General features: G+C 44.9%; 1 protein-coding gene across 2 annotated transcripts; it reads left to right on the forward strand.

Annotated features, from left to right (window-relative positions):
• Window positions 1–24,079: 24,079 nt before the first annotated feature.
• HNRNPDL (heterogeneous nuclear ribonucleoprotein D like) lies at window positions 24,080–44,376 on the forward strand. 2 transcript variants are annotated; one of them, XR_015305079.1, is made up of 9 exons: window positions 24,093–24,415; window positions 27,349–27,517; window positions 27,598–27,759; window positions 39,767–39,898; window positions 39,977–40,088; window positions 40,846–41,019; window positions 42,710–42,804; window positions 43,201–43,304; window positions 44,081–44,376. XR_015305079.1 is itself a non-coding variant. In XM_086949870.1 (8 exons), exons 1-7 carry the CDS (start codon window positions 24,300–24,302, stop codon window positions 42,778–42,780), a joined length of 936 nt encoding a protein of 311 aa, XP_086805996.1. In that variant the 5' UTR covers window positions 24,080–24,299; the 3' UTR covers window positions 42,781–42,804; window positions 44,081–44,376. The 2 variants fall into 2 exon arrangements, 1 of the variants encoding a protein (XP_086805996.1); XM_086949870.1 differs by lacking the exon at window positions 43,201–43,304 and having other exon boundaries at window positions 24,080–24,415.
• Window positions 44,377–72,089: the final 27,713 nt, after the last annotated feature.

Genomic DNA, 72,089 nt, shown 5'->3' on the forward strand with positions numbered 1-72,089 from the left:
GCGGCGCACAGATTGGGACCAACTGGATTAGATGCATATGGGTCTCTGTTTTATTTATCTATCACAATATGTAAATATTATCATAACTATTCTATCTAAAAGTGCTTCACTACTGAAATATTGAGGAAAATATAACAATTTAAATCAAATTAAAAAATAATAATGAAATACGCAAATAAATTAGCTTCAAGTACAGCAACACTTGAAAGTCTGAGTTTATACAACTTTAAATCTCGATATATCTTCCTTATACATGTATACCCTTTCTATGTATTTATGTATCTATATTTTTTTACTTTACTCCTACTATTGAAGAAAAAAAATGTTGACTCTCCCCAATGCAATACTCTATGTTTCACCCTAAACCATTCTCAATATATCCTCTACCTCCACGCTCTGACTCATCCCAAAACTCATTCTAGTACTTTGTTCTGCAAAATAACCCTTTCTGGACACTTCCCTCCTCTAGTCCTCCTTGGCTCACCCCAAACCCAATTTAACTACTATGTACTCCCAAATTACCCTTTCTAAATTCTCCTCTCATGTATCCCTCATTTAAATCATCCCAAACCTCAGTGCACTATGTGTGCCCAGGGCCTGTAAATCAAATGCTACTAGCGGGCCTGCAGCATTGATTGCTTTGTGGAAACTAGCTGAAATGGCTGTTAGCATCAGCTGAAGCCATTTTGTTTTTTTGGCAGCCATTTTAGTTCTCCCTCTTCACTATTGCCTGCCCTTGTATTCTGCTTGTGTCATCAGTTAGTTAACTCCTTCAGTACTGAGTCAGAGCACTGCACATGCTCAGAAAGGCCTAGGTGGTAGAATGCACCTGCTCGTAGTGTATAACTGTCAGGCTATTTTAACTGATGTCAGCAACTCTGTTGCTCCTCCTACTTTGTTGATTAAGTATTTTCTATTATTCCATATATGTAAAAATGCTATTTGTGTGTACACTTGTACTGCCTCTTTTTGAGTCTTCATGCTAACTCAGCAATAAACTGGCCATAATAGGCCGTTGGTTTCTGTACTCTTTGGATTGTCTAATACAGTGGCCTCAGGGTACTGTATTGACGCAGTCTCCCTCATGTGAGGTTAATAAGATTGTTATTTTGATATTCCAGCTCCGTGCCAAACTCTTCTTTGTTGGTTTAAGGACCAGGTGCATCAGAGAACCCCTAAAAAGGGTTTTGTTTCTACAGTGTCAACTACATGAGAAGCCTGTAAATGTAACTCCGACCTGCCACAGCAGTGTCTGTGCGCAGCTTGGTACTGCCATGTCGACCTCGCAAGTGCACCCACTTGCCAGGCCCTAACCTTCCCTTTTCTTACATGTAAGTAACACCTACGGTAGACCCAAGGTATCCCCGAGGGCAGGGTGAAGTGTATGTAAAAGGTGGGACATGTCCTGATATGTATGGCATGTCCTGATAGTGAAATACTGCCAATTTTGTTTTTCGCTATTACAGGCTATCTGTCCCATAGGATAGAATGGGAGTTCGTTTATAGCATCTTATAAATATAACTTCCCAATGGGACTAGATAGGAAGGTAAAGTTAAGTATGCCTGAACTCAGAATGTAAAGATGCATCTTTTAGTGGGAATGCTTTTTACATTCTGTGTTTGAAAATACCACTTTTAGAAAGTAGGTATTTTCTTCCTTAGCCATCCTGTGTGCCTCTGCTAGGTTTGTGTATTGACTGTCTGGCTTTGGAGTGACAGGGGCTGGGGATGTGAATTCTGTTCAGAAAGCCACTTGAGGGTGAGGTGTGTCCTGCCTTTTCAGGGTGAGTCGGGCTGGGCTGCATTCAGAGTAGGGGGAGGAGATTTCTTTCAAACCTGAATGGGCCTGGTCTGTCTCCACCTCCTGCCAGGAAGCTGCACCAGAGAGGACAGAATGCTATGGTCATTTATGACCTAATTCTCTCAAATGATCTAGACATCATCATTCTCACCGAGAAATGGCTAAAGAGTTCCCCAGCTCCCATCCTTGACCTACTGGTCCCCCCTAGTCATGATATATTTCGCATGGATAGAACTGAGAAACCAGGAGGGGGGATAGAGTGCATCTATCGAAACACAATCACAGTTAAACAAGCAGACGCCATCTCCTTATCTTCCTGTGAATATCTTTGCACCAACATCTCGGACGACAAGGGCATCAACTTCCAACTTCACATAATATACCACCCCCCGGGTGACAATCTGAAGTTCATTGATGAGCTAATGGAAATCATTACAGCCAACGCCAACTCATAAGTGCCGCTGATCTTTCTGGGAGACTTCAATCTCCATTGGAACAATACCGGCGATCATGACGTAAGCGGTCTCAAATCCTTTCTGACAGACCAGGAACTGTCCCAATTCTATGACAGCCCAACCCATAACAAGGGGGAGACAATAGACCTCATCATAGCAAAAAGAAACACTATATCTCTAGAATCCATCTCCCTATGTGACTGGACTGATCATTACAGCATCTTCTTCTCCATCAACAGTGAGGTAACTCCAAAACGAAACCAACCTACAAAAACAAAACAATGGAAAAGGAATATCAAGAATATCGATCCCAATGCCTTGATGTCCCAATGCAATTCCGCCCTGACACCACCATCAGCAGACATGGCCGACGCCCATGATCTTACGGACTTTACAACGCCACTATGCTTAAAATCCTGGATACCGCAGCGCCCCTTCAAGAAAAAGATTTCTCCACCAAAATTTCCAAACCATGGTTCAATGAGAATCTTAACTCGGACCGGCGCAAGTAAGACTAGCTGAGCGAGCATGGAAATCAGCACCCTCCACTGATCATCTATACCAACTTAGGGCATGGGAAACACTTACAACAGTAAAATCTTAAAAGCTAAAGCAGACTTCTTCAAAACACAGCTGAACCAGGCCATTAACCGTCCCAAAAAACTATTCAAAATCGTAAAACAACAATCGCGTAACTCTACAAACATAGTGGAGCTAAGCAACCCGGCTACCCCTAACTGTGACGAGCTTGCCAAATTCTAACTAGAAAAGACTAGAACCATTGAATATGACATTCAATCCAAGAAAGAACCCTAACTATCTACTGACCAAGACAAAACTCTTTACTCACAGACCAGGGACGTTTTCGGCCTGCCAATTGAAGTTCCAAAGAACAATGCCAACTGGCACTCCTTCTTGACCATCACTGAACACGAAATATATAGCACCCTGCTAGCGATCAACCCTTCCAATCATTTCTACGATCCCCTAACCCCATCTGTATTAAAAATGATAAAGTCCTCTATTCTACCAATTTGGGCAAGGTTCCATACCGGACTGTCTGAAAATAGGACAGGTCACACCTATACTAAAGATAGCCAACTCCCTCTCCACAGACCTCAACAACTATGGCCCTATATCCAGCATTCCCACTCTGGCTAAGTTCTTGGGAAAATGTGTACAAATTCAGCTTTGCAATCACATCTAGAACTTCAACCTCCTAGATAAACACCAATCCGGCTTCCCTCAAGGCCACAGTACTGAATCAGCTCTCTCCCATATAATGGATGACATTTTAAAAATGTTAGATACTTCTTGACCTGTCTTCTTGACCTGTCTTCCGCTTTCGACACAGTTAAACACGACAATCTACTGTCCCTACTTGAACGAAGGATGGGCCTAATCGGTCCAGTGTTACAATGGTTTACCTCCTTCCTAAGCAACAAAACCCAAAGAATCAAGCTGAAGCAATCATTCTCTCAACCCTCCATGGTCACACAGGGAGTTCCACAACGATCAGCGCTATCACCTATACTTTTTAATCTACTCATGGAACCACTTGCTAATGCGCTTAGTTCTGCAATTACCCTATATCACCTATACGCGGATGACACTCAATTATATATGAAAATCTCCTCACCAGATGACTTCATCTCCCCCAAAGCCATTGTTCCCAATACCCAAAATTGGTTCAATGGCAACCACCTCATGCTCAATACCAAGAAAACTAAGTTCCTCCTCATCTCCCCTCCCAATCACACACCCATGATAGACTTATGGTTGAAGCATCTTACCTCCTTTGATTGCGCCCCACACATCATTGACTCCTCAAAATCCCTGGGAGTTACCCTTGACAAAGATTTAAATATGCAGGAACAAATCTACAATGCCACCAAGGGAGCCAACTTTCAGCTGAGTATCTTAAGGAAACTTAAACCCTTCCTCCCACAGACTGATTTAAAAATGATGGTCCAAGATCTAGTACTACCAAGACTGGACTATGGAAGCACCACTCTATGTGGTCTTCCAAAATACAAGCTAGCTCCGATCACGGCATCGCTTAACGCTGAGGCCAGGCTGGTCTGAGGAATAAAAAGAAATAACCACATCACCCCGGCCCTGAAGCCTTTGAACTGGCTACCTTATGAATCGAGAATACAACTAAAGATCGCCTGCATGACACACAAAGCCCTACATAGCAACACTCCCAGATATTTAGCACAAAAGTTAGAGCGGTCGGGAGGCTGTAGACATTCGCGAAGCGCGAGCTCACTACTACTAAAACCTGAACCCTTCCACAAAAAGAGAACTGGGTGCAGAGCTTTCTCAGGTATCGCACCGAAGATTTGGAACAACCTTCCCCGAGACATACGCAGAATCTCTTCTTTTACTGCCTTCAAAAAAGAAGCGAAAATGTTTCTCATGAACAAATTATCATCCTAAACCTTTAACTTTCTGATGCCTACTTGCCACCGATTTTATTCAAACAGCAATGTCTACCTCATTTGTATTATATGCGATTCCCGATTGTATGTATAATATGTGATAATTAGGTACTGTAAAGCGCTCTGATACCCCCGTGGGTCATGTTTGCGCTATATAAAACTTTATAAATAAATAAACTGGTTTTGGATGGGCAAAGAGCTTCTCTGCCACCAGAGAACAAAGGAAGTTGTGCTATAAAGAGTGGGACCCAGATCCTTGAACTTTGGATTATTTCTGGGATTCTAGAGGAACCTTTGCCAAGGAGAAGAGCCGGAGAAACTGAAGGAGAAGTACTGCCCTTTTGCTGTGTACTGTCTGGGGTTGGCCTGTAGTGGCTGTTTCTGCTAAGGAAAGGACAAGGACTTTGCCATATTCTGTGTCCTCTACTTGAGGAAGATCTCCAAGGGCTTGAAGTAGAGCTTGCCTCCTGTTCTGACAGGAACACAAAGACTTCACCCCCAGCTCCCCTGAACTTCCTTGCTGAGAGTTCTGACCTGCCAAGAGGTGCCGGTTGCTGTTCTGTGCCTCTAGAGGTTGTTCTTGCTGGTGGAAGCTGGAAACGTAACACAATGACGAGAAGCGCGATGCATCCACACATGTTTCTGGCACATCGCTGAAGAAACCGACGCATCGTCTGCCCGCGGCGGGAGGCATGGCCGCACGCCACATCGAGTGCACTGATCTACAAAGTCCAAGATCAATGCGCTGATTCCGACGCAGGCCCTGCTGTAAGGCTGCAAGTACCAACGCATCGTGGGACTGCAGTTGGAGAAACTAAATCAGCACCGTTGCTGCCGCTGCATCGAACACTGACGGATCCCCGATCCTCATGCATCGCTATGGGGCGCCAAGTCTACATCAACGCTGGGGCTGTAGTAAAAAACCAACGCATCACCTCCCCGCACAGAAAGAAACCGAAGCATCACCTCCTCTTCAGTAAGGAACCGATGCATCACCTCCCCTGCATAGTAGTAAGGAACCAACGCATAACCTCCCCTGGAGTAAGGAACTGACGCATCACCTTCCCTGTATGTAAGAAACCAACGCATCACCTTTCCTGCAGCTCTTTTTGTTTATGATTTTGACTCATCCAAGGTACTTTGTGTTGAAAGTGCTGCATCTATAGTTTGCTATGGACAGAACGGTGTCTACCTTTTAAAAGTCATATTTTGATAACTGAATACAGGATTTTTGTTGTTTTGGTCTTGTTTGTTTAAGATAAAGATTCCTTCTTTTTCTAAACTGATGTGGTGTCCATTTGTAGTGTTTTCACTGTATTACTGTATGTGTGCACAAATGCTATATACACTGCCTCTGAGATAAGCCTGTGTGCTTGTGCCAAGCTACGAAGGGGGTTATTTTAGAAGTGTATCCCCCTTACCCTGACTAGGAAGAGGGGTTCCTACTTAGACAACGGTGCAAACCATTGCAAAGTAGAGATCCCCATTTCTAACACTCTCCTTTTACTCATCCCAAACCTCACCTTACTACTATTGTATGTAATTGCATTTATATAGCACTTGCTACCTCTGACCAGGCGTTGAAGCACTTTTTCAGCAAGTAGCACACTACTCCGGAACCCATAAAGGATTACTGTTGAATTAGTGTACTGAAATATGAAAGTAATTTAAGATGGGGAGTAGGTTAGCCAGTTATTTGGATTCAGAAGGATATTGGAGGGATCGAAGAGGGAAAAAGGTTTGCATTTATATAGTGCTTGTTACCCCTGATTTTGTTTGTTTGATTTGTTTATTAGGATTTTGTTGTTGTGAACATATATAAAACGTTCTATCATCGTAAGAAAACACCAAACAGAGCCAGTAAGTAACAAGTCCGAACCACAAATTAGCAGTACACAAGCATAGTTACATCCATCAGTTTTTGTGAGACTGAGATTGACACACAACATTTCCCATCCATCATATAAACTCCCACCGTTCAGATTGCTGCATCATCACGTTATGGGGCATTAAAACTTTACCTTAACAATAATTGTTGATCACAAAAGTTCAGTGCTAATGGCTTCACTCCGCCATTCCACATTGATCTGATTAGGAAGCTAGACAATTTAATAAAAAACAAACCCCTAACATGGGGAGAACTGTCAGGAAGGGGGTGGGCAGGGAGATTGTTAGGAGAAATGACAATCCGGTGTGGGGTAGGAGGAATCCTGGCCACACAGCGATTTAAAGCTCAGGCCACAGACCTATCCAGATATAACACTCTATGCATCTGATGTGGGAGGATCTGTTGGGTCGTCCGGCAGCAACAACCCCTGTAACGCACACAACATAGTGTTCCATGCGGTGGAAATAGAGAATTTAAGCAATCCCATTGTGTCCTCCCAGACCAGGGAAACCGCTTCAGCCTTCACCCAATTCAGCATGGAGAGGAACCAGGTTTTTGTTGGCGGAGGCTCTACTGCCTTCCAACAACAGGTAATCAATCGATTGGCTACAATGAAAACCAGATCCAGAAACCGGGTGGATGCTTTGTGCTCTTTATTTCTAGAAAATGCTCCAGTAATGCATGTCTCCCATGTTTTTGGCACTTCCCTGTCCATGCAGGTGGCCAATGCTCCGAGCACCCCCTCCCAGTAAGTGGCAATGCGGGGCAAGCCAAAGCATGTGTGGGAGATCCGCATCCACCAGCTTGCAGCACAGCCAACATGCATCCTGTCTATGAAAATATTGATTAATCTTGTCTGGGGAGGGATAAGCCCTATGGACAATGTAAAACTGGATCAATTTGAAACCAGCGTTTCTGGGGACCTGCTTGGGACTTTCCAGGACCACAGACCATTGTTTTTCTGAATAGGGTCTCCCCCGGTCAGTCTCCCACTTAAATCACAATGGCGTTAAGTCTGCTAGAGTATGTTTCCTGATCAAATCGATAAACCATTTCACCAGGTGGCACCCCGTGCCCATAACGTGCATGTATTGCACCATAAGATGCGTCGGAGGTTCCTGCGTAATGTCTTCCTACCAGTGTCACATCACGGCCGTCCAGGAGGCATGATTTAGAAATTGCCCCGGGGAAACCTCATCTTTGTCCATAATGGCTAGGAAGGGCTGCAGTACACCTTCTCCGTAGAGATCCCCCAGGGTGGTTATACCTGCCCCCTCCTAGTCGGTTAGTTCTGTTCTCCACACATGTCCCTGCGCGGTCGGCATACCCAGTAACGGTACCACTGGTGTGTACGGTGTGACATGTCTAATAAGACGAAGCACCCTGCTTCTGCGCCATCGAGACTAGTAATAGGAGAGGTTCATTTGATCTATTACAGGGGTGGAATATGGAAAGAATCCTGTCTGGAGAGTATGGGGGTCACTGTCGCGGTTAGCAGCGGAAAGATACCCCAAGAATAGAATACACAAGCCACTAACCTTAGGAATCTAGCCAGCAGGGACCACAGCGTGCTGATAATCTTCTGAGTTCCCAATAATGCCCACTCTCCCAGCATGAGACACACACTAGGGATAGATGGCACTCCCGGAAAAGGGAAGGGACAACTGAAGATGGATGTTGTTGTGAAGACACCCCTTAGGTCTGGTCATAAGGCAAGGAGGTCTTCTGGTCGCAACGTAACTATGAAAATAAAAGGACAGAAGGTTTAGACTGGATTGTACGTACACCTATCTTGTCTATAAGGAAAGGAAGAGAACGCACTTACAAGAATCCGTGTCCAAAAGGATTCTTGTATTTGTACACGTGGGAGGAAAAGCTATCGCTTTACAACTGTTCACCCACAGTTCAAGGATAACGAAAGTAATGGCAGACTCAGAATGCGTCACCAAGCGCCGTATAGTTAAAGTCACTAATGGCGGGGAAATAACAGAGTTCAAGGTAAATGAGGAAAGTGACGCCACCACAGGATCGAAGGCATTAGTTCAGAGGCAGCAAAATAGTTTAACTAGCACGGCCGTGCTGATACAATTGCCTACCTCCTCCAAGCGGGAAGGAAAGCGTCCGCTGCAGCTGGTCTCGGCGTCCTCCTAGCGGGAAGGAAAGCGTCCGCGGCAGCTGGTCTCGGCGTCCTCCTGGCGGGAAGGAAAGCGTCCGCTGCAGCTGGTCTCGGCGTCCTCCTAGCGGGAAGGAAAGCGTCCGCTGTAGATGATCTCGGCGTCCTCCTAGCGGGAAGGAAAGCGTCCGCTGTAGCAGGATACAATGTACACAAGGAAAGCTTTATCAGGTCTCGTGAAACGATTGACAAGCACCTGGCAGTGTCTGGGAGGAGCTTATAACGCTGTTCTCGTATTCGAGTTCCGGTTTGCCAGAACCCAGGTCATTCTGGGAGTTGTAGTGCAACGGCGATTTCTACATGGTGCTACCCTGCCACTACCTCTATAGGTCATAAGGGCTACAGACACGCTATGCCGAGTCTGATAGATGTAGTTCCTCTGGCCATTACGCCACCCACTGGATTTGCAACGCCAAGAAGTAATGCTTTAGGTTGGGTAGAGCCAGCCCCCCCTGAACGCGGTAGATATAACTTTGCCAATGCCACACTGAACAGCGAATTGTTCTAAACAATATCTCGGACTATCTTGTCTAGAGAGCAGAAGAAGGACACAGGTAGGTGGTGGGGCAAATTAGCAAAATAATATAGGAGAGGCGGCAGCATGACCATTTTTATTAACTCCACCCTACCATTGACCGAAAGATTAAGCATCTTTCAAAATTCAATCTGAGATTTGAGCACTGTAGCCGCCCTCGTAATGTTACCGTCCAGAAGAGCTTGATCGCTGTGGTAGATGCGAAACTCCAGACATCTAAACACCACCGGTTGCCATTGCACTACCGTCCCATCTACCTCCTAGCCCACATCTTTCATAGCAGAATAAAAAGGATACAGACAAGACTTGCCCAATGTACCCTCAGCCCAGACAGGGACGCAAAAGATCGCAATGTAGCAGGAATGACTTGGGGGATTGCAAGAATGTTCTTAACATATATCAAAATGTCATCCGAGTATAGCGAAATTGCGTAGATACTGTCCCCAAGATGTATCCACCCATTCCGGCATGGAGGTGTGTAGCGCCATTGCTAACGGTTCAATCACCAGGGCAAAAATTAATGAGGAGAGAAGACACCCCTGGTGGGTCCCCTGTTCTATCAATATAGGGTCAGAGAAGAGAGTTCCTAACCGCATCCGAACCGTAGGAGCCCAATATAGTAGACTGTTAGGCTCAAGAAATAAGGCTCAAGCCCGAAACGATGAAGCACAGCAAACATGAAGGGCCATTCAACTGTGTCGAAGGTCTTTTCCAGGTCCAACACAACCGGCCATTGGCCAGTTCTTTGTAGCACAACGCATCACCCTGAACAGCTGCTGTATATTAAACAACGTGTTACAGGCCAGTACAAACCCATTTTGGTCCTGATGAACCAATTGAGGGATTTGTGGCGCGTATCGATTAGCCAGGATGTCTGCTAGGATCTTGTAATCCCCGTTCAGGAATGCCAAGCCCCGATATGCCCCCATGGAAGTGGGGCTGCTACCTGGTTTGGGGAGCGTGATCAACGTAGCCTCCATCATCGAGGCCGAGAGGGCAAAGGTCTCGAGTGTCCCTGTGTAGAATTTGACCAGCTGTGGACTGAGTCTGCGTATGACTTATAGAATTTGTGTGGAAATCCGTTGGGACAGGTACTTTCCCAGACAGCAACGGCCTGATCATGCCCCCAACCTCATTTAGCGTGAGTGGAGCATCTAATTCCGTCAGCTGCTCGCCTGACAGGACTGAGAACGAAAGGCTGTTCCAGGAACTGATTTATCGCCCACTCTGAGGCCTTTAGCCCGCTTTATACAGTTGTGTGAAATGCGCAGACAATTCACCATGGATTTCCAGCTGTGTGTAGCAAAGGTCTCCGTCTGAGGAGCAAAGTGGTATGCTAACCCCCCCGATTGTTCCTGTTTAATCAACCATGCAAGGAGGGGCCCCAAGTGATCCGCTTTAGCGTGCACAGACGCTGAGTGTGCCACAAAATTAAGGCAGCACTGTCGTTCAGGAGTTCTGCATGTTTCTTGCGCGCCTCCCCAAGGTCATCCACTCCCCAGCCTCTACCACCACCCTAGATTCCAATGCTAGCAGATGTTGCTCTACATCAAGCAAGTCCGATGCCACCTGTTGTCGCAATTCCCAACCCAGCCCCAAACACTTCCCTCTCAGGGCGACTTTCCTAGCCGCCCATTCCACCATTGAGGAGGAGGCAGTGCCCGCATTGCGTGTAAAGTATTCCCCAATAGCCTCCCCAGTTGTCTCACGCAATATCGAGTCCTTCGTGTAGGGATTCCTGGGATCCCGCCCTCCCAGGCCAGTACAACACAGTGAGGATTGTGGTTGGAGTGCGTGCGTCCCCAATATTCTGAGTTCGATATGTATGGAAGAAGGCAAGTGGACCCAAAGAACCAATCGAGTCAAACATGTAGGTTATGAGGTACTGATAAAAATTAGTACACCCTCTCCCTCGGGTGATGTCTCCAGACGTCAACCAATCTCCAGCCCTGTGCCCACCCGTTCAGCACAGCAGAGTTGGCCGAGGCAGCCATGCCCCTGAGCGGAGGAAAGGATATGTCAGTCCACTCACAGATGCTCCTCTGACTGCCGTCGGGTCTCCAGCCTTCTCGGCACAAGTTGCTGGCTTGTCTTGAGTTCTGAAGAGCGTTGCAGTCCCTCTCCACCTCGTGCTGCACTTCGGCAGGGGCACTACGCAGTTCCCAAGCAGGGCTGAAGACAAGGCCCAGTCACTGGTGCTCCGCTCAGCCGAACATGGCCACGGTCTCTCCAAGGCTCGTCAGCGTTCTCCCGCAGCTCATACCGCTCACCCTCCAGGACTCTTATCAACCTCTGCCGACCTCCCGGGGGCTCACCAGTGCGGTACCACCGTCTTCCTATAACGCAGTGGTTCCCAAACTTTTTCGACCTGTGGCTTCCTTGACCTAATTGGCATTTGGCTGTGGCTCCCCATCATGTCACTTTTTTTTTACCGGTGGTAGTACTTCCAATTTTCTCCCTGAAATTAAGTGGGATGAAGCCGATGAAGGTATTACAATCATATTTGCAACAAAATAAAGAGATAAGTTGTTTAATAAAAACTTTAATTGGTTAAGTGAGAAACAATACAATATTAATTTGCCAAATATGTTTCCATAACTTGACAACCTTTTTTAACCACTCATAATGAAGAGTCCAGACATAAGAGCTGGGTCAGTCAAGTGAGTGTAGACTCTGGTCACAGAACTAGAGCAGTCAGTTGACTGCAGACTCTGGTCACTGAACTAGAACAGTCCGGGACTGCAGACTATGTGCATCCAGAACTAGAGTAGTCAGAAACTGCAGACTCTGGTCACAGAACCAGAGCAGTCAGGTGACTGCAGACACTGGTCACTGAACTAGAACAGTCAGGGACTGCAGACTCTTTGCATCCAGAACTGGAGCAGTCAAGAACTGCAGACTCTGGTCGCTGAACTAGAACAGTCAGGGACTGCAGACTCTGATCACTGAACTAGATCAGTCCGGGACTGCAGACTCTGTGCATCCAGAACTAGAGCAGTCAGGAACTGCAGACTCTGGTCACTGACTTAGAGCAGTCAGGGACTGCTGACTCTGTACATCCAGAACTGGAGCAGTCAGGTGACTAGAGACTCTGATCTCTGTCACGTGTACCACAAGTTGATCATTACATTTTCTCAATCTTGTTTAGTGTAGCACCACCTAAACACACACAGTAGGAGTGCTTTGCTAAGGAAAGAGGTTTAGGAAACACCAAGATTTTTTGAAGATATGTATCTTCAACCAGGTATGTTCCCCTTCATCTTGCACTCTAGTCATTTGCTCTGTCTGTAGTGTAAAAAACGGGTCCTCTCTTGTAATTACCTCAAGCTGTCTACTTTACCAACATTTTGCATTTCATCTTCAATCTGCAACTTATCACATTGATATTTTCCTAGCTCTATAGGTGGCTTTGATGCATATCCCTCTATTTGCCACCTAAAAAGCTTCTGACTCGAGTCTATCATTAAGTTGGAGGGCATTCCCATGTTCTGTGAAAAGTACTTTTTTAAATGTATTTTGTGTTTCAAAATACTGGGTAACAGAAGGAGAAAAGTATTCAGGTGAAATGAAAATCACTCCTTGCCAGGGCTCCTTCCAATTCAAGCAGCTACTTACTACATGTTTTCTTAAATTAGTATATTCTGTTTTGTGTTAGACATGCTCCTACTGTTAACCCCACCTTCGCTCACTATCGGGGACTCTATTGAATCCCCTTGCTCAAGGAAAAGTTTGAGTTGACCATCTAAAATCAATCTCTGATCCTCATTAAGGAAATGTTTTTCTCTGCGCTTTTTAGGAGAAGTGTGTTCCTCATCATTTAAATTTTAAAAATTCTTTAGTGTTTCCTTGTGCTACGCAGGGCTAATTAATAGCTAAAAATCCGAAGTGACAGCCATTATTAAAAGTACCATCAGTCTTTAAGCGTGAATATAAATCGAAGAAAGAATTCTAAATAAGGCATATCCCATATATTTTTTTTCCTCTAAATAAGGGCCCATCTAGATATTTGTTGTAACAAAATTATACTCTTCCTGACAGCGACTCGTGTGAGATTGTAGGTAAGGTTTGAAATGCTTATTTTATTTGGGAGTCTTTACTCTTGTTACTAACAGAGAGAAATATCCAGAGGGAAGAAGGGGGGGAACTGCTTTCACTGAGGCTGAGAAGGAAACTGGGTTACGTTATTTATTATAATAATAATGACATGCTTTGTGCCTGGCCTTGGCTGAGGGTCAGACTGGGGCTGAAAAACTAATCCAGTCTGCACGAACAGAGTGGGAACAGCAGCCAGCATAATTACAGGGGCTTGGCCGGTCACAAGTTTTTCATGTCCCCCTTTTTAGGTCTCGACTATTGTATCCCGCAGGGATAGATAGGCAAGATTATACTAGGCAGTTCAAAAACTCTACCAAACTTGCGGATCGCGTACAGTTCATGTGAGTATGCGCGTGCAAGCCATCGCCAGCCACGTCACACCACAATTTGTCTGTGCCTCGCATCAGACTTCAAAGGCTGCTGCTCCCCCGCCCCCCACATGCACATCACGCAGCACCATTTGTATGTGCCTTGCATCAGACTTCAAAGGCTGCCGCTCCCCCGCCCACCCCGCCACACCAATGTCGAGAGCTTGTTTTTCGCTGTCCCTTTGTACCCCACCTCTCACGTTCTTCTTTTCCTTGTTTCTACTTGATTTTTAATACTTGAGTCCGTTGACTTTTTCTTCCTTTTCAACTGGTGCTATCTCGCCTGCTTTCCTAGAGCGTTCATCACCTCTGACTGCATTTCCTTCAAGTTGAGATACCAGCCCCTCTAATCCTCCAATTGCCTCCACGTAGAGTTACATTTTTGTAGATCATGGTTTGAGCTGCACCAATGTGCGCTCGTGTGCCTGATGTCAGATTCTCCAGCCCCACAAACCCCTGGACTCTGCCTCTAATGAGTCTTTAATTTAATGTAAAGTCTTTAAGCCTTACTTGATTCTTGAGGAGAGTCTGTGTTGTTATCACCATTCATGGCTTGCTTCTCTGTCTGTATTGTTCTGTGCCATCTATCTTCTGCATTCATTTGCTTTTCTCTTTCAATCTGCTTCATAGCACTACAATCACCTTTCCCGATGGCCCCCCATCGAAGAAAGTAATGATTGTGCCATAAGCAAATGCCTCCATTCTCTTTCTGCCCTCTGCTGATGTCATTCTGATGTGGGTCCTCAGCGTGCATCTCATGCAGCAGGCCTGTGGTTTATCCACCTGGTACCCACTCCTAAGCCCACCTCTTCTGTAGCTTTAGTGGGGCACTCTCACTTCCTGCCTCCCACGTGCTGCATCGAAATGGAATGAGAGCGACACACTGTGTGAGCCTAATCTCTGGCTCTGGTACTCACACACCAATCTCCTTCTCTCTCGTTCTCTTTCACTCTCTCTCTTTCTCGCTCTCTCTCACTCTTTCTCTCTCTTCTCTCTCGCTCTTTCTCTATTTCTCGCTCGTGCTCTCTCTCTTTCGCTCTCTTCTCTCACCCTCTTTCTCTCTCTCTCTCTCTCTTGCTCTCTCTTCTCTCTCTTTCTGTCTCTCTTTCTCTCTCTCGCTCCCTCTGCCCCCCCCCACCCACCCCCCTTGATTCAGATACTAACACCCAGGTAGCTATTGTCTGATTTCAGAAGCTGAACATTGAAGGAACCTGGTGCCCTCTGGTTTCGCTGTATGTGCTTCTGAGCCTAAATGATTAGATACAATCTTCTTGTTATTTTTTACGAGCACGGCCGCTCATTCCCTCCCCCATCACTGAGCGCGTCTTGTGCACCCCACAGTCATGTACAAAGCTCCTTGGAATTGCTGGAACCATAGGCCTAGATGTATCAAGATTCCATTTTGCGAATCTTAAATAGCGATTTTTTGCGAATCGCTATTTAGAATTCGCAAAATGGAATGTATGTAAAAAATTGCATTTTTTTTGCGATTCCTTATTTATCTTTATTTGCGAATTCGCATTTTGCGAATTCGCAAATAAGGAATAATTCCCAATGCATTCCTATGGGCCAGGAGGCCCATAGGAATGATTGTGCAGTAATTCTCAAATTGCGAATTCGCAATTTTCTAATCGCAATTTGAGAATTATTTCAAGGGTGCAGGGGTGTCTCATGGACACCCTACTACACCCCTGAAACTTACATGTGTGTGCATATGGCACACATACATGCCCTATGGGCATGTATGTGTGTCACATGCCACCTTCAAAATGGTCATATTTTGTTTTTTAAAAGGATTTCGCAAATTAACACGAACTTCAAATTGGTGTTAATTTGCGATTCCTTAACCCGAATTCGCAATTTTAAAAAGTTTCATACATGCCATTTAAGGAATCGCAAAATTGCGATTCCTTAAATCCATAAGCAAAATAAGGAATCACATTTTTTTGCGATTCCTTATTTTGCTAATTTCTGATACATCCCAAAAGATGCTAAATGTCCGTTTGCGATTCCTTAAGGCCGGAATTCTGCGAATTTCGGCCTTAAGGAATCGCAAAAGGCTTGATACATCTAGGCCATAGTTTCTTCGTGCAGTGGATGTTTACGAGGCAGCGCCTCGCAGACAGTGTACAGTGTGTATAATTAGTGTCTTTATAATGTGTATAATTAGTGCTTTCCACCCTTGACGTGAGCTCCCCTCCCCTAACGGTCATCGTCACAACCCTAGCCTGCTCCTGCAATTACATGCCCTGACACCAATGATCAGTGTGGCAGGGAAAGCGCGCTATAGGTTTCCGTGAGTTTGCTGCAGGTTAGAGTATTCTTCATGAACAAAACATGCATTAACCCCTTCGATGCTCATGACGGAACGGTTCCGTCATGACCACACCTGCGATAGGAATTTCAGCACCGGGGGGAAATCGGGGCCGCACGCAATGTGTTAAGTCGATGCCATTGCCATCAAATAAACCATACATTTCTCATACACAGAGCAGAATTACTGGCCACTGGGTCATCAGGCACTGATCTTTGGAGAAGTCAGTCTATAAATGTGACATTCTTCGTAGTGCCCTTTTGTGTGCTCCTATCTGTATACCCATGCTCTTTTCACAGTTGTCTTTTGTGGCCACTTCATATTCTATTTTTACTTCATTCCCTCGTCTCCTAATGCTTTACGTCAAACTCCGTTATGTAAATGTATATTTTTTCTCTCCAAGTCTTTTCACAGTTTTGCCCCGTTCGGTTACTGAGTCCGACACTGACCAATCTTGTATTTTGTTTTGTAGTTTTTATATAGCGCAAACGTGACCTACAGGTTTAGGATTGCTTTACATGAGCACAGTTACATTATATAAGGACAGATTCATATTTATGTATGGAGCTCTGACCATTCTGCTACATCCTCTCCAAATGAATCTTTTGTACCACTACTGCAATAGCGTGCTAAACGCCTTCACTTTGGTATCTACTGCAGGTAAAAGTTGGGCGGGGTCAGATTGGGCCCTTTAGTGAATTACATACCTAAAACATGTACACTTTGTCTTCAAACAACCCGGGGCAGTTTTAAACATGTTTGAGACTGCATGCATGTATGCTTGCTGCAGCCAATGATTGTGGTAATATCAGGGGAAACAGCCTTTATAACGAAGGGTGAACAACGAGATGCCTTTACAATGAAACCATTACGACAATGTCTTCATGATACTTGTGTTTAACATGCTTTCAGTTTAAGCAGTTTCGGTACTAAAATGTACTTTCAGCTGTGTACTTTTAGCAATGACCTAGGTAATGATTTCGGACCAGTAATGTGAGTGACTAATCCTGCCCAAAATAAACATGCACACCCTCAGCGAATGACTGCAGCAGCAGTTGGATGGTGACGTCCGGTTTGGCTTGGTGGTGAGTGTAAATCAGTGTAAAGTAGCAGCCCCACGCTACTTTCACCACTCTCTTATCCCCCTATTATCAACAGCCACTCACAGCTCTTCCACACTAGCAGGTCCACAATACCCACAACAGCCATATCCCTCACAAACTAGCAGTCTTACACTACCAACAACACTTGCACACTCCACATAGAGTAGCAGTCTCCCACTAACAGCACTCTCACACCTTCACACTACGTACAACACTCGCACACTCTTCATAGACTAACAGTCTCACACTCACTCAAGCACTCTCACACACCCTTCACAGACACCACTCTCACATGCCTCCCAAACTAACAGGCCTGCACTACCAGAAGCACTCTCACACCACTAACATCCTCTCACTCCCCTCACATGCTGGAAGTCAGACAGTACAAGAAACACTGTCACACCCCTCGCAGACCAGCAGCAAAGCCAACAGATCTGGCACAGGCACTGTATTTAAAACGCCACCCTCAAGTCGGTATTCGTAATACCTCGGTATGGTAAAGTGCTGACACAAACTACGCAGAATGCACATTGGTGCAGTTTGTGAAGCTCTAATATTACCCACGAGCCAGAATGAAAACCCACTCTCATCTGACCCGTGGTCCCCAGCTTGTGGTTGCTATGATACTTTTCAGTTTTTCAGTTACACTGGTACTATTTTCCAAGCTTCAGCCTCCTGTTATTTATGCCCCCAATAACAAAAAAAACCATAAGCAAGCATTGGCACACGCAGAAACAAGTTGCCAGAATTTAAAAAACAAAATTAGATCAAGACATTATTTATAGGTAATACTTTTTTAACATAGTCTTTCACTTGTACGAAATGCTTTCTTGTTTTAATTCTGGGAAATAATTAAAGTCGTTATTAAATAGGATATCTACATGTAGAGCTGCCATTCAATACACTACACACACAACCATATACATACAACTGCAAACACACACACAACCACACACACACACAACCAACCACACACACAACCACAACCATACAACCACAAATAGAACCACACGTACAACCACACACACACAACCACACACACAACCACACCGTCAGTGCACTTTTTTACCAGGCACAGACACCATCAGTCGTCAGTGAACGCTTTCATCGGGCACAAACACCACCAGCCGTCAGTGCACGCTTTCACCGGGCACAAACACCACCAGTCGTCAGTGCACGCTTCCACCAGGCACACACCACCAGACGTCAGTGCACGCATTTACCAGGCACACACACACACCACCAGCCGTCAGTGCACGCTTCACCAGGCTCACACACACCACCAGCCATCAGTACACGCTTTCACCAGGCTCACACACAACACCAGCCATGAGTGCACGCTTTCACCGGGCACACACACCACTAGCCATCAGTGCACGCTTCCACCAGGCACACACACCACCAGCCAGCAGTGCACACTTACACCAGGCACACACACCACCAGCCATCAGTGCACATTTTCTACAGGCACACACAACACCAGCCATCAGTGCACACATCAATTGTTAACGCATCCACAATTAACTATTGTAGCAATCGCAGTATGGTGCACTTTAGTTTTAAACATATTCATCTAAAGCGCAGCATGCCATCATTGCTACAAAAATAAATACACATTTTTTTTACCTACAATTTATAGACTTTTGTTGCAATTGGTGTTGCAATATTTAGCAATCCCAATAGCTCAAACCTAATTAATGCGAGACCTATTGCATTGCAAATGCTTGTTTTTAGTAGTATTCTAATGTGCAACCAACCTGTGTAGATTGTGCAGGGTGCTCAGAGGTGCAGCAAAACACAGCCAGCAATAATGCTGGACAGTTTGATGTGCATAAATGGAGGCTACTTGAAAGCACCTTGTAAACGCGTTGTTGTGCTCTTGGACCAAAGTGATTACAGATTACACAAGTGGCATTTGTAACACCCCCTGCGCCGCAGGTCCTCAGAGGCGCAGCAAAACATGGGAAGCAATAATGCTGGACAGTCTGATGTGCATAAATGGAGGTTACTTGAAATCACCTCGTAAACGCGTTGTTGCGCTCTTGGGCCAAAGTGATTACAGATTACACAGCTGGCATTTGTAACACTCCCTGCGCCGCAGGCGGCTGGGTGTTAAATAAGATTCACTTGCTGCCTTCAAGCATACCAGTCATTTGCGAGCATTTATTTATTTATTTATTTAGTTTATAGAGCGCGACAGATACCCAAAAAGGGCTTCCCGGCGCTAAACAGAAATTTGAACTAGAGGGACAGAAAGGGTTAGAATGGGAAACCAAAAACGCTCACTGATTAAAAAGCCAGGTTTTGATGGCCTTGCGAAAGTGTGGGTACCTATTTTCAAGACGAAGTGGTTGGGGAAGGGAATTCCAGAGCTTTGGGCCCAGGAAGGAAAAAGACCTGCCTCCCATCCTGGCCCGACGTATTTTAGGGACGCAGAAGAGACCTTGGGAGGCGGATCTCAAGTCTCGGGCAGGCATATAGGTATGCACAAGAGTCAGAAGGTATTTGGGAGCATTGCCCCACTTTATCCTGTGCATGAGGCTGAGAGTCTTAAACTTGACCCTGTTGTCGATTCTTAGCCAGTGAAGTGCCTTTAAGTGACTGGACATACGGTCTCTCCTGTTACATTTACAGAGCAGCCTGGCTGCCGCATTCTGTACCAGCTGTAGACGCCTTGAGACTGTCTGGGATGCCCCCAAGTAGAGGACATTCCCGTAGTCCAGGCGGGAGGTAATTAATGCATTAACAACTGTCTTTTGGGTGTCTTCGGGGAGCATCCATATTATTTTTCTGAGCCATCTCAAGATCGTAAAGCAGGTGGCGGAGAGAACGTTCACCTGTGGCTCCATGGTTAGGTCTCTGTCGATGATGAAGCCCAGGTTGCGGACCTGGTGCGATGGAGTTGGCAGGGGGCCCATTTCAGGTGGCCAGTGACTGGAGTTCCAGAGGTTCTGGTCGGGACCTACTATCAGAACCTCCGTTTTACTGCCATTGAGTTTGAGTATATTTTCGTTCATCCAGGATGAAATATTCCTGAGGCCGGTCTGGAGGCGTGAAGGGGTGTCTTGGTTTACATCAGATAGGGAGAATATGATTTGGGAGTCGTCAGCGTATGTGAACATGGTGAGGCCATCAGTTTCAGCAATCTGAGCCAACGGCGTTGCATAAAGGTTGAAAAGCAGGGGGCTTAATACTGATCCCTGTGGGACTCCATGTGGAGAAAAGTGGGTCTTGGATGCCGCATTGCTGGAGGAAATTTGGAATGTCCTGAGCGTCAGAAAGGATGCTATCCAATCTAATGCCTTTCCTCTTATGCCCAAGTTGGAGAGGGAAGCAAGCAGGGTGGTATGAGAGATGGTGTCGAACGCCGCGCTGAGGTCAAGAAGAATCAGCGCGGCAGAGTGACCCATGTCGACCAAGTGCCAAAGATTTTCCACGACTCCAAGTAATGTGGTCTCCGTCGAAAAACCTGCGCGGAAGCCGGATTGGGTGGGGTGTAGAACATTGTTTGCCTCCGTGAACTTGGTGAGATGTTCATGAACGTGTTTTTCCAAAACTTTGGAGAGCGCGGGCAGGAGGGATATCGGGCGAAAATTTGCCAAGATCTTCGGGTCGGCCGTTGATTTCTTAAGGAGGGGGGATACCATGGCATGTTTCCAAGGTGACGGAACCGTAGCTGTAGAGAGAGATAGGTTTAGAATGTGACATAGCACGGCTAGGGAAGAGGTGTCTAAAAGTCTGAGTATGGAAATCGGGAGGGGGTCAGCTGGCGACCCAGATTTAACTTTCCTTAAGATGTTCTGTAAACCTTGGACGTCTATTTCGGGCCAGGAGGTGAGTAATACGTGGGACGGGTGGGGTTGGGCCATGCTGACATCAGTATGAGGTCCAAGATTATGCACATATGTAGATTGAGTTTGCTTTTGTGTGGCTATATCTTGATGAATGTTTTCAATCTTAGAAGTAAAGTATATAGCCAATTCCTCACACTCGAGACTGTTAAGGGAGGGAGGTTTGGAAGAAGTGTTTGCACCTGCAAGGTCTTTTACCAAATTGAAAAGAATTTTCGATTTGTTTGCAGCTTCATCTATAGATTTGGTAACATAGTTAGATCTTGCCTTATTGCAGGCTTTATGATAGAGTTTAAGCTCGCTTTTGTAGTGCGATCTGGCATCTGAAGAGTAGTCCTTCCTCCAGAGAGCATTCTCACAATTACATTAGAAGCTTCCTTAGTTCAGCCACAGGCTATCTTTCACACATCGTGCGCGGCGCCCCTGGCAACTCCCAACGGCGCACTGGGGTGCCGCAGCGCACAGTTTGGGAACCACTGCTAAAACGGATGCCAGCAAACACCAATAAATGTGCCGGATTAAGAGGACAATGGATGGAGCTCTCTTAGAATGCGTCCACCATGCTGCTCCTGCTGGCCAAGTCCCCCGCGCTTGTTACCCCTGATGGGGTGTTGAAGCACTTTTTGGCGAGTAGCACGCTACTCCGGAATCCATACAGGATTAGTGTTGAATTAGTATAGTGACATATGAAAGTTATTTGAGTGATGGATATGTTAGTCAGTTATTTGGATTGAGAACGGTACCGGAGGGATAGGAGATGGTAAAAGTGGCGAATTAGTATAGTGAAATATGATATTTGAGAAGTGGACGTTAGTCTGTTATTAGGATTGAAAACCATAGTGGAGGGATACAAGAGTGAAGGATATAGACTTTTTTGTTTTGAATATTATAGCAGTAGGAGGAGGCCTGTGATAAGTAAAAAGGGATGGGGAGGGGAAGAGTCAGAGGGAAAAGTTTAGAAAGGCTTCTTTTGGGGGATAAATATAGTAAAAGAAGTATCAGATGATGAAAGGAGGCGTAAAGTAAGGGAAAGTCTAGAAAGGGTTTTTTTGGGGATTATAGTCATGGTATAGGGTTTGGGATGAATGAGAGAGTGGATGTAGAGGATATATTGATAGAGGTATAGGGTGAGAAATAGGGTACTGCATTGGAAAGAGTAGTAGAAAGAGGTTTGAGATAAGTCAGAGAGTTTAGGTAGAAGATATATTGCGAGAGGTATAGGGTGAGAATAGGGTAGTGCATTGGATATGCTTAATAAGAAGAAAGTAATAAATAAATAGATCCATAAATACATGGAGAGAAGAAAGATGCATAAAGGAAGTAAGTATATGTAGATTAAAGATATTGATAGCGGTATCGGTAGAGAATTAGGGTAGTGTATTGGAAAGAGTAGTAAATAGAGGTTTGAGATGAGTCAAAGAGTTTCGGTAGAGGATATATTGAGAGAGGTATCTGGTGAGAAATAGGGTAGTGCATTGTACGCTTTTAAGGAGAAAAGTTATAAATATATAGATCCAAGTACATGTAAGGTATATAGATGCATAAAGGAAGTAAGTATATGTAGATTAAAGGTGCATTAGATAAATTATTGCTTTCAAGTGTTTTACATATCTATAATACAAATAAATGCTTATATACAGAGGGATATGCTGCAAATTTCTGTTTGCATATGGTCCTTATGTGGGGAAGAGTCAATTCTTGAGTAATTTCCTTTAGATAAGTATGATGTTTCCTACAATTTTCTAGACACTTCCCTCTTCTATCTGTCCATATTCCTGTTCAATCTAACAGACTCGCATGTCCACCGCTCAAATCAACTCACATTTCCCTATACTAATCCACCACTAATTCTTCTTTTTGGGTTCTAGATTGGCGTGCTACTGGCAGTAAGGACTTAATAGATACAATTACAATTAGGCCTCCCGGTTTTATGGTATTTATTTTTGGGACATTTCCTTCTGTATTTATCCATATTTATTTTTTGTCAGCGTTATCTGTATTTATTCATATTTATTATGCGTTTTGTGAAAAAATAACGCTAAAACTGGTATATTTCCACATTTATTTAACCAATAAATATACAGTCATGCTTGAATGCCAGCCAGGTTTCAGTGATATGAACACCTGCAGAAGATAAGCAATTACTTATATGAAAATATGCAGATTTCAGTATCAGCCTTGTGCATATCTACAGCCGTTTAAGTATCTTTACTAAAATTATTTTTGTAACCCCCTTACTTATCAGCCACAGTTATTGGCTAGTCACTCATAGCAAATTGTATTTAGAATCACCCCCCCCCCCCCCACCAATCCGTTTTGGCCACATTTATAAATAAATACAGACAAGAAAATAAATGATTTTCTGTCTGTATTTATCTGTAAAAATAAGTAAAAACGGAAAACAGGGAGCCTTCATTACAATATATCAACTACTCGGTTTGGGGCTGACCAAATTACGGGGAGGGGCACGCGAGCCTGTTTAGCTCCTTGTCATTTAACGGGAAGGCTAATTATAATTTATTATATACTTGTATTGTGGGCGTTCATCCACTCGCCACCACCTCTAAAAGGAGGACTGTACAGTTTTCGGATTACCTCCATCGACCTAGTTCAACGAAGAAAAAAAAAGCCCCGTTTTCCGCATTCTGCTAAACCGAGCCGCCATGTAGCCTATTTTCGCAATAGGGAACGAGCAATGTTATCGCCATGATGTGGTACAAATAAATGATCGAAAATTTACACCCGAGTGTCAATAATAAAAACTATTTGTCATAAAGGAACTTTCATATAAATGTATATTGGTAATAAAACAAAGCAATAAATATGTTTTTCGTTTAAACATCTGCGAAAAAACATAATAGTTAAATTGCATTTGCACCAGCTAACGAACGCTCTCCTGAAAGCACCTTGCCATTCTGGCTTAACTCTTGGGCGAGCGCGAGGCATCGTATTAACCTGGTAGCGTACTGGCAAAATAGCGCCTGACTCCGCCCATTAGTTCTGTTGCGCACTAACGTCACTAAAAACGAGCATGCGGATAGGCTGAAACCTCGTAGTATAAAACCAGAGATCAGGCAACTCCCCGATCTTTAAAAGCCGCCATCTTATCTTCTGTGCGTTCTTGATTTTTTTGTCGCTGGATTTCGTATTATTTTCAATCGGACCCGACCAACGCATTTACCCATCTCAGACGCGTGGACACCGCGGCTCCTTCCGCTTTTACCCCATTCGCGATTGACCGGGGCCCGTGGCTCCTTCCCGCCTCGGCCACCATGACAGAAATGGTCAGTTACGCAAATAACACCGCCGCCCCCTCTGGCGGGGCCTCCGTCGATGAATTCGCGGAGGGATCAAAGATAAACGCCAGCAAAAACCAGCAGGACGAGGGGTAAGTGGGGTAAAGGGAGAGGGGCGCGTGCCGCTGCTTGTGAGTTTGTCTCGGCGAGCGAGTCATTCCGCGGTGCCGAGAAGAGATACTAAATCTTTGTCGCTTTGTGTATTGATGAGCTCCCCGCCCCCTCGGTGACGCGCTTTTGCGGGTAGAGGGGAGGGATAGTGCTGCGGCGGTTAGGTTGACCTAGACGATTGTGAGTCGGAGCTAATGCGGGGGTTGGCGGGTGGCGCCCGTTCTTGACTGCACCTTCTGTCCTGTTAAATCTTAAAATATATTCCCAGTCTCAATCCCCCCCCCCTCCTCACCCCACCTGAACTGCGCTTTCGGGCTAGTACATCCCAGGAACGTTAAATTGGAAACTAACTTTTTTTAATTTATTTTTTTTAAATACTCTAAACACAGAACATGTTTAACGTATTAGGAATTAGTACAACTACCTTCCCGGTGTCCACACAACCCACGCAGAACATGTTTAACGTATAGAGTGGAATTAGTACAACTAACTTCCCGGTGTCCACACAACCCACTCTATTTCAGAAACTAAGCCGTGGCAAAGGGGGCGGGACTTGTAGAACAGGCGTTTATTTTTTAAGTTTAGCCGAACAGTTACCGTGTCAAGGCGGCGATCGCCTTTTATTAGGCTGTGACTAATGAGAATTAAATTTGTTTTTGGGCTCGTACTCTGGCAACGTGAGCCGTCGCGGAAAACACTGCATTCATCTGAGCGCACGTTGATCTTTGCTGTAAAATTCTCTCTCCCCTACCTCTTAGTAGACATTGGTAGAATATCGCGCGACAATTGAGTAGCCATTTTTCGCCAGCGTTTATTTTCTTAACCTTCATGCACTCAAGTGTGTTCTTAATTACTCAGCCGTTTCATTTGATAATGCCTCCACCGGTTTTCTCTGGTCTGTTTTTCCATTTCATGTCCGTTAAATCTTAATTTCTTAAAAGCTTGGTAGTTGGAGCCACATTCCTCTTAACTAGAATTTGTCAGAGGACAGATACTACTTGGTGATAGTACTGTTATCCATAACTAGACTGGTTGCTGGAGGCTTACAGCCACAACCCTCTCCTATAACCTCTCCGGTGGCAGGCCTCTCAAACTATGGTGATAGTTGAGGCTGAATGTTTGAGGTCCTTTTGACCATGGTTTGCAATGCTTTCCTCTGCTTTGGCGCCACTATCCTTTCAACCTTTTACCTTAAATTTCTCATCAACCTCTTCTGTCTAACGTCGGTCTAACGTCCAGACGAAGAGCAGTGTATTGCAGGTTTGTGAAAGCAGATCTCATTGTTGATGGAAAATGGGCCAGTGTTAATGTAGCGCATAGAAAGTGTTAAGGAGTTTGAATTGTGAACGGGGAGTAAATGGAGATCTTCAGGTATGGTGTTGCATGCAAGGCTGTGTGCTTCTACCCTTCGGGTTCTGCATGGAGTACTTCTGTGCTTAATTTGCCAAAATTAGCAGGGCCCTTCTCGGAAGGCCACTGCAGCCTACACACCCATGCACTGCCAGTGGCGGTACTAACATAATTCCTACACGTTTGACAATTCAGACTATTTTAGGCCACACAGCTATGTTGTATCTGCTGCTCAGCCAGTGTGAGTGTGGTTTGGAATGTTGGGTGAGTGGAGTTTGTCAGTTGAGAGAATGGGCCTCATGAGCAGCAGAAGGCTTGTGGTGGGACTCGCTGTAGCTTTATCTTGAACTTAACTTAAAGTTAGCAATTCATTGGTTACTGCCAAAGGCTGTAGTTAAGTGGCCAATAGCTGAGCGGATAAAATGAGCCACGCACGAAGATCTGAAAAGTTAGGAGATTATCAAATGACTATAGGCTGCCTTATCTCAGGTTTATAGGATGCCCTGGTTAATTTGTTGGATTGGGGGGGCTACTATTGTATTCTCGGTGTTTATAGTGGTCGAGTACTGGGCCTTGTCGAGAAACAGTATTAATAGGCATGTTATGGAAGGGCAAAACTCATTTAAAACAAGTTTGGGGTTAGTTTAGAACTACTGTTGGTTATAGAGTTCGTTTCAACTGGGGTGATGAGTTCCTTAGTAAGGGTCTTTTGACGATGTTGCTGCCTTTACTTCCACATCTCTTCAAATATCACCCTCCCAAAAAGAGAGCTTGAACACCCCATGCCTGTTCATGTGTTGCATGGTTTGTGTGGGCTAAAACAGTACGGTTTGATAGACCTACATGTAGCTGCTTGTATGTGGGCAAAGAAGTTCAATGCAATTTGAAACCTGTCTCCACTATAGACTGCTACATAACCGCTGGTGGTTGTTATGGTGGTGGTATGACTGAGGGCCATGCGTGTTATGAAACTTAAATTGCAATTTCTAGTCTAGACAAAGTCCATAACTATTATTTTCCATGCCTATGAAGTTTTGTTTCCAAGTAGAGAACTGCTTTGTTGAGTTTCCATTTTGAGGAATGAAAGCACATCTAGAGTTTGGTGTATGGTATCACGAGGGAGTGATAATATTTGAGGTCTGTTATTTCTGTTGAAATTGAGACTTCCTGAAAACTGGTATGGTTGTTTGTGAAACTGACCATTTTATACCTGAACTATTTACAGAAAGATAGTTTGTCGGCCATAGACTTGGGTTATACAAACCCTTTCAGAAGTATGGGTATTTATTTCTGTTTTTAGGTGCTAGCTACCGTGTTCTGCCAGAGTCTGGGGGTTGCACGGATTGGGCTTGTTGTGGTATGAGCATGCTTTTGTTAAGTTGAATGTAACTCTCACTTGCGGTTGGTAAGTAAACTGAACCAGGTGTTTGTAAAATGGATATATCTGGATGGTTATTTTTCCTGTATGTAACGTCCTAATGTTTGGGCGTTGCTCTATAGTTTTAGTTTTGAAGTGTCTATTAACTATTTTTTAAATTGTGGATTTTTAATCTTTTTAATGCAGCAAAATGTTTATTGGGGGCCTGAGCTGGGATACGAGTAAGAAGGATTTGACGGAATACTTGTCTAGGTTTGGTGAGGTCGTGGACTGCACTATCAAAACTGATCCAGTCACAGGACGATCAAGGGGCTTTGGATTCGTGCTTTTTAAAGATTCTGTCAGTGTTGATAAGGTCTGTATTCTCTCGGCCAGATCGACTACATAGTTGTGAAGATGAACGACTTTTACAGGTGTTACTTCTGGCTTTTACAGGTCTTGGAATTAAAGGAACATAAACTGGATGGGAAGTTGATTGATCCTAAAAGAGCTAAAGCACTGCAAGGGAAAGAGCCCCCGAAGAAAGTGTTTGTTGGTGGCCTGAGCACAGACTCATCGGAAGATATGATTAGAGAATACTTCGGTGCTTTTGGAGAGGTATGTGCAGAACATTCAGCATCTACAATATATTAGGCTCAGTCCTTGCATTCTACAGGGCTTTCAGCCTTCATTAACTTTTACCTGGATTCATCGCACTGGCTCCTCGGGAGTACTTTTCAGTATTATTGTTTCCAGTTCCCAAACTTCATTGCACAACATTGGTAGTGCTACGGTCTTTGCAACTGGTAAGTGTGAATTACAATTTCAGATCCCCTTTTCTAAGAGGCGTTATGCAGTAGTTTGTTTGCAGTTTGTCTTCATCGCAAGACATTAGAATTTTGGCGCTATATTAAACCAGTGCATGGAGTTTAAAAACATTTACTGTTGAATCTTCATATGGAAATCTTTTTGCTTTGCACACGTTTACCATTCCATTCAATGCTTCACCCGGGCATCAACAGTTAATTTCTCCAAATGCTTGTTAGGTCTCGCCTAGCGTTGCAGCACATGCGCTGCTCGTTTTTAGGTCTCGGCGTCAACGCGTGGAAGCGCGTCTCCGCCAAGATCTTTTGTCAGCGACTATCATTCCCAGGAGACAGTCCTGGCCACGCGCATCCTTCCAGGCGATTTGTAACTGGAACGCGCGCTGTGGCCAGGCGCTGTCTCCTGGGAAGCGCAAGCACCACACACGCATGCGCATACACACACACACGCGCGCCCATGCACGCACGCACATACATACAGAGACACCACCCCTGACTCATACACACGCGCGCACACACACAAGTGCACCGAGGCCCCCCTCCCCCGCCGTCACCGTCGCACACATACATACACACACGAGCATACACACACGTGCACCAATCCCGCTCCAGCCTTTTGGAACCTACCTTACCTCAGCACGCGGCGCCCAACCTCCTGCTGGCGCGGCCCCGGGGCTCTACACCGCTCACAGGAGCCCCGGGCCGCGAGACGCTACGACTCCGCCTGCCTCCTCTTCCGGTGTGAACGTGGCCCCGCCCCCGTCACAGGCGCCCGTGCCTGACTTCCGGGGCGGCCGCGATACTGACGTGGCTTCTTTCCTAGTTAAAAGTGTTTCACAACTCCAGACACGTTGGTCATCTCCATTAGGTAACCCGAGACACCCACATTATGCATTGTTGCAAAGACGGTCTTAGTTAACAGTGTGTGGCCTGTAATTAATATCAAGCAAAAGAAAACTGCAAACAGGTTGGGCTTAAGCAGGGCCTTCACTTATCTGCCCCCACACCAAAAAAAAATTAAAAAATTGCAGCCACAATAATTTATTTTAGACATTTACTAACTATATTAATTCATGGAAAGCGTATGGCCTATTGGGAATTTCTCTTTAAAAACTTATCGGGATTTTTTTTCTTTAAAACCCTTAAGCATTTTGCGTCACATTAAAATGCGTTAAGGTATTTCTCCAGCACATTTAATGCTTTTGTCCATGTGAAACTAGTTCCTGTAAAATATTCCTTCTCTCACACCCTTGAACAAGGGCTTCTGTGTTTTCCCACGTTCTGCACCACGTGTGCCAGTTAGTTTAGGGGTGAATTTAAAACGGCGTTGAGCGTGGGAAAGGCATGGCGAATATTCACATAGCCGTGACCCTTTGTGGCGTGTCCAACACAAGCCCAGGAGAGCGGGATGCAGGCTGCATTTTAACGCTGTCCACTTAAGGCACATACAACCAACCTGTTGTGCGAGTGGCCTTTTATGTTTAAAGTTTGGACTAGATTCGCCCCCGGGCCTGCTGTGCTCGACACCCCACCCATAGTGCCTCAGGACCTCTGCACACTTCAATTTATACTTATTTTAGCGTTTTGCAAACATGCTGAAGTGGAACTCATAGCTACAATGGAAGCATTTGGCCAGACGAAAAAGTACGTCTGCTCTGTGCAGTTTGTATGCAACATGCGCAGTTAATTGAGGGGGTGGGTGGGGGGCGAGGGGAACGGTGGATAAGAGAAAGGTAGAGCGAGCATCATGGGATTTTAATACCCATGTATGTAGAAACCCAGTTTGGAGTATCTAAAGGAAAGGCTTTGTATCCATGTCTAACCACAGAGCCACAATCTTCTGTTGTACCACGTGCTGCTTAACAAAGGCAAGCCTGCGCGCACAAGTCCCTCCCTTAATTGCACTGCAATTGTGTGTAATTGTCGTGTACTGAGCAATGGTTCTACCACACATGGGGTGTGGCAACCTGCAGAGCAGTGTTCAGACTCCCTCACATAGCTTGCCTCCCCGTATACAATGGGGACATAAAGAACAGTTAGCAATACCCAATACTTACTATAATTTCCCCAAGTATTTCCATGCTCCGTGAAATTGAACCATCCCAATCGGTACTTAAAATCGAGTGTAAACAACCTTAGCCAGTGATGCAAGGCCAGCCAACGAAAATGAGGTTTCTGAACTCGTAGGGGTGAGTGCAGAGTGCAGAGACAATGTTAATGACAATGCCCATTTATTTTTGATTTAAAGAAAAAAATGTCATGAGCAATGCCAATAGCTCTACCTTTAATGATGCCGAGACCATTGCATTGCAAATGCTTGCTCAAAATATTTAGTGAGAAATTTCAGAAGGGGACTAAGTCCCGCCGCTCTTTTACATTGTCTGGTGTCACCGTTTATGCTAAATGGTGGCCTGCCACTGGAAATTAGATTTTTTTTTTTTTTTTTTTTTTTGCCGCCCATTTAGTCCGTCCGTCAGGAGGCGTGTACTGCTGGCTCGTGTTTCCGACAGGTTGTTTTTAGGTCTCGCCCATTATCATTCCGGCTTTCAAGGACTGAAAGGGAGAGGACAACAGACTGTCACGCGTACGCAGCTGCAGCCTGCTGGGATCAGGTAGCGCGTGTCAACACGCGCTCCGATTCCGGCAGGCTTTTCACAATACATGCACAACACACATACAGATCCCCACGCATACAGAGACCCCCCCCCCCCCCGGCGCTTACACACACATCCACTGTCACGCGCACGTCGGCTCCGTCCACATTCCCAGCAAGTCAGCCTAACGCACGTGCGTGCGCACACACACATGGAGACCCGACCCCCTCCGCCGCTGCCTCATTCCTACTTTCGAAAAAGCAGCTCACCTGCGGCCTGCCCGACTCGTCCCCTGCCCCGCCGTGTGTGTGAGTGGAAGCAGCGGGGCACAGAGACTAGAGACGGCGTGGGGAGGGAGCGGAGTAGCTAACCGCCTCCTGACCCCCCTCGCAACGTTTGTCTAAGGTCTACTGCAAGCGGAGCCCACCCGCGAGTGCAGCGACCCACTGCCGGACAATCCGTAGTAAAAGCGGAGCCCACCCGCAACAAGACACTAAGACCCCAGCATCTGCACAACAGAAGATAAGTCAGCAGCAGCAAGGGGCAACAGACGGAGTAGCGCCCCCATGGAGAATCTACTACCAAGCAGCAAGTAAGTGCGCAACCACGCAGGAAACACCCACACGCATCAGCAAGGAGTTGGCAGTCGCCACTCCCAACGCAACGTGGGAAGAGGCACGAACGCCTCAGCGAGAACTCAAGCACTGACAGAACGTCTAGAGGGAAACGACTGCCAAGCACTGGAAGAACGTCCCGAGAAAAGACTGGCGCGATCAGAAGACGGAGAGAGCAGCGACTCCTAGTGGCCACAGGTGTTCACCGCAGTATCAACTACTCCCGCCAAAGGTCCAATGCAGCAAGTACCCGATGAAAGCCAAAGCAGCAAGTACCCAACGACACGCAACAGAAGTCCAAGAGCCCTGAACAGTAAGTGCGCAGATCGCGCCACGTGGCAACGCACAGCCGCCGCAAGGAGAAAGAAGAGTGCAGGCAGCGCCATCGCGCAGAACAGTTATCGGGGACGACCACACATGGCGCCTCCCAGAAGCCGATCAGCAGAATGATCGCCCATCAAGTGCTGACCCACGACTGGTCCCCAAGAACTGTTGTAGCGCAAAAGGACGACCACACGACGTGGCTTATTTTTTTTAAGTTTCTCTGGTTTGTAACCAAGTCCAGTGGATCAAAAACTAATGAAAGTGGTACCCAGGGCAGCATAGTGGGGCCTGAGGCCCATGATTATTGAACCAATTAAAACCATCTCCCTCGCCAACCAAAAATAGCACCTTTAATGTCACGTAAATACAACACATATTGCATTACAAATGCTATACGTGTCATTTGCGAAAGTTAAAACTATTGGCATTGTAAACGACAAAGCTATTAAGTTTGCTATTTTAAAAACCAACACATAAATAAAAAATGTGTCATTTACAATACCAATAGCTCAAACTTTCCTAATGCGAGACCTATTGCATTGCAAATGCTTGTTTTTCTTCTCGGTAGAATCGCTGGTCGTGTAATAAGGGTAGAGACAAGAGAATTGAGAAGCAAGCTTGCTTCTTTCTACCAGAAGGGTCAGGCTGTGAAACAGGCATGGTGCCATTGTGCATCCCTCTCGTTCGACATGAGACATTTCACTGTACTTTTCAACACTAATCCTATATGGGTTCCGGAGTAGCTTGCTACTCGCCAAAAAAGCGCTTCCAACATCCCATCGGGTAACAAGTACTATATAAATGTAAACCTTTTCCCCTCTTCTATCGCTCTATCCTTATCACTCCAAATAACTAATATCCACCACTCAAATTACATTCATATTTCACTATACTAATTCACCATTAATCCTTATGGGTTTCCAGAGTAGCGTGCTGCTCGCCAAAAAAGCGCTTCAAACACCATCGGGGGTAACAAGCGCTATAGAAATTACAAACCTTTTTTCCCCTCTGCCATTGACTAACCTATCCACCACTTAAAGAGATCTTACTTTAATATTTCACTAGACTAATTCAACACTAATCCTTTATGGTTCTGGAGTAGTGTGCTACTCGCCGAAAAAGCGCTTTGACGCCTCGCATGGGGTAGTAAGCGCTATATAAATGCAATTACAGTACCACACGCAGACCCCACTGAAGGAATGCTGCAAATACTTTACACTGCACAGCAGCATTCAGCATGTAAATGTATGACAATGCGCAAGGCCCCACCTCCCCGATGCTAATGCAGAGTTTAGTGTAGGAACGGTTACAGATAAATCTAAATAAACATGTTCCTTCATCCTTTGTGGGGTGACACTGCGGTGTCCATGAGACCCTGAAGCGCACATTAAAGGTACAGTTTTCACTGAAATAAGAACTAGAGCCTGATCGCCGCAGTGTATGGGGCTGACCTCCATCAAAACTTAAACTCACAGGACCGAAAGCAGCTCTCGTGCCTTGAGCTCAGCCCTAGAAGGGAAATTTTTTAAAATCAAATATTCCCAAGACTGCTCCCAGGTCTGGACTGAGCCACTGGCACTGATCGCCAGATCCTCTGGACCTTCTAGTGTGACAGAACAGTAAGGGTTTTGAGAGGGCGCCACAGTCAAGAGTCTAGGAGCTATACAAACCGAATAGCTGCACTCAAAGAACGAAACCAGGATATGTACTGCTGGCGCAGAGACATCTTAAAGGGCGTCTGGGAGGAAAGCTCACTGATACATATGTTCACTTCATTAGAATAAAACCAATTCATAGGATGGGCAGATGCAAAAAGGCTGCCGGACCCAAAACCATAACTCTGGATAAGGGTCCAATATTAACAATTATGACCATTAAAACGATAAAACAAGATCAATATAGAACCATAGAGATGGAACGTAAAATAACTAAATGAAAAAAATGTAACTAATGAAAGGAAAAAATATATGTGCAAATTAGGTTTACCCGCATTACATTTTACAATAACGAAAACCTATAAATTCCAGAGTAATAGGTTGCAGTTGGTATATTTCTGTAGTTTAGTGTAACGCCAGAATGCTGTACCATGTACACAATAAAACCAACAGAGGGTTGGTTGGTTTTATATAGACTGCGCTTAAGCTTGGTGTGGTAAAATACTCATTGGTACTCTTATCAACTCCGAAAGACAAGAGGCTGTCTCCTGTACAGTGAGGTAAATAGTGCCTTAATCCTTTGAGCTATGGTCCATGGGAGTGTTTCAGACCCGGATTGCATAGTAGTAGTCCTGGCACCTCCTCCAGAGTGGCTACCGTATGGTGCCCCACAATAGCTGCCTAGCCAGTCTGCTGCTCCTAGCACATGCGCTACAAACAAGGCACCAGTTCATCGGTAATTCGATCAGGGGACGCACTCTGCTCCCTGCTGCCCGCCACCTAATCCCAATCAGTAAGGCGAGAGGCCCAGAGCACCCTAACAGGGCTCGACTATTGATTCCTTCTGACAGTCTAATTGGGCCTGTTGAAAGAACCAGGCGAGAGCCTTTCTGCCCGACACGAGTTCAGACTGTCCGGACTAAGAGTAAACCGCATCCCCCTGCTTTGGGGGGGGGGGTGGGGGGGGGGGGGCGTTTGCAACCCCCTCATTTATTGCGGAACCCGAAAAACTCCACTGCCTTTAAAGCGCAGGGCACATGTCCGGGGGACGGGCAAAAATCTCAACACCGATATTAGTGTCTAAATTTACATGGGCCAACATCTGTGCATGTCAATCTTTCAAATTTAATCTGGGAACGAAAATGAGTGGGTACTAACATTTTAAATAAATTAGAATAATGTGATCAAATCACATTAATAAAAGCCAGTACCATTTACAATACAAAACTCACACGTACAAATGCAATAGATTCACAATTACAACAAAGTGAGCTATTGCCATTTTGCATTACACTATTTGATTAATGCTTCACGAAGGGAGGAAAAATCAATGACATTTAATGCCAATAGCTCAAAATGTCATTGAGACCTATTGCATTGTAAATGCTTGTTTTTGCTGAGGACACGGGGAGCCATGTGTTGGGCACAGGGTTCCAGTAAACTTTTCCCTTCAGTTTTAAACAAGGATCCACCTAGTAGGCCTTTTTTGGATCTGAAATAGTTATTTTGAAAATGTTTGCCGCAATGGTAACCAATGTTATGGTTCGATCTGTTGACAGGCCAAGTTTTTTTCTAATGGCCTATCCAGACCCCTTACTTTTTGTAATGTTACCAGAGCACTAATCGTAGTGTCATTCAATGTATTTCTCTAAGGTGCTTTAATATTTTTCTCTTGTCAAACACTTGCAAAGGAGTTAAATTGAGTTTGACTCGCATCTAAGTATTTTGCTTAGCACAATGCCAGTTATTATGGCACCTCTCGGAATTTATAGGTGGTTTGGGCACACAGGTCAATATAACTTTTTTACTCCTGTCGAAACTGACAAAGGTAATTGGATAGGTAAATGCATTTCTTGGTCCGATCAAAAGATCTAAAGTAGCACTATTATTGCCACATAGTTTGAGCTCTATTTGCCACAAAGTACTACTGTTGTGCTTTACAATGGTACTTCCACATTAGTCCATTAACCCAGTTCGGGTGAACTTATTGTAGTTTTAGTTAGATCAGATCAATGCATTTGCTTATTGAAAAGTGTGTCCGTGTGACCATGACGCATTTGCATATTTCGGTAAATTTAAAACCTCCATCCATATCCGCACAGGAGTGGCTCGTTATAAAATACAAAAATAGATGAATTAAAAAAAATTGTCAGAAGCTAGGCAACTGTATTTGTAAGGCTTGCAGCTGCTAATTCAGTGTTTCCGCTAAAGCAAATGATCAGCGAGGGTCGGAGCAAGGAATTCCGGGGCTATGGGCCCTGACTAGACCGGATCATGTGATAAAGAAAGCCGTACTTGAGGCTAACTTTGACCCCCCCCCCTTTAATAGGGTAACATTCTATTGAAAAAACTGTTGTAAATTACCTAGCATCAATAGACCAATAGCGATTTCTGACTGAAATTTTCACACAAAAAAGCATTGTGGTACACCCAACTCGGGAGTCTAACAAAGGGTTGCTACAGATGGATCAGTTTTCATTAACCCTGGGCGGAGTTGCACTACATGGGGCTAAACTCTTGCCGCACTACATGGTGCTTTGCACACTGCCACTCAAGTAGATTTTTACTCTAGCTGCAGCCGTCTCGAAGCAACCCAGCTGTTTCTCATTGCGTGAATAAGCAGCCACTCTCCATGAGAAACCTGACCACCCAGCGTTGAGATCTCGTCATGGGGTTGATTTTCCGCGGTCGCCAACTTGACGCTGACTAACACAAGTGAGGGAAACAGCTCCGGCTTAGTTTTTGGGCACTCCGTGTAACGCGGGAAACTCCACTCAGATTAAACTGCTCAACTCTACATTGAGGATTCCTCACATGAACTAATCAAAACTAGGTTGGCTGCTGGCCCATTCTTTAGGATTTTCCCCCCAGGATGACTCAAATGGCAGGAGATGCAACTAACCATTGCACACACTGTTATATTGATGTTCTGTTTGACTTGGCACCTAAAAGCATCAAAATATTTAGTTTAATTTACAACCCTATGTGACAACTCATTCTCTGCAGATCAGTACTTCTAATGAAAACATTCTGGTGGAAATAGATTACGAAGAATCTTCCACTATGATCTTGGCAATGAGTCTGATAACACAACAATGATGCAAGTGTCTAACTGAAGCATCCACACCTATAATGGACATACTAGTCCCCCCAACTATCTCATTATTGGACTCTACAGGAATGGCAAGACGGGCGGGGGAATTGCATGCATCTACAGGAGCAACCTAGCTGTCACTGAATGCCCCTCCCTCTCCTCCTGCGAACTCCTCTGCCTTGATATTACTAGTGAGGGCAAACCTGTGCTCCCTTCATGTTATTTACCACCCACCCGGTGACAACTTCACCTTCTCCCAACAACTAATGGACACGATATCCACCAACGCCGGTCGACTGCTCAATCAAATTTACTTAAGAGACTTCAACCTCCACTGGAATGACCAGAAAGACACTGTGGTGAAGAGCCTTAAGACTTTCCTCGACACGCTTGACCTCACCCAAATCTGCAACGGTCCGACTCATGAAAAAGGCTCCATCATTGACCTTATCGCCAAAGAAGACTCTACCCAACTAGACGCAATCGAACCATGTGACTGGTCAGACCACCACATCATCACCTTCTTCATCAACGAAAAGGTCAAACTTAACCCGGAGCAACCTGCCAAAACTAAGATTTGGAAGAGGGACCTGAAGAACCTTAACCCAAAGTCCTTGCCTGCCCACACAGGCAGTCTCCTTCCCCCGACGGACGTCTCTGATGTGCATTCATTGACCAACCTCTACCTAGACTCCATGTCTACAATAATCAATGAAGCTGCACCCTTGCAACTGAAGAGTCTCCACCAAGAACTCGAACCCATGGTACGATGGCAGACTCAATGAAGACAGACGTGTGATGCGCTTAGCTAAGCGCTAGTGGAGATCGGACCCCTCAGCACTGAACCTTAGAACGCTTAAGAGTAAGAGAAACGCTTACTTCAGAAAAATCAAACGCTCAATCAGTATTCTTTAGCCAACAGCTGGATCAAGCTAAAAACCGACCAAAAAAACTGTTCGAGTTAGTCAAAACCCAAACCAAAACGCAACCTCCACAACCCAACAACTTAACAAAGGCTATCCCAAGTTGCGAAGACTTCTCTGCTTTCTTCAAGCAAAAAAACGACACTATAAGAAGCGATCTCATCAAGGATGTAAGTCGATTCTCCGGCTCCATATGCATAACTAACACATGCTAAAAACAACGCTTCATGGACGTCCTTCAACGCCTATTCCGAAGAATCAATTCACAAGCTGCTGGTCACCTTGAAACCCACCAATCACACAGACCCCCCTACCTGCCAATGCTGTTAAAAGTCCTCACCCCCGTTCCTCCCACTCTGGACTAAAATCATCAACTGTTCCCTGCAACAAGGGCTCATCCCAGACTCCCTCAAGATTGGGCAAGTCACGCCTATACTCGAGAAACCCACAGCTGACCCGGCCGACCTAAACAACTATCGTCCTATCACCAATATCACCACTCTAGCAAAAATGTTAGAAAAATGCGTACAACTCCAACTGACAAAACACATTGAGCAGTTTGACCTCCTCAACTCCCACCAATCCGGATTCAGAGCAAAGCATAGAACGGAAACGGCCATGACACACAAAATGGATGATGCCCTCCAAATCCTTGATCACAAGGAGTCTTGCCTCTTCATCCTTCTTGACCTCTCCAGCATTTGATACGGTCAAACGCATTTGATACGGTCAAACATGAGAATCTACTGGAGCTCCTAAATACCAGAATGGGCATATCCGGGACGGTTCTCAAATGGTTCACGTCCTTTCTGCACAACCCGTCTCAGAGGTTCAAGATCAACAACGCACTGTCCTTGCCTGTGCCAGTAACACTGGGCGTCCCGCAAGGTTCCTCCCTATCCCCCACATTGTTCAACCTCGTCATGGAACCACTCACCACCTTACTTCAATCTTCTAAGGTACATTTCCATATGTACGCCGATGACTCAGCTCTACCTCAAGCTTCAATCCCCTGAAGACATCAAACTGTTGAATGCCACACTAATAAGCTTGGCTGGCCGACAATCACCTCAAACTAAATGCTCTGAAAACTGAGTTCCTTCTGATCTCTCCTCCTGCGAAAAAGGCCATCACCCAAACCTGGCTCAATCATCTAACCGCACTCCATGTCCAGCCCACCATCGTGGACTCGGCGAAATCCCTTGGCATCACACCGGACTGCAATCTCGACATGCAGCAGCATATTAGCATAGCAACTAAAGGAGCCAACTTCCAAATCAACACGCTGAGAACTCAAACCCTTCCTACCACCCAAGGACTTCCAAACTGTGGTACAAGCCTTGGTCATTCCTCGCGTAGACTACGGAATTGTGGCTCTCAGCGGGCTCCCCCTGACAACAACGGCTCCCCTAAGAGCCTCCCTGAACGCGGCCGCGAGACTCATCACTGGCTCAAGAAAACACTCGCATATATCCCCTGACTTAAAAGCCCTGAACTGGCTGCCTATTGAAGCCAGAATTCAGTTGAAAATTGCCTGTATGAAACTCTGCCGTACACCACAAGGCACCCAACTACCTCTCTCATAAGCTGACCATATCAGGAGGCTCGAGATCCAACAGAAGCACTAACACTCTCCTCCTGAAACCACGGAGATTCCGGAAGGAAAAAACATACAAACGCTCCTTCTCTGGAATGGCACCTAGGATCTGGAATGCACTCCCGCCAGAAACCAGGCTTATCCCGTCCACTATCCTCTTCAAGAAAGAGGTGAAGGCCATCCTTATGGCTAAATACACCTGAACACTATTGATACTGGAACAATGACAGTATTTGGCTTCTACATTATCGGCTGTCGGAATACTTATCTATGTTAGTCCATTTTTTTTGTCTCCTTCTGGATCTAATTCATTGCACGGATGCTATACTATTGATTTCCAACTTGTTTATTCGGTTGTACACTAGGACTTGAGTGCCTCAACCTGCAACGCACCCACTACTGACTACTACTCTGCTTTCAACATTGTGTTTACTCACCCTCTGGGGTGCTATAATCTTATCCGTTTAGACATTGTACTGCTTCCATATTATTGTTTCTTGATTGTTATTACTCTGTATACTCTTGTATGATTGATACCCTATTTTTGCAAATTGCTGTCTACGGAATCTCATTGATTCAAGAGTCTTGTTTATCCTACCTACTGTTTCTGTAAAGCGCTCTGATATCTGCAAAGATCTTGTTAGTGCTATATAAAACTTTAAAAATAAATAAGTGTGTGGCACGTGGAAAGGGCATACATTATTTCTATAATATTGTAGGGCCTATGCATTTTACACAAGCTGTATTTCATTGTTGTAACCAATTTGCATTGAATTATTGATCCGAGGTTTGGAACAAAGCTTGATTGAACTAGACTGAATTGTCCAAAGTGCCCAGTTTGTTACTTAGCAAAGAGCGGCAGGGTTACTCTCAAATTTTCCTATAGGAGCATTTATTTAATTATGCATGTAGACTATGCCTCTTTGTGAGGGGGCATTAAGTCGTTTTTGGGCCACTTGATTTTTATACACTAACCTATGTCTAACTGGTTTTCTTATAGATCGAAAATATTGAGCTGCCAATGGACACAAAGACCAACGAACGGAGGGGTTTCTGCTTCATTACGTACGCCGATGAAGCACCGGTGAAGAAATTATTAGAAAGCCGCTATCACCAGATAGGATCTGGGAAGGTATAGAAATTCTAAAACGCTCTCTAGTATGTTGCTTCTGTATACACTTTTTTCCAAACTCTTATCTTTGTATTTCAGTGTGAGATTAAGGTAGCACAACCCAAAGAGGTGTACAAGCAACAGCAGCAGCAACAGAAAGGTGGAGGTAGAGTCGCACTTGCGGGGCGTGGTGGCAGAGGCCGTGGTCGAGGTAATCTAGACTATTAGTTGGACTTAATTTTCTAGTTCTATCTTAATTTAGTCTGGTTTAAACGCGTGTTGACTGAAGTATGAGTTGTGCTGTTGTGGTATAATTCATTTATGAATAACTTGTGGCTACTGCTGAAGCTGAATTATAGCTAAATACTGGCAGAACTTGCATTGGCTGTTATATTGCATGCTGTGTAACTGTATTCATATCAAAATCACAAAATAAAATGATGGGCGAAGTGCTGAAACTTTTCATACTCACTCCCAGACCTGGGTTTAATCGGTAGTTTTGCTCGCTGTGCCACTGTATTCAAGCTAGCCTGGCTGAGGTGTTTCCCCGAAACCAGTCCCAGGGTGCTTGTTTCGGGTCCATGGAAGACATCGCTTGGCAGTTCGGGCTGGACTGTTCCCATGAGGCACATGGTCCAGACTGACTTGCATATGGCTGGGTCGAAACTGGGGTGGTGCAATGAGCAACAAAGTGATTGATTAAACCCAGATCTCCTGACTGGGGGTGCGTTTGTGTTTGGGAGTTGCTTCTTTAGTTCACTGTTCCTGGGGTTTTAAACTAGGCTCGTTGGACTGGTGTGTGTATATATGGGTTTTGAATGCATCTTTGGTTTTATGTTGGATTGTGTAAATCTTGTTCACCCTGATTAGTAATACCGTGTGAATGGCAATTACAACATTCTATTAAGTGGTCCGTCGCAACTAAAAAATTGTTGAATGACCTGGTTTAATTTACGGTTTTTCTCAAGGTCAAAGTCAAAGCTGGACTCCTGGCTATAACAACTATTATGATCAAGGTTACGGAAGCTACAACAGTAGTACTTATGGCAGTGACCAAAGTTACAGTGGATATGGTGGCTACGACTACACAGGCTATGGCTATGCAGGTTATGGATATGGGCAAGGATATGCAGACTACAGTGGTAAGTTGCATGTGCTAGTTCAGAAAATAAAGGGGCTATGGTTAAGATTTGTCACTTCGAGGCCGTTTAGTGGGTTAATACTTTGCTGTACACGTTGCTCAGTGCCTATACTCGGAAGGTGTATAAAAGGATCCATATATTGATGGCATAAGTGCTCTATATTGAATTACATCTCGAATGTGCAGTAGAATCCTTCCAGGCATAAATAGTCCATCTTTCCAGTACAATAAGTGCTATATAATTCCAGTGAGGTCTGGCAAAGGGCAGACTCAAAGAGCATAGTATATTATTTATAGCAGCACCTTTAATCAGTTTCTCTGTAGTCGAGGCGCGGTTGGAAAGTTGATATTCGTGACCAAATCCATGTATTGCTGTTGTGGCTGTATTGTCCAGCCTAGTTTCACCAGTTTTAAAAAAGAATGTGACCTAGTCTTCATATTAAAGCAGCTAAACCAATGTTTAAGAAAGTAAAGTCTTCAGCAAGGTCACTGGAATTGAGACATCGGAGGACCAAATCAAATGACAAAAAATGTGGGTAAATGCAACACCTTTTGTGATCGTATTACTTCATTTTGTCAGTTTAACACCTGTTTACAGTGTGGGCAAAGGTCATTAATACTAGATTACACAAACCGTAATACTCAACAAAAAGGTGACCTGTCCACTTTTCAGAAGAGCATTCTGCTGCACGGAAACGTGTTGACAGGCTTTTAGTAACTTTTGATCTATATATTTTAATTTGCAGATTATTTAGTTGGTAGATTATGTAGGAAAAGCTGCAAATCTCTATACAGAAAATGTTGCCGCAAAATCGCTCAATTCCAGTGGCCCTGGTCTTAACCTGTGTTTGATCAGGAGTTTAATAACTTTCCAGGTTCTGCTACCACAGCAATCCCTATATGTGGGTTCAAGCTAATGCACCGTTTAGGGGAGGGTGTGCCTATATTAGACACTACAGTTTGCTTTGCTAGTCTTTTTTTAATCTTATTTTGTTTGGGGGGGGGGCAAGAAGGACCTACTTTTTTTTTTTACGCTCTTACTTGTACCTTAATTTAGTCCCCTCACTATCCACATAACCCCATGATGCAGTGAGTTTAGAGAATGGATTGAATTTAATGGCATTGTGCATTGAGAAGTTTTCGACGATGTTAATTGTATTTCCAACTTAAGACGATAGCTTCGACCCAGAAGGGTCATCGTACAGTCCTAAAGTACTGATGCAAAGGTTTCAAGCGTGCATTTTTGAATACTGACTTGTTAACAAGTTCTGCAATGCAGTACTTAGACCGCGGCCGTACACAGTACTGTATATTTCTTGACTTATGTTTTGTGCGATTTGAAACTAATTGGGAGTGGGTTCCAAAGACTTCATATGTTGCTCCCGGTTTCAAAAAAATTCACTGCCCGAAATGTTTGTCAGAATCTGTCCAGCACATGGACAAGGTGCTCCTTGGCTGGAGACCAGGTACAAATCCCCACGCCCTCACGCCGTTAATCTAATTTACTTTTCACATTTTTGTTGGATCGAGGACAAAATACATTATGACGCTAACTCTTAAGTGCTAGGTGGGATGGCTCGAGGTTCATATCGTATTAGTAAAGTATGTACAGTGAGGCCTTTAGCTGTAATATCCGGTACATTGAGCATATACTGTTATTAGCCTTGCGTAATCAATTTGTATTTTTATAGGTCAACAAAGTACCTACGGGAAGGCAACCAGGGGTGCTGCCAATCACCAAAATACCTACCAGCCATATTAATTACGTTGCAGTATTTGAAAGCAGGTGAGTAATTGAGTACACACGTCACTTGCTTGTTAATGTAACTTATTTAAAGATCAATAGACAAATGCAAATAAGTGAAAACATCTCTTGTAGTTTGATATTTTTGACCTAAGCTTTGTTAAAATGATTACACCATCTTCTTTTTTGTAACAAAAACGTGTTTTACTTAAAATGTGTCTATAGATCTTTAACTTGGTAAATTACAATCGAATTTCTTTAGAGTACTTCAGAAAAACATTAAGGGGTTTTTCTGTTCATTTTTTGTGCCAGATGGTCTAGAGGAATAAATAAACTTTTTAGAACTATTAACAGGTAAAGTACTGAAATGGGTACAACTTAAGGAAACAAGAATGTTGTCTTCTAACTCTGACATTATACCTTGTTTGTACCCGCCAGCGGGAACTTCATTGCAGGCCGTGTGTCACCCTGACCACGTCTATCTCTGGGGTCGCACGTTGCTGGCTGAGCTCAAGGCATACATCAGAAAACGCTGTCCTGTGGTATGGTCTCTTCCAACTTCATGTACCAGCGTAAAGATTAAAGTGGAAAACTCCAGACTTTGGCTTCTTTTTTAAATCTTTCTGGAAATGATTAACTTTTTTAATACAGTTTTTTACAGGAGTTTTAAATGCATAAGTGCCGTTTTTACAGCTTAATCATTTTGCTCTTTTGTTTAGTGTTTGTATTTCAATTGTGGAGCCTCATTTTGAGTGTGCATTATTTAGGATTTAATGCTTGCGTTTCTTTTTTATAGCCGATAATGACATTCGCCACCGATACCAGTATAGTAAATTGGAAGGTTTGAAGATCCCATGCACTCAGATTAGCACACCTCAGCGTCAAAATTTAATTATATCTATTAGTCCAAAATCAGGTGCTTTTTGAAGCAGTTTTAAAAGACCTTTTTTTTCCCCCGGAGTATTGCTTCACCTACGTATGGTGTATATTCATAAACAATTGGTTTTAGTGCTTGAGCAATGTTTAACCTTGTTTTTGTCCCAAATTATCCAGTTAAATTTCCTTAGTGAATGGAGTAAGTGCACACATGGCGATTTAACCACTAAATGGTGGTTTTACCCTCCCTCCCCACAACAGTTCATGTTCACTACGTTAGTTTGTCTTTGGGCCATTTCATACCCAGCCATGAATTGGACAACCATGAGGAGTGCTTTGAAGTGCATATGATCTTTACAAGTTGAAAGTAATATAACCTTTTGTTAAGATTGCATATTGTGTCACAGCAGAATGAATCTAATCACGCACTTCTTGGTTTCAGGTGGGGTGATCTCAAGGAGTTTGGGAGAGCATCAGCCCAAGTTCGGAGGGTGGTCTTCGAATGACTCAAGAACTGTTTTGTAAAAACATCCTTCGCAAAGAATTGAAGTGTACATATCGTCTTGACTAGGTTTTTTTCTGTGGTTTTTACTTTGACCATCTGACACAACATGGATTTTTGTTTATCCCAATTTTATTTGTGTATTTCATGTGAGAAGATTCTGAAATAAATGGATTTCTGTGATTGTCAGTGCTCATGTCCTGTACGGAAGTTTGTAATAAAACTATTTGTTTTAAGCCCTGGTTCTTTTTCTTAGTCTGGTTAAAGTTCATGATTGTAGCAGGAGGGTCTTGGTCTTAATGTTTTTATTATGGGGGGAGGGAAGGGATGTTGTGGCGGAAATGAAGGGTGAGCAAGTCGGTGCATGGAATTATGTCCCTAATACCAGTCTCCACTGTAGATCTGTGCATGGGGAGAAGGACTTTGGTGCAGGCTCTACCTAATTATGTGGCTAATTTTGTCCCTTTGGTTCGGTTTAAGACTCTATCGCTCTGCCCCATACTAAATTTGTATCTATTCCCAGGCTCCCCCCTTTAATTTATTTGTATGTGGTTACGATTAGAGGGGGGTCATGCGTAGAAATCGCTCGAACTCCCTGCTGTATTTTGCTTCCTTGGTCTTGTAAGTATAGATAGTGCACCTTCTGCACTTAATGATAAAACCGGTTCTAACCATCAACTGGGCAAATGCTGCCTGCTCTTCTGACGGAGGCAGTGGTAATCAGGTGGGTTTCAATATGGAGGTTTGTTTTTTCCTGGCCTCTGGCGTTGTGTGCCTCATTTTGTGTGATTCTTAAAATTGAATTCCCTGTTTACATATGAATTTACCCCCACAAGGAACTTGATAGACCTCTCCATTCAACTTTTTTCTGATCACTTGTTGCCTACTCTGGAGTCTGTTTTATGTAATGTGCCTCTTCGGGATGTTAGTGTTGACTGGTGTACAGTGCAGATAGCATGATTGGGTTACACCTAGTTAATGCTGTAGCACCCGAAATGTAGATGGTTACCACAGTTCTCTCAATTGGATCCCTCAGTCTTGCAGCCAGGTTTTCACATCACCTTGGAGGTTGGAAAGCAAGCGAGCAATGCCTTTCATTAAGCAGAAGGTTGAAGTGTGGGTGGATCAGGAATTCACAAATTGGAAGTCCTTTTTCGTATACTCTGCCACTATACCGGTCTACCTTTCAACGCCCACTTTGACATTGTTTGCATGCGCTGCAACTTGTAATCCATGATGCGTAAGAGTGCGTTTACCAGCCTAGTTGTAAAGCGGGGGTTCTCCTGGCTTGAAGGAAAATAAGAGATGAGGTAGAGAATATGATCACGAAGTGCAAAAGAATGCAGAACAAATCAAACATTCACCCCCAGTCGAGATCTGGGTTAAATCTATTCTTTTGATTACCGTGCAATCTCAGTTTAGACCCAGCCCGAACTGTTCCTGTGAGCATGGTCAATACTGATTTGCCTATGGATGTCTAAACTGGGGTAGCGTGAGCAAAAGGGATGGATTTTACCCAGATCTCTTGGCTAGGGGTGAATGTTTGATTTGTTACGCATTCTGTCCATCATTCGTGTGCATTTCACTTTAATGAGTGGCATGCTTGAAAAAAATGGGAAGGTTAAGAGCATGGCAGGCTTTTACCAGAGCCTTGTGAATACAGAATTAGCTCTGAAGCAGTCATAAGTGGCAGGTCATGCAGTTTCCCTCGTGCCACTAAAATGCAACCAAGTAGCCCGAATTACTGCTAAATCCTGAGAACCTTTAAAAAAAAGCCATACCCCCAGTTGTGAAAACCCAAGGCTTCTATCTATGCATATGGTGGCCTTGTACTGCTTTCTTTTACAGAGTGAATGAAAATCAACATTTACCATGAATTTGACCGTGAGATCAAAGGTTTGTGATTTGCACGCGTACCCTGGTAAGCTGAAGCAAGACTGTGGCTCTAACACTTTGTAGCAACAGGTGGCCCTTTTTCACATTGCAACCAGGTCCGAACCGTACAGATGAAGCTGGCCATGAAGTACCAGTAAGGATTTACTTGGATATTCAGCTCTCTCCCATTAAGAGCAAGTGCCTTATCGCACCTGTCTTCACCACCTTCTTTGTGGATGTAATTGAAGCTACATCATTGTGGAATACTATAAACCTCCCTTGGTAGAAGGAAATGTTCAGAACCAGCATAAGGAATGTAAATGCAGATTTTCCAGTTTTAATGTAAAGAAAATAAAGATTTTATTAAAAAAAGGCACGGAGGCTAATATTTCTAAGCTTCAGCGCGAGTCTCTAAACTCGCCAGAACTCTTGCCGAACAACATTTCATCTGATGCGCTCGAGAGCGTAACAACATTTCATCTGATGCGCTCGAGCGCGTCTCCCGTCACGCGACGCGTACCACACTCTAGGACCCACGCGCTTACCAACACGGTAAACTCATTCTCCCTTGTTTAGATAAAAAACAAACGCTTAAATGTCACGGCACTAGTCTAAATATCTTAAAGACGTAGTCCGTTTTTCCTTCCTCATTCAAACAATACTTAAAGACTTACATCCGTTTCTCCTTCATTCAAACAACCCTTCACATAAATACATTTCAACTCATCCTTAACCCTTATCTATCTCTGGGTATAAATACTAATCAATTTCTTTAAAAATACGAATTTATAAGCAGCACTTGAAAAGAGAGTACTTATCTCATGTTCGAGCAGCAACAAAAGAGGAAGATGGCTGCTTTACTTGAAGTATTATACATGTTCTAAGTTCTGGAATGTTTTGGTAATATTCTAAGTTCTATAATGTTGCTGCTGTGTTTGGGCAGGAATAAAAGGGATATGCATAATGTTGGCCTCTGGGCCTTTGACATAAAATTATACAATTTTGTAATTGCATTCGTATAGCATATATATATATATATATATATATATATATATATATATATATATATATAGTATACCCCTGACATGGCGTCTAAGCCCTTTTTCAGCAAGTTGCATGCTTGTCCGAGACCCATAGAGGATTAGTGTTGAATTAGTATTGTGAAACCTGGAAGTAAATTGTAAGTGGTGGATAGGTTAGTAAGTTACTTGGATTCAGAAGGATAGAGGAGAAAAGGTTTGTATCTACCGTATTTTCCGGCGTATAAGACGACCCGGCGTATAAGACGACCCCCTACTTTGCTTAATAAAATGTAGGTTTCGTGCTATACTCGCCGTATAAGACTACCCCCACTTCCAGTGCAGTCCAACGCAGTCCTGCATAGCCATTTTGAGAATGTATTTTATTTTATTTTGGCTCGTACTTTGTATGCTTTTGTAACCTGCACACTTATCACTTTTTCTCCAGGAATGTACCGATTGCAACCTCATGTATTTTGGTTGCTCGCTATTGTCACTTTTTATCCATGTAACTTGATGTTTGCTTTTGTAATTTGTCCATTGTTATTGTTGCTCACATCAGCCCATTTTTATATAATGCAGAAGTAGTCTGACACCTTCGGGTGTAGTCCACGCTATGTAAAAACGCATGAAAACATTCCTTCAAATTTAGCATCCGGCGTATAAGACGACCCCTGACTTTCCGGAACATTTTAAGGGGTTAAAAAGTCGTCTTATACGCCGGAAAATATGGTATATAGCGCTTATTACCCCTGATGGGGTGTTGGAGCACGCTACTCCTGAAACCTATAAGGAATTAGTGGTGAATTAGTATGGTGAAATATGAAAGTAATTTAAGTGGTGGATATTAGTAAGGTATTTGGAGTGAGAGCGATTGCGTAGGGATGGGAAGAAAGGTATCTTGCAAGCAGCAAAGACAGCGCACCCACACGGGTAACAGGCATGCCAGGACTACAGATCCCCGAAGGCCCATGAAGGGGCCCCGCCCATGGGGAAAGGAACTAATTGGAAATATAACCTGTGCTTTGCAGTACTGCTGCCGTACCTGTTCAAAAACGCCACTGAAGAAGAGGAAGAATCTAGAAACGCGTCTGGCGTTACACTACAGAAGTAAACTGTGGCTTGAAGCCTGCTTGCAAGATGGTTAATGAATAAGTGGGGCTGATTCAATCGTGTGGCTTCCTTCCAAATGAGTTACTGGTTCGAGTTTATATATATATATATATATATATATATATATATATATATATATATATATATATATTCAATGCCTACGAAAAACACAGCTCAGTTATTTAAATATCAGTTCAGTTAACTTTATTTTGGCCAATTCGGGACCATAAGTGCATTATTACAAAACCAAGAGAAAAAAAACAGTAGACAGTACATTCATATATCTACACTCTTGCAGTATAAAATAGTGGCTGACCATTATCGTAAAAACATTTCTAACATTCATTTAGGGCTGATTGTTAGAATAAGATTGATAGCAAAATTGAGAAGTGGTGCAAATGTCCCCATCAAGTAAACCTAGATAAATTTATAAAAGGAGCATACCTAAAACTCCACACAAGTAACTTCAGAAAGCCCCCGCGCATTGCCACATACCATTCAGGAAGTGCGAAACAGCAAAAACAATTGGGGGCTGGGTATCTTATTTTATTTTCCTATAGGCTTGACAGTGCCTGAACCCTAGGTTTCTACATATTGGGGCAAACCATCGTTTGCTTGGTACAGAATATGCAAGGCAGAGAAAAAGCACATGAATTTCAGACTCCACCATATTTACAAGCCGGGCATTCTTTATTTTCTATGCCCCATTTACTGGGGAGTGTCAATAATGGAAGGGTCCCCATTCTAAATTGTATAGAGTTTCCTAGCCAGAGGGGAGGGGGGGGGGGGGGGGGAAATCACATCTAGGCACTGTTCTTCTCTATTTGGCCTTTACTTGAAGAAACTCTAGTGTCAGCCGACCATCGGTGGCCCTTTCTTGGAGGGTTATTAGATTAATGTGCCTATAAAGCCGCACAAGATCTAACCTGACAGGGAAGCGTGTAGAGTTCCCCATATTTTCCACATCTTACTTGGGCATAGGTCCCTGTGTGTAGCCTCACTAACACATCAAAGAGGTAAGGTGGAATCCCAAGGTCTCATAAGACTTTCCATAGTTTTCCCCTGGGAACTAAGTCTAAGGCAGACCTCAGGTCGACTAATATGAGAGAGAGAAGCTGCAACCCTCTGAACTCATTTTTCAGTAAAGCAGCTGGAGTCTAAATATCTTGTCGACGGTTGATGTACTCTACCTGAAGCCTGCCTGTATATCATCTCCTCTATCCAACCCTGTATTCTATTTAAAATGACCCGTCTCGAGTTTTTGGGTGGTATCTATTAGGCTGATGGGCCTATAGTTTGGTGGTAGGAGAGGGAAACCTTTTTTTTTGTGTATGGGGACTCTCAGCCCTACGCCAAGTGTCCGGGAGATCCATGCCCTTCTAGATGGCATTAAACAGGGCACAAGTCTGGGGCCCAGATTTTCGGTTCCGTCCGAAAGATCCCCAGGTAACTTATCTAGGCCAGGTGCTTTATTGGGTTGCAATTTAACAATGGCACACTCCACTTCACCCAGGGTAATCTCCCACGCACCTTTCAATCTATACTCATGGTACTGCTTTGGAAAGGCAGTAGAAACCCCCACTTCACTCTGATCAGCATACAGTGCCCCAAAGTGTGCTTCCCAAACTTCAGGTGCTATATTGGGTTCTAGGGCGGGTCGCCCTCCCTTGTCACCAGAACTTATTGCCCAAAATGTTTTCAAATCTTTATCATTCAGGGCAATCCTAAGGGCTTCCCACTTCCCAATTTTTCTTTTCTATTTGGGTAGTGCAATTATACCTCGCCCTATACTGCTTAGTTGCTAGCCTATCCTTTGCCTTCACTGCATTTAGCAGGTCCAGTTTAAATTTACGGCAACTTGCATTAAACCAAGGATACTTGGCGTCATGCACCGAGGCGAGAATTATCAGGTCCGTGGAATTTTTGAGCCCAAGACCCACCGAGGCGGGGAATTGAACCCTAGTCCCGGGCTAGACCTCTGCATCAGGGTCTGCCGCTCTAACCAGGTAGAATGCATCAAGCAGTTTTGCCGTTAGCTGCTCGTGTATTTTTAGGGGTCTGTCCTGTATCCCTATTTGAGTCGCCTCCTCCTACCTCCCCCATTTCGATTAGTCATGGTAATGCCTGCTGATATATACTGGCCAGTTTAGGTAGGGATTTCTGAATGACAACCTCTCACACTCTGCCTATTAGACAAGATTAGTGCATTTTTTTCTCTCTATTGTGCACTGGTAGAGGTTTAGACAGACCCATACTCCCTCCCTTTAAGGTAATTACTAGAGCATTATGGTCGCTATCTTGTCTCTGGTGGACATGGAAGTCAAGGACTCTATCCTAAGTTCTTGTTTCAACCAGAATGTAATCCAGCAACGAGTTCTGCCCCTCTCTATTAAACGTAAACTGACCCGGTCTATCAGATTTGGTCCTCCCATTACATGCCCTCAATGAGTGCCAGGGAGGTAAGTTGCAAGACCAAATGAGTCTAAGCTTTGATGGAATCTGTGGGTCGGGTATCTACCAATACTGGTCCTCAGTGGGCCTATCTAAAGTTGGATCAATAAGAGGCTCTAACTGGCAGTTGAAATTGCCTCCTATAATCAAGAGCTGCTAGATCCCAGTTGGTATGAGATGTCCCATGTCCTCTAGCACCTGATTTTTGCCCATTATGCAAAAGTCTAGAATAAACATTAATTAGGGCTATTTGTGCTTTAGACGCTAGTTTTAGGAGAACACATTGCACGTCGGCTGTATTGGTTGCAATCTGCTCGGCTTGAACGCCAAGGTATGTGCCCACCCAAATAGTTAAACCACCTGACTGTCTCCCCCTCCCCTCCCCGGTAGCATGATGTTAAAGGAAGCAAAACCTGCTCTCTGATATTCTTCCCTGGCCTCCTGGAATAAGCAGACCTCATAATTGTCTACAAAACGTCCCCGATCTGGACAGGGTAATTTACTCAATTCTAGCCAGATTCCAGGACCGGATTCGAATACTATCGTCCTGTACTCTGGCTCTCTACTGTGCCTCAGTGCCCCTATCACGCAGGGCCAGCAAATCACCAGGATGCAATCCACAAGGATTGCAATCTGCCCCACCCAATTCTCCAATCGAGTCCCTCAGGACTACTAAGGATGGTGCATCCTGGACACCCCTTCCTGTGTAGTCATTGATAGTAAATCAGAAGATGGAGCACCATCTGCACAACTCCCCCCCCCCCCCCCCCCCCCCCACCACCACCACCACCTAAAAAGGGCCCACAGAGGTCCACTGCTACCCTGTCTGCCGCAGGATTATTGGGTTTTCTCTATCCTGATACTCCCCTCCCAGTCAGTCTACCTCCTCCAGACCTTCATACCTGTTCACCCTGATATTGAATTTAGGGTACCTACTATACAGGTCCCATCTTCTCTCCTTTGAGATCTCAGGGCCCGTTTTTTGCAATATCGGAGCTACACTGTTAGTATTTTGTGTTTCTGGGGATAGAAGAAATCTAGGGATCGGAGACTAATACCCGTTGGGGTATTCTGTTGGAGTGTGGGGTAGATTTCTGACAGAATTAGGACTTTTAAAGTTAATGATAAACTGCGGGTTCCCACCCACCCTACTCTTTGCACCATAATTATGTCACCTGCTCTTGCATGCTAGAAGCGTTTATATCTTGCAAGCCAAAACAGGCATTTGTTTCTAAGTTCGAGTGGGGTCTCTCTCCTTGGGTGCAATTGGTGGAGTTCCTGTTGCTACGACAACATATAGGGTACATGCCGGGGGGAGATTTATGTGAGTTAAGTTGGATTCATTAGGTGTACTCCCAGCAACTTGGTGAGCATGCTCTACCTGCCCCCTTTTCTTGTTATCAGTACTTAGTGTTGGTAGATTAGGACTATTGCTGCATCTTGCAACAGGGTAGCTGCGCTCTATTCTCAAGACCTCATTGGGGTTGCCATTATTCTTCACATCTCTACTCCCTGCCCCAGCATTGGATATAGTAGGTGGACCCTCCATGATACTTTTCCCCCCTACTGCATGTATTGGTGGTAGTGACCCCATCACTGCCACTTTCATCCCTCCCCTTATATTCCTTGTGGTAGAATTAGGCTGTTCGGCAAGTCCCACATCCCCCTTTGCCATCACTTTCTCAAGTTTATCTAATCTAATGATTAGAGGGCTAGTTCAGTTCTAAGTGTGTCCCTCACTTTGTCATGTAAAGCGACCATTAGGTCGCATGCCCATGGTGGATAGAGAGTATCTCCACTGGGCAGTTGGTGTGTAACCTATTCCGGATCATGCCCTATACTCTTATCCTCCATGACCACATTCTCCCCACAGGGTTTTTATCCTGGGGCCAGCCTCAACGGTTTACTTGCGGTTGCCAGTCTTAGGGGTAGTTATACCTGGTCTACCCTTGCGCAAGACCTTTTTTTGGGGGGGAATATCCTAGGTGGGTGTTTCAGTTTGCATAACCTCTGGGGATTGGGGCGTGACTACTGGTGTAGGTGGGTCCAGTGTTTGTTCGAATATATCCGGAGTGAGTGACAGCCTCCGCTCTGTTAGTTCGATTTCTGTATTAACCACCCCAATAGCCCCCTGTATCATTTTATCTATATGTTTGTAGCAATGGAGGAACATGATCAGTTTTGTTTCTGCTTGGGCCCCCCTTTTCTCCACTCCCTAATGCTTAATTCATGAATCCAGTTTAACCCCGGAGGTAAATAAAAAGAAAAAAGTGCACTGCCCAGTATAACTTATAGCTTTCCCCAAGCCCCCCCCCACCCTGCTACCTGCGATACAGCAGTCCAGTTTTTATTGGGGCGCCCCGCAGTCCAAAGTTTTGTTTTATAGCAAGAATATAATTGAGACAGAGCTAGTATAGTCTTATGCTATCTTGACCATGTAGCACTGTCGGGGCCCGATAGTTACTGCCTCTGAGACTATACTTCCAAGTCTGTAGGGGGGAAGAAAGCTTAACCGCTCTTCTCCTTGCACACGCTGATATCAACTGCCCAGGGGGGTGTCCCAGCCCAGCCTCTTCTGGCCTATGACTGGCGTGGAATGTTCTCACTGGGTAGGCAGGACAGGTGGCAGCAGAAGCTTCACAGGGGTCCCGCGCTGCAGGAGCCCACAAGCTTTTTTAAAGCGCCTCCTGGTGCTTTCGCTGTGACACGGTAGTGGGTGTCGGTGATGGACTGTGGGAGGTGTAGTCCCTGTCCCTGAGCTGGTGGTCAAGCATGGGGGAGGTTAGATCGTTGCAGTCCCCCCGGGACTGTTCTCACTGGGTATGCTGGACAGATGGCAGCAGAAGCTTCACGGGGGTAAATATCCCAATTATGATTTATCAAGTGTATCTAACCACAAAAACATAATTAAATAGAATTGCATTCGAAATGTCATGGCTGTGATAGTACTGCTTTGTGTCCAGTGTCATGGGGGTGCTTTTTCTACTTCACCATATTTAGTTATTTACTTTAATCAAATAATGCTCTATATGCCCATTTATCGGACTTACCAACATCCAAATCAAATCCGCAGTCACTTGAGAGCAGTAGGTGCAGGTAGATACGATTATATTCTATCATTCAAAGTTCAATCAGATGAATCTGTAAAAAAATCATTAAATAGTGCTTTACGGTCTATAATTATTGCCAGATGCATGTCTAACTGGACTAGTAAGCATGGTGGTGCTGCCCATGGGTTAAAAAAAATACAAATTTATGTAGTAGGAAGAGGGCCGTGGAGGGCATCAGGTGTGGTGCCAGCTGAAGTGCTATGATTGTAGCAATTGGAATCCTTCCGCTAGAGCACAGAAAAAAATATTTTTAAGACTGACTTGTCAATTTTGCTTTAAAAAAAGTGAGTAGGGGGCGTGGCTTGGCGCTCGGCAAGATGGCTGCCCGCTAGTGTAGGTCTGCTGGCTGCATTTTACTAGCCTACATCAATCCTGTCCCAGACCCGGCCATCAAGGGTATTGAGACAGTGGACTGCCGGCGCTTGGATGCAGGCTCCCTGCTAAGGTGTCTCCTGCCGAAGTGCGTGCCCAAAGCGGGAGGTCCCTGTGCTGATGCTGACTGCCGCGGGCTGCATGGCAATGGCAGCCACGGGTAACGGTCACTGACTGCAGCGGAGTTGGTTGTGCGGAGTGATCTGCCCCTGGTGTGCGGTGTTGACAGTCCTTGGCGCCCGTGGACTTGGGAGGCGCCCTGTATCGGAGCGGAGTGAGTGTTGCGGCCCTCTGCAGCTGATGCCGAGACTCTCCTAGGGGGCCTCCTGCGTGCCAGAGGCGGCGTGTACAATGCTAGCGGCCGGCTCCGGGGGCATCGCTGGGCTGCAACCGCTGATCGCAGCGCTGCAGTGGGCCGCGGGCTATCTCTTCACAGCGCTGAGGCCTGGAAGCATTGCAGGCGGCTGTCTGACAGCGGAGAGACTCGGACACCCTCCCGGTGTTACAGTGGAGAGGGGAGAGCGTGCCCGCGAACGGCACGTGGCCCCAGCCCTGAAGGAACAGACTAGGTGAGACAACCCCTGACTGCGGCTCCAGTGGGTAGAGTGGGGGGAACCAGCAGTGCAATTGGACGTTGCGACCTGGCATACTCCTGTAGAGCCCAAAGCCTAATTGCTTAGGCCGCGCTGGGCCTGTGGGGCACATTGCGACAGTGTGGTGCTGGAGGACGAAGAGGGGTGTGCCCGGGGCCTGTTGTCAGCAGGGTGGACCAGGAACTTCCACAGTGGCCTTATATTGTTGGCGGAGCGCATCCAAGGCTAGAGCACATACAACGAACAGCAGCACATAGATATATCGCTGGCGGGGGCCTGCTAGCTTCAGTGGCTTTTTGTTACTGCTACTGGGGAGTGACAACATGGGCAAACCCAAAAAAAATCAACCGTGAATAACTTTTGAATCGCGCAAGGGGAGGGTGGGTGGTAAAATCCTCGCAGAATGCAGCCTCAGATTCAGAACTGGAATCTGCGGCCCTGGCGCCCAGGGCACTGGAGAAATCGCTTGCCGCCATCCAGGCTAGTCTCCAGGCTATTGATGGAAAAATAGAAGCACTGAATGGTAGAATGGACCACTTCTCTAAATTAGACAAGCCGGCTGTGAGGTTGGGGAAAGCGCAGCGCATTTCTGACGCTGAGGATGGCCTGCGCCAGGTGACCACGAAACAGACGGGCATGTCGAAGCTTCTGGCGATAATCCATTCCAAAAGCGAGGATATCAAAGCGAGGTTGAGGCGCAACAATGTATGTATTTTGGGCCTGCCTGAGTCTACCAATGTGGGACGCCTCGAGAACTTTGTTCAGACTCTTCTACGAGATATCTGTGGCGCGAAGGCCTGATCACCTATGTTTGCAGATGAACGTGCTCATAGGTCTCTGGCAGCACCCCCTCTTCTGGGGGCCCCGGCAGGGCCGATAATCGCTTGGCTGCTGAACTATAGGGACCGCGACACACTACTAAAAATCATTCGTCAGAAAGGCACGATCAACTATCAAGGTAACACACTCCTTTTTTCCAGCCTTCACGGCCACAGTACAGGTGGCGCGCAAGGAGTTCCAGGGCGTGAAGAAGATACTGCTGCAAGAACAGATTCAGTACACCATGCTCTATCTGGCGCGACTGCGCATCCGTGAGGCAGCCAATTCTAAGGTCTTCACGAGCCCTAAACTGGCGATGGATTACACCAAGTCATAGTGCCGACGAAACTGTTCTCCAGCTCACACCTCCGGGGTGGACGATTGAGTGTTTGTGAGCACCAGGACCGTGTCTTTATTTATTCAGTTTGTCTTTCAGTTCTCTGAGGCCACATGATTGGTTCCACTTTGTGAAAAGCGGGGCTCGCTAATCTGCATTCAAGATGTGGGAAGCTGGCACATGGGTGTGCTGTGATTTGTTGTGGTGAAACCAAAACAGGCTTGTGTCTGGTTATTACCTGGCCTAGACCACTCTAACTTGATAAACAACAAAAATGGCCAGGTAAATCAATTCAATCTATTTACACCACACTTAGCCAATGATCCTAGGCGGGCAACATTTGCATTATGATTTTTACTTATTTGCATGTATTATTTACAGGTCAAATATGTACGAAAGTAAGACACTTATCAAAAAAACATTATACACCGTTAATACAAACACATATTACAAACAAATGAGCAGGAAAAAACATTCATATAGACACCATATACACATAAGGGATGGGGATGCCTCCAAATATTACATTCTTGGGGCACCAGTCCTAATATTTTATACAAAAACAAGCGGCCAAACAATAATTTCTGAGGTCATGCCTGCTACACTGGAAACTGTTTTTGTCAGGGTCTATAAGCAGGAAAAATTATTTAGACTGTATTCCTGCGACACCCATGATTATTCTGGTTCCAGCGTAGAGTCAACGCGTTTCGAACCCTTAGATTATTCTGGGGTGGTTCTCAGGACATGGACTGGAGGTGGCCTTAGTATCGCTTTCCGTGCTGCTATCTACCATGCATGGTAGAGCAGAGAATATCTAAAACTTGGGCCCTTCTTTCTTGAGCCTGGTCCCTTGTTCGATCAGCAAGTAGTGCAGTGATAGACACAATGTTGCAGTGTGCTCTGTACTCTCGTGGTGGCCAGAATTCCGGTTGGACAGATCATGTCCTAGCTTGGTTCTCCAAGCGTCTTGTTATTGCCAATTAAGGTGCGGCGTTGCTTCCTTGATTTCTAATGAACGGGTTGTACCTTTAGATCGTTTTCAGACCGGCCCACGGTTATTTGTTGTAAGCAGGGTGGAAACTGTGATCTTAAACTCTTAATTCCAGTTTGGCACACCACGGAGTAAACGTGGGGCTCTTGTTGAGTGGTGACCGTGCTGGGATCAAATGGTCACCAAATTGATAGATCAGTACATGATTTGATATAAATGCTCTTGGTCGTGTGGATTATTAGCCGGCTACCCCTCCGCTATGCTGGGTACGTATAGTGACACCAAGATGACGACTGGGTGGTGGGACGTGGGATAACTTGGGCGGCTCCTCCCCTACCATATCGGGAAGAGGCTCTGCCACTACGATCCCCCATGGGTATCCCCCAACTTTTTTTTAAAATTTATTTTATTTGGTAATTTACAGTTGCAGATACAAAAAGAGAGAAAAACAATGTTAAGAAAGGAATTCAATGAATGACAAAAAACAGTTTAAAGAAACAGAAATATTAAGGATATAACATAAAAGACAAAAACAAAAAAAACTATAACAGTTAGGTCCTAATTACACTCATTTATCCACAATCTCTATTGTCATTTCTCCAATTTTCAATTGGTTTCCAAATCTCAATACCACGTGCTCTAGACTTTATCCCTTAACAGGCGAAATTTGCCTTTTCTTGATTGTACATACCTAAGAGCCGGGATAGCCAAATCTGAAAGTTAGGGGGATCAGCATCCTTCCAGCGGGCTGTTAATGTAATTCTATATACTGCTGTACCCAAGAAGAGTGATATTTCTTCTGCCTTAGTATGACTCAGAGTGTTATCGTAGCCCAGAATATAGAGGGTGGGAGATTCGGCTACTGAATGCCCGAACACTTCCTGCCAGAACCCAGCAATCATTGTTCTCAGTGCTAGTAGTTTATCACATTCATAGAGCATGTGTAATAGATTTGCCGCTGCTTTACCACACCTTGGACACTCTGAAGTGGGCCTTATCCCCCAAGAGTAGAGTTTAGCGGGAGTAAAATACAAATCATAAATAGTTTTATATAATTGGGCTTTCAAGTTAGAAGACATAAACAGCTGTGTTGATAGTATCAGAGACATGTCGATATCTACGTTAGGATTATTTAGTTTCCTCGACCAACCCACTTCAGTAGATTCTAAATCATCTTGTTGGTTTTCGATTAAGATGTCGTAGATAGTACCTATCCTAGTTGAGGGTCTAGACATACAATCAATTAAAGGGATATTATCTAGACCGATATTAGCAAGTTTTGAATTTAAAATTGTGTTGATTTGTATAAATTTGAATACACTGTTGTTTGGGATAGCGAATTTGGATTGAAGTTGTTGAAATCTATGACCATAAGTGGGAAGCAGAAAGTCTCCTATTGTTCATACTCCTAATGTTTCCCAGCATCTAGAAATAACGTCATATATTTGTGGTGGTAATATTAAGGAGTGCCATAATGATATATCTATTGTATTTAGGGATTTTCATATATCTCGAAATTTTCTTCCAAGTTACCCATGCGTTTGATATAACCTTGAACTTTACTTTCATATAATATGAGGGTTCAACCTGTTTCAGTAAGACCATTAGCCCTATCACCGATAGACAACTCATAGATTGAAGGTATATGATTAGCCCCCACCTCATTTTCCAGCGGTTTAACATGAAGTAGTAACATCTGTTGTAGAAGAGCAGCCCATGAATAAAGTCTCAGATCAGGTATTGCCAATCCTCCTAAAGTGATGGGTAGTGAGAGCTTCCGGATAGATCTCCTTACCTTCCCATATCCCCACACAAATTTACTCATTTGGGATTCCAATCCCTTTAAAATGTTGTCTTCCACTCGAAGAGGAATCGCTCGAAACAGATATAGGACCCGGGGTAGAATATTCATTTTGAGGAAATTGCCTCTTCCGATGATTGAGAGATGTAATCCGTCAATCCTTTTGAGATCTTTCTTTACTTTTTGGAGCAGTGGTTCATAGTTAATTTCACAATCTCGTCTATTTTGACAGATATTCGAACTCCCAGATACACAGCGGATTCTACCCTTCTGGAATCAGTGAAGTAGACATTATTAGTGCAGATGACCATCGTTTTATCCCTGTTTAAGGAGTATCCTGATATTTGGCCGAAGGCTTGAGTAATTTGTTCTATTTCTAATATAGCCTCAGTGGGCTGTGGTGTTATTACTGCCACATCATCGGCGTAAGCTAATATTTTTGTTTGGTAGGGTCCCAGTGTAACTGGTTTAATTGCCTCAGCCTTTAGTAGTTTTAAAATAAGAGGATTTATGTAGAGGGCAAAAAGGATCGGAGAGCAAGGGCATCCCTGCCTAGTCCCCCGAGATATTTAAAAAAAATCCAGATTCCTGGCCCATTACCAATACCCTAGCCTTCGGTGAGGAATACATTGCTTTAATCGATTTCATAAGGCAAGGTCCAACATTATTTTGTTCTAGTATTGCCCACAGGAATGCCCATGAAACCCTATCGAAAGCCTTCTCGGCATCCAGGAGGACCATCGACATCTGGCCCGCCGTAGCATTTGCGGCATCAAACAGTGCGATAGCGCGTCGGGTATGGTCCGTAGTACCCTTGCCTGGAATAAAGCCATGTTGCCATGGGGAGACCAGATGTTCGATGATCCCCCTGAGCCGATTAGCCAAGATCTTAGAATAGAGTTTTGAGTCGTAATTTATTAGAGAGATAGGTCGATACGATGAGGGCAGCTGAGGGGGCTTATCTTTCTTTTGGAGATTATAATATTAGTTTCCTGCCAAGACCTGGGAGGGATGCCCCTTGATTGAATTCCAACAAATAAATCACAAAGTAGAGGCATTACGATATTACCCAGAATTTTACAAAAATCGAGTGGTATTTTATCGGGCCCTGCGGCTTTTCCCGAAGCTAACTCTGCAAGAGCAGTTTCCACTTCTATTTGAGTTATTTCTCTTTCTAGATCTAACCTAGTAACATTATCCATTCCTACTCCATATTCGTGCTCGATTGCCCATTTGGATAGTGTCTCTTTGATTACGTTGGGATTTACAGAGTCCTCGTTTTTATACAATTTCTCATAATAATTTTGAAAGACTTCTAAGATGGTTTCAGGTGTTGTAAATTCTTGGCCTTCTGACTCGATGCGCGTAATTGAGTTAAGATATTGACTTTGGCGAGTTCGGAGTGCCAATTGCTTACCCACCCTATCTCCCATTTCATAGATCTTATTTCGGTGGGATTGGTATAATTCAGCCGTCCTTTGGGTAAGTTTACTATTTATCTCCGCTTTTAAGATCGCCATATCTCTTAGAACTGAGCCACCGTCCCTTTTTTGTGTTATTAACCTAGTGTGCTTCTCTTCTAGTTCAGCTAGATTTTGTAGTTGTAATTCATTAAGCCTTGCCACCTCTTTCCTCTGTCTGGCCACATAGCTGATTGTCTCCCCACGGACTGCAGCCTTAAAACAGTCCCAGACCATGTTTCTAGATGTGCTATATCGATTGTAGTCGAAAAATTCCTGCGACCATTTTTTCATATATTCTACATATTCATTATTTACAAGCAGTTTTTTGTCGAAGGACCGACTTGAGTGAGGTCTGGACATGTTACTTAAGTAGAAAGTGAGAGATAGGGGATTATGGTCCGAGATAATTTTTGGTAGTTTACTAATTTGTGCCAGACTAGCCCGATTATTTGACATTAAAATATAATCGATACGAACATATTTATTGTGAGGGTGCGAGAAATATGTATACCCTGGGTCTTGACCCTGCTTTAGGTCCCATAGATCGACCAGACCTAAACTTTCTTTTAGTTGGGAGACAGCATTATAAACTTTTGGCTTGCGGCCAACATATTTTAATTGCGCTTGTTGCTGTGATGCACTAGCTCTAGGTAGAGAAATATTAAAGTCCCCACAGAGGATCAGTACCTGAGGCCAGGATGCTAGTTCTATCTCCAGGTCATTAAAGAATGTGGGATCATCTTGATTAGGGGCGTAAATGGAGCATATTGTGATTCCGCTCTTGAGCTCCGCGATCACCCACCTGCCTAGAGGATCAGCTAGTTTACGTGTAGCCTCCCCGAAAAAGGATCTTGCTAGTATGGCGACCCCCCTTGTCCTCGTAGTTTGACTAGTACAGACCAGTAAATTAAACCCCGGGATCTTCAGTACTTCCCGTTCTGCCCATGAAATGTGGGTCTCCTGAAGACATATTATATCGAATGCATTTGTCCTTATTAGCCCCCACATTTGTTCCCTTTTTCTCCTATCATTGAGCCCTGCCACATTCCAGGAACACATTTTTATCCTAGCCATATTATTGTGTTATTATATTTTGCTCCACATCTGTTATAAGGAAAAAAATAGAAGCAAATCAAACAAATCCTTAACATTAGTGTCACAATTTATATTCCTCATAGTGCATCTGGAACTGTAATCACCATATTTCTGAATTTTCTCCCCCCTCCCTCCCGACCCCAACCCCTAACCTCCCCCCCCCCCCTTTCCACCCTTCGAGGCAACCTGGGTTTTGGCTCACCCAGTTGTTGATGGCTGTGTGGTCCGAACGCCTAAGCTTGCCCCTAGCCTGTTATTTTTACCATCCTAGAAAAAGTCAACCATATAACAAATAACAATAGTTTGTCAGCACTATCATATTCTTTATATATTAGTATTCTTTGCCAAATATTCTAATCATATTTGATCAATATAGTGTTCATATCATTTTGTTAGGCAATTTATAGGTGTTCGTATCATATCCAGTCCATTCTAATTTTTCCCTTCTTACGTTTATTTGCCATTATTTTGTTTTGCTTTCTCTGCGACCTCCTTAAGGTAGGCCTCTGCCTGGATTTCGCTTATGAAGCTCCTCATTGAGCCTTTGTAAATTACTTTTAATCGTGCCGGATTTTGCAGAAAAACCGTCGCTCCCAGCTTTTCAAAGGGTGCGAAGAGTTGTCTCATTCGCCATCGTCGTTCTACAGTTGCATGCGCAAAATCCGGTCTTGCAAAAAAGTTAAACCCCTTGTATTCTCTTTTAGCTGTGGGTCTAGCCAAGTCATATATAGTGTCACGTACTAGAACATTTCCAAAATTAACTAGAAATGCGTTGGGGTATTGTGGTGATTTATCCGAGCGTTTTGATAGTGACAGAGGGAAACGGTGTGCTCGACAAACTTCCCTGTCCATTTCCCAAGAATTGAGTTTCGGGAAGGATGATTTTAAATTGTTGGACATGAAGCCTCTTGGGTCGCTTCCTTCTGAGCCCTCGGGGATCCCAAGAAATCGAAGATTATTTCTTCTTGCGCGATTCTCTTGGTCTTCGACCTTTGTCATTAAGTCCTTGATTATTACTTCATGGTCCTTTGCCTGCATTTGTAGCTTACTGACGTCTGATTCCAGATTTTCGGCCCTGACTTCCACAGAACCCATTCTGTCAGAGATCGCCAAACATGTACTACCTACTTTATTGATAGCACCTTCTAGTTTTTGGATAGCGATATGATTCCTTTCGCTATCTTTTTTCACGTCTTGATGGAAAGTTTTAATTGAATTGAGAACTTCACTTAGTGAGGGCTCCCTGTGCCTCAACTCCTCGTCTTCACCTGGAATGTCAGTAATACTCTTATTCCTTTCGGATTCCAAATTTGCTTTTCGATGGGGGCTTTTGCGTGAGAGTTTAGCTCTCCCTGTAATATACTCTGGGTTGCTCCCAGGATCTGTAGTTTCGTTGTTGATTATGTTTGAGTGTCTCTTATGTCTACTTCTTTTTTTCCCCATTTTTTTTATTGGTGTATTGTCATGTATGAGAGCTTTTTTAGTTCCGATATCTGGTGAATAAGGTGCTTTCATGGGATGTTCCTCCAGTCTCGGATCCTCACTCGGAACACTTTCTTCGCTTGATTCGCTGGATTCGCTGGAGATTGATACTCCAGTCTTGTAGATCTCAGACTCAGAACCATCCGAGATTTCTGCTGGAGCATGCCCCTCCGTCGTTGGGTTTATATTAGAGACTGAAACCGTATTAGGAACCGACTTGCTTTCTTCCCTTATATCGGTCTGCTCTTGGTCTACTGTTGACGATGCTTTTGAGGGTGCTGCTTGAATTGTTTGGGCTGCAACGGCATCGGCATCATTTTGGGAACCTTGTTGATCCATCATGGTTGGTACTGTTTCATTGGGAGAGTGAGACTGTAGTCTATCTTTGATTGCTGGACTGAATATATTTGAAATTCTTGGTTGTGAATCCATCGAATGACCAGTAATTTTAGCTGCAGCTTTTAGATTTTTAATTGTTTGTAATCTTTTTGCCTTTTTTTCCAAGAGATCTAGGTTCTCTCTGCTTACCGGTTCCTTTTCTGTCTCTTTTACTATCTCTTTTTCCTTTGTTTTGTTTTTCGATTTTTCGGTTTCCTTGTGGAGTTTCTGTTCATTCTCGATGGCTCTATCTCTCCCATCTGGTTTGTTACCTCTTATGTTGCCTTCACTATTTTCATCGTAGCTTTCCATTGCCTTGTAGCCTCTGGTTTCGGGTCGTCTCTGTGTCTCTTTTGTTTTCTGAAGTCCTTGTGAGTTATCTTCAAGATTTCCTCTGCCATTCGAGCTCTCTATCCTCTCTTGACTTTCTAGTTTCTCTTGATCTCCATGAGCTAGGGCTTTTGCTTTAATATCAGTCTTTACCTGTGTCTGAGTTTGGGTTTGCGCTTGGTGTGCTATATACTGCGATCCTGAGGAGTCTAGTGTATTTAGAATACCTTTACCCATGATAGTGTTCCTCTTGCAGCAATGAGTGACCACGAGGCCCCAATAACAGCTCTTTTTCTCCCAGAGATCTTGGTACTTATACGTGTATCATTTCTCGAGTGTGTGCCAAAGAAGTCCATATAAACTTTTTGAATTACTGCCAGATGACCCATATATAGTCTCTATCCTTATGCCCTTGGACTTAGATATATGTATCAAAATTTTGTATTGTTTCTGGTATTTCCAGTATTTCAGTATTTCACGTTTGATTAGACTCCTGCTGTGAGAAACATGAGAAACATTCCAGTCTTTAACCAGACTCATTGGTTTCTGAATCTCAGCCGTCAGAGCCATCTGCGGCGTCTGCGCCGTTCCCTTGGTGATGCGTGCTCTGCTGCCCTTTTAATGTGCGTCTGCAGGGTTCGCAGATGACGAGAGGGGAGGAGACGAAAGGAGACGAGGAGATGAGGAGGAGAGAGATCGAAGATCGAAGAGTAGAGTGTGGAGCGAGTAAGTGCAAGTACGGGTGCAGATGCAAGGGGAAAAATGCGGTAAACAGACTCGAGTATTGAGCGAGACTCGTGTCTTTTAGAGCTTTATTTTTTCCTCTGCTCCACGCTTGTTTCTCGCTACCGGCCTCAATCCTTCCTCTTACCGGTACCGGCACTCTTAGGCACAATTAAGACGTACTGAGCAAACAGACCCCCCTGCCCCCTGTCAGGGCTGATAGCTTTAGAGTTTTTTAGAGTCTTTTCTTTAGGAACAGGAACCAAGACAGGAACCAAGATACATGAATAACTCACGGTTAGGCATATCGCGGTGCATTGAAGTGTGGCTGGATAGCAGATAGCAGCGAGCAGGGAGCTTCAGATGATGAGACTGCAGCCGACCCTCAGCCAACCCTCGGAACTCCACGTTTTTCTCCAAGAAGGCAGTGACAACCGTGGCACCCGGACACCCCGACACCCGGACACGCCGGTCGCCCAGTGAGAATCGGACAGACAAAAATCCAAAATCCTGGCCAGGAAATGAAGGAAATGGAGGTACCGCACGAACCAGGTACCTTCCCTCACCCGCTCGCTCGCTCGTTTCGCTTAAGAGAAGGCAAGATGGCGTCGGTGTGAGAGGTCGCGGCAGCGCTTGCTCCTGCCTGATGTTTCTCTGACAATTTTTGTCAACCCGTTTTGCTTTCTCCTTTGCTTCCCATCTTCATCAGTGGAGCTAAGCCAAGCATCTCACAAGACAGTGAACTGGCTCCTGTGAGTGCTACGGCAGCGCTTGCTCCTGCCTGATGTTTCTCTGACAATTTTTCACAGCGCGGGGACACGCCGAGAAGGCGTCACCAGGCGCTTTATAAACTCCTTTGTTGTTGTTGTTGTACGGTGCTACGGTGATATGGAATTTCACAGACGGCCATAGTCTATAAACTATCCCTACAAGCCTGGATAGCCTGAGCGCTGAACACTGGTATGACAGACTGATTGGCAAAAGTGCAAGCTGAGTCTTGATGTCGGTTTGGGTCTGCACTCCCTACAGACGCGGAGACATGGAGATATGGAGATATGGTCCCAGAGTCATTGAGACTCATGATGTGCTATAGAAGTGCGGAAAAGTAAGAGGGTATCCCCCAACTGATGTTGCATTTATTTCAGTTTTTGATGGGGTGGGAGTTGTATGCGGGCTATGTCTTTGGCATGTTGGGGCAGCTGAAGTGGGTGGGGGGAGGGAGGGAGGGAGGGAGTTTTTTATTGTTATCAGCCGAATGTACTTGAATTGTGAATGTACTGAATGGTAGGGTCAGGGTAGAGATATACCTGCATAGTGACAGGCTACCGTATAAGTGGCTTTACATAGGATTGCAGCTGACAGGGGATAAGATTGCTTGCATAACCTGGAATATGCGAGGGTTGAACACGCCCAAAAAGACTAGGCAGGTTTTAGTGCAGCTAGACGGGCATAATGTGAAAATCACCCTCTTACAAGAAACTCACCTGAGCAAAAACATTGAGGCCACGATAGCGAGTAAATGGGCAGCCTACAGGCTGGCCTCCTCATACTCCACCTACGCCAGAGGAGTCCTCACACTAGTTAAACGAGGTGTAGAGTTTACAGCTGTACGCACCAGGGTAGACGCAGAGGGTCGCTGGGCGATTGTGCAGGGCAAATTAAGTTTAGCACAGGTGACAATTATCAATATGTACTGCCCAGTGGTAGATGACGTCTCTCCCTTTTTACAGATGCTCTCGGTGGTAATCTCTTTGCCGGAAGTGGCAATCCTGATGGGGGGTGACCTCAATACTCACCATAATCCTCTGGTAGATAAGTCCAATCCAGAGGGTGCACGTATGGTCAAGGTAGCTAAATGTGTTAATGACCTGATGTTGGAGCTGGGTTTGGTGGACGCTTGGTGTCTGCGTAACGAGGAGAGGCTGGAAGGTACACATGTTACTCCCGCATTTAACAGTTGGTCGCGGTTAGACTATTGGCTGCTTAGTGACGTTGTTAACAGGTGGGTGATGGGGATTCACACACTCCCTAGTAAGCATGGGCAGAAAATCCGTTCCGCTTGCGGATTTTGCGGATTTTCGGTAAATTCGTAATCCGCGAGATTCGCGAATTTCCCGCAAAATCCGCAAATCCGCGAGCAGCGGATTTTATGGCTTGCTCGCACTGTTCGCGTGAGTTCGCGGCTTCCCAGTTCAACTTCGCCCCCCGCGAATAAGCGCTAAATTGCAGAAATACGATCTTAGCAAAACTGAAACTACTTACCAGGTTCAAAAGTTCAAGCTCATCATTAGTAGCCATTTCCTGTAGTGCTTCCTGAGGGGCCCCTCCAGAGTTCAGTTGCCTACTTGTAACTATTATGTGACCCTGCTCTGACCCTCAGAAAAGTTACACATATGCCACAAAGGTCCTGAATTACAGCTAAGGGAGACAAGCAGGAGCCAGGCTGGAAGTTCAAATCCAGTGACACATTAATCAGCCCCTAATTCATTATTGTCAGTTGGGGCAGGGCAGGTGTTGTAACTAATTTTGCAACAATGAAAGCACTTAGCAAGTGCAAAAGATCACTAATCAGGAAGCACTAAGGAAGCAGGTGCCAGCTAAAAAAATATTCTGTGACACATTAATCAGCCCCAAATTAATTCAGGTCACTTGAGGCAGGGAAGGTGTGCTTTGCCACAATAATGTACACTGGACAACCAGAGGGTGCTGTGATGAAACAGAGGGTGGCATGGGTGGGCCAGAGGGTGGCATGAGTAGTCAGAGAGTGGCAGTGGTGACAGAGAGTGGCAGTGATGAAGAAGAGTGTCCCAAACAGGCTGGACACGTAGAAACAACAAGTTCGCAAAACTTGCGACCCAACAGGTAAGTTCGCGTTTGCGAAATTGTACAAAACCCTCGCAAACTGGCAGAAACCCGCGCGAACACAAAAAAAATCCGCAAATTGGCGAGAATTCGCGGATTTTGCGGATTGCGAGTTCGCAAATCCGCAAAATTTGCGAACGCCAGATTCGCAAAATTCGCCCATGCTTACTCCCTAGCACCCTATCAGACCACAACCCGGTCCTCTTGGAACTAGCTATACCCATGAACACACAGACCCTTCACGTGGCGCTTCAGGGCGGAGGCACTGACAGACCCAACATACGCTGAAGCTATCAGAGAGGCTAACACACTATTTCGAGCACAATGTGGGGTCAGTCGAAAGCCAGGCAGTCCTCTGGGAAGCTTTTAAAGTGACAATCAGGGGGGTATGTATTAGCACATCTGCAGGGATTCTCCGGGACCTCAAATCACAATTGCAAACACTGGAACGACAACTGGAAACCCTAGAACACCAATATAACCTTGTACTATCGAGGGATACACTAGCCCAAATCCGAGAACATGTTGAAGAATATAATACACTAGCAGAAGTCTAAATAAAATATCTATCCAAACGACATGTGGCCAGAGCCTATGGGGAGGGGGGAAGGCGGGGTAGAGTTCTAGCCAACAGATTGCGGGGCAGGTCCGATAACCCACCAATAGGCCATATTGCAGGTGCAGACGGGACTTGCACTACTCAACAATCAATATTAGAACAATTCTGTGTGTTCTATGCTACCACATACACATCCGGGGGGGAAAGGTGGCGGTTGAAGACTTAGATGCCTATCTAGAGGATACGGCATGTCCTTGGTTATCTGACGTACATAGAAAATACTTTGACTTGCCTGTAACTGAAGATGTCAGGGAGGCCATCATTGCGCTGCCCAATAATAAGGCGCCAGGGCCAAACGGCCTCACCGCAGAATTTTATAAGGCGCACGCCGATATACTAGTGCCACACCAGCTGGAAATGTACGCTGAGGCTCATGAGACGGGTGCCCTCCCGCCCTCGCTACGACATGCTCTCCTCATTACGTTGCTAAAAAAGGATAAGTCCCCCCACAAGCTGTGAGTCCTATCGTCCCTTGTCATTGATTAATCTGGACGCAAAAATATTAGCAAAAATTCTGGCCACCAAATTGTTGCCATTAATGCCCCTGCTTATTCTCCCGGACCCAATCGGGGTTTATCCCAGACCGCTCCACCTCATTGAACTTGAGGACTATATTCGGTATGCTTCATGTGCTTAATCCAGACCTGTCAGGAGTTGCAGTGCTCCTTGACGCTGCAAAAGCATTTGATTCGATCGAACAGGGATATATGTGGTACGTACTGCTCCTCATGGGGTTTCCTCCGGCCTTTCTCCAGTGGATACAGGTCCTATACGCTGATGCCTCTGCCAGGGTTTGGTTGGGGGGACTTACCTCAGAACCTTTCTCAATGCATCGCGGCACGAGACAGGGGTGTCCCTTATCCCCCTTGCTCTTTGCTATTGCCTTGGAGCCCCTGGCATGTAGAATCTGACATGGTCACAGGGAGACTGCAATAAACTTTCATAACCGCCCAGTTGGCATTTCACTATATGCGGACGATATGGTCCTATATATCCGAGAACCGCAGAGATACCTGTCACAGGTGCTGCAAGAGTATATTAGATTTGGACTATTCTCGGGGCTCCAGATCAACTGGGACAAATCGGTTATCATCCCCCTGATGTGCACTACTACACAGCCTCAAGTAGAGTACCCACTGATGTGGTCTGTGGAACCCGTCAAATACCTAGGGGTGTGGCTGCACCGGGAACCTAAAGTGGTGATTAGAGAAAACTATGGTCGTGCATACCCCACCTTAGTGCAGCAGATTGATCGCTGGACTTGTCTACCACTATCCCTAGTAGATCGCATAGCTCTAATCAAGATGATTGTCGTCCCAAAGTTTCTGTATTTATTTAGCAATATCCCTATCCCACTGACCAATTTTTTTTAAAAAACACTGAAGTCGCAACTACTAAGCTTAGTCTGGGGAAATAAACATCCGAGACTCAGCTGGCGTACTCTGACATTGCCCTTTGAGAGAGGCGAATTCGGAGCCCCGGATTGTTATGCGTACTATTTATGCAGACAAGCGCAATGTGCCTATTTTTGGTTTAAGCCGCATGACTTTCTTCCGCATGTAGCGGTGGAGAAGGGGGACGCTCATCCGATACCACTGAGTGGCATTATCACACATATTTCTAGACAGACACCAAGAAACAATATTAACACTCTAGATGCCACCATCGCGGCATGGCAAGAGATTGGTAAGCGCACACAAAAATTACCTCTATACGCGCCTGCGCTGCCCATAACTGGGCATGCCGCTTTGTCAGTGGCGCAGGAGCGTGGCCCCATTGCGGCATTGAGGGAGGTGGGTATCATATCAATGACGGATTTATACCCTGGAGGGACATACATCACTGGATAAGGGCTGGAGTATATTCAACATCTCACGCTACTGTTTCAATACACTTGTTATTGGTTACGCAGGGCTATACAAGACTATTACACCTCTTTCCCTGATGAACCGACGACGCTGCACGCATTACAACTAACGATAGTGTCACCCCACCGGAAAAAAATAGTCGCCAAACTGTACAGGGCAATACAGGATGACAGGATGAGACTCCCATGGGGGATGACCGCAGCTTAGCACGATGGAACTCTGTTGTCTCATTCCCCCCCCCCCCCCCCCCCCCATTACAGATGTAGTCTGGGGTTGCATTTGTGCACTGACTGGGCAATTGACATCCAACAACAATCTGAGGATAATCCACTTAAAATTCATACACCAGGTCTATCATACTCCTAGAAAATTGCATAGAATGGCTTTGCGGGAATCAGACTGTTGTACGCGATGTGGGCAAGCTGGTGCAGACTTTTATCACTTAACATGGCAATGTGGACGGGTGTTTAAATACTGGGAGGGGGTCCTAGCTCTTATAAGCACTATGACGGGTTTGGAAGTTCAGTGTACACCGCTGTCGTGCCTCTTGAGATACATACCTAATGGCAAGGCCTTGTTGGGGAGGTTTGTGAGAGTGGCCCTTCTACTGGCAAAAAGACGGGTGCTATTCACATGGGACAGCCGCCTGTGTCCTAAGATCGATATGTGGCTGAAGGACATGGTCTACTGCTGTGAACAACTTGAACTGTATGCGGAGGGACTGCTGGTATTGTCCAGGCCCAAGGACATATGGGATCCCCTGAGGGAATACTTCCTGGCTCAACAGAATTGGTCTCAGATTGAAGCAATGTTAGAAGGATAAGGATGCTGGAACTGCTGATGGTTTGCTATGCCGCACAGCTTATGATATAGGATGAGTATAGATGCATCTCTACGGCGAACTGACCACTGACCATTATTGTACAAGTGCGGCTGATCTTTTGTTGGTACGGTTTCTTTTCTGTTGCTTAGGGTTTTTTTTTTCTCTCTCGCAGCTCTGGATATATGTATTCTATGAAACAGTATTGTATGCCGGATGTATATTTTTGAAATGCTCAATAGAAAAAAAAAGCAGAAAAAAAGGGAGTAGAAAAACGCAACTGAGTGCAGACCATTTTGGCCAAATACAAGACCATGTAATTGAATAATGTCCTTATTTAAGGTGTCAACCAAGCTTATGATGTCGTTGGAATGTAGTAATCATGTTGATGCAGACAGCGGACGTGTTTCGTCGTGTAGACTTCAACGCTTGAGCGTGGGCTTGGTAGACACAAATAAAATCTGTAGTCCACTAATTCTTTTATAAAGGGGTAGAAGTAAATAATAAAGAATCGCAGTGTCACGTCAAGCATGAAAAAAATACTTAAAACTGCTTGGGAGGAATGCGCCTCTTATGGTAACAAGGTTGAAGGTACGTAGCTCGGGGGCACAATACGTGTTGATCGGTATTTAGAAATAATTGGGAGGATATTTCTTGCAGAAACAGGACAATACTGACAGAACGGGGTTACCATACGGGCGCATTCCTCCTAAGCAGTTTAAAATATTTCTGTAGTAGGGGATCTCTGTGTATAGTCATAATCTAGTGAATAGTCCCGCTCATGTGCGGGGACCCCGGAGCAATCAAAAATAATCTCTTAAGCTGTCTTTTGTGCAGTCCTGCATAGACACTTAAGAGAGAATTTAAAGACAAATAATGCAGCCTATACCTACCAGGCTACACTGTGCTGTACTTCAACTAGATATTCCACCAATACCATGTTCAGCACAGCCTGCCAAGTTTCTTTCATAGTGAAACCTCCCCTTTTACCAAGAAAGCCTCTGGAATGATAGAGAGGCAGGGGTGGACAGACAAGCCCCATAGGCTGCCATTATGTGGCTCAAAAAGGGATACCGTCCCTTTAAGAAAACTTTCTAGAACTCTCAGTAGCCCAGAATGCACAGCAGGTCCCCTCCACTTTCAGTTCTTTTTTCCGGCTCCTGCTAGCAGAACCCTTGAGCATTGAGCTCTCCCTTTTTAGGGTTTGTAAGAATTTTTTTGCACTTTTAAAGTTAGAGTGCGTTCACTCAACGTGTTTTTGTGTCTTCTTCAATTACTGGTGTTTTTCTGGTAATTCTGGGCACTCATTTGTCAAATATGCCTGCTTTATTTGATAAATGTCCTGAGTGCAACAGGAAGAAGGCCAAGTCCGACCCACACAAGGTGTGTATCCTGTGTCTCCCTTCTTCCCATGTTCCTGAGACTTGTAGGATCTGCCAACAATTCTCCAAGAGGACCCTGAAGGAGAGACTGAAAATCAGGCTCCAGGGACTGGAGAGGAGAAAGCAGCAGCGTGAAGGTGGGTCTGGGCACGATGGAAATTCGTCATCTGCCCGTGCTGAGGCCTCTGGGGACTCCCCAGTGAGAAGGCGGCCAGAAAACGCCACCGGTCTCTGTCGATGGCCTTGACGTCGGCGTCAAGAGGAATGATCACGGTCTGTTCCACGTTTCTCCAGGGCTCTGGGCCGAGACGGCGTCGAGGGGACTGACGTCGAGACCTCCGTCGAGGTCCGATTCATTGTCGTCGTCGAGTCATCATCGACGTCGAAAGAGGTCACGAAGGCGCTCGCCGCCGAGGCGACACCGCCGCTCGCCGTCGACTCGGCGT

This window comes from Lissotriton vulgaris, unplaced genomic scaffold (genome assembly GCF_964263255.1).
Source record: "Lissotriton vulgaris unplaced genomic scaffold, aLisVul1.2 SCAFFOLD_1984, whole genome shotgun sequence".
Classification (NCBI taxonomy): domain Eukaryota; kingdom Metazoa; phylum Chordata; class Amphibia; order Caudata; family Salamandridae; genus Lissotriton; species Lissotriton vulgaris.

Coding starts and splice junctions, on each gene's coding strand:
- HNRNPDL (XM_086949870.1), top strand. CDS start 24,300: ATGACAGAAATGGTCAGTTACGCAAATAACACCGCCGCCCCCTCTGGC. Junction 24,416..27,348: donor AAAAACCAGCAGGACGAGGG/GTAAGTGGGGTA, acceptor TTTTTAATGCAG/CAAAATGTTTATTGGGGGCC. Junction 27,760..39,766: donor ACTTCGGTGCTTTTGGAGAG/GTATGTGCAGAA, acceptor GTTTTCTTATAG/ATCGAAAATATTGAGCTGCC.